Consider the following 72,089-nt stretch of genomic DNA (forward strand, 5'->3'; position numbering starts at 1 on the left):
TTTTATAGGTACTTGACTTTCTGGGTGATCCTATATTTGTCTTGTCTTTTCTCTGCTAGTTTCATCTCTTTTCTTTTTCGCTTCATATTTTAAGTTCTTTTTTTGTTGTTGAAAAATAATATAGTTCACTGACTTTTTATAACGTGAATACTTCCATTTAATAAAGATCCAGATAAAAACAAAAACAAAAAACCCCAAAACCCCCAAATTATCAGGACCCCAGAACTCCTTCTAGCTACTACCTTACCCAAGGGTAATTACTATCTTGAATTTTTTAAATTAATCTTTTTTATTCTGAGATAATTATAGATTCACATACAGTTATAAGAAATAATACAGATATAGACCATTTATCCAGTACCCACTTTCCCCCAGTGGTAACATCTTGCAAAACTTCAGTTTAATAGCACAACTAGGATACTGATGTTGATACAGTCAAGATACAGAACATTTTTATCACCACCAGGTCCCTCACGTTGCCCTTTTGTAGCCGCCTCCACTTTCCTCCCACCTGTACTCGCTACTGAACCCCTGACAATCACTTATATGTTCTCCATTTCAATAATTTTGTCAGTCTGAGAATGATATATGAATGGAATCATACAGTGGATAATCTTTTGAGATTGGCTTTTTTCACTCTTTATAATTCTCTGGAGATTCAATCAGGTTATTGTATGTGTCAATCATTTATTCCTTTTCATTTTATAGTTTTATTTTATTTTTTTTTTTGGCGGTACGCGGGCCTCTCACTGCTCTGTGGCTTCTCCCGTTGTGGAGCACAGGCTCCGGACGTGCAGGCTCAGTGGCCATGGCTCACGGGTCCAGCCGCTCCACGGCATGTGGGATCCTCCCGGACCGGGGCACGAACCCGTGTCCGCTGCATCGGCAGGCGGACTCTCAACCACTGCGCCACCAGGGAAGCCCTATTCCTTTTTATTGCTGAACAGTTTCCCATGGTACGGAGGTACCAGTTTGTTTAACCATTCATCCATGAAGGACATCTGAGTTACTTCCAGTTTTTGGCTATTACAGATAAAGATGCTGTAAACATTTGTGTACAGGTTTTTGTGTGAAAATAAGTTTTCAGTTCTCTGCGATAACTGCCCAGAAGTGCAGTTGCTGGGTCACGTGGTAGTCACATTGTTTGGATTTATAAGAAACTGCCGAACTGCTTTGCAGAGTGGCTGTACCATTTTACATCCCCAGCAACAATGTATGAGGGATTTAGTTTCTCTTTATCCTTGTCAGAATTCGGTGGTGTTACTATTTTTATTTTAGCTAGTCTTATAGGTGTTTAGTGATGTATCATGTTTTTAATTTATATTTTCCTAACGGTTAATGACAATGAACATCTTTTCGTGTGTTTATTTGCATCTGTATATCCTGTATGTTCTCTTTGGTGAAATGTCTCTTCATGTCTTGTCTGTTTTCTAATTGGATTGTTTGGTATATTTTCCGTTGAGTTTTGAGAATTCTTTACATATTCTAGATACTAGCCCTTTGTTGAATATGTGGCTTGCAAATATTTTCTCCCAGTTTATAGCTTGTTTTTTCATTCTTTTAATAGAGCCTTTCACAGAGCAAAAGTTTTAAATTTTGATAAAGTCTAATTTTCATTTTTTCCTTTTTTGAGTCATACTTTTGGTGTTAAGTCTAAGAATTGTTTGCCTAGCACTAGAACCCGAAGATTTTCTCCTAGGTTTTTTTTTCCTAAAAGTTTTACATTTAAATCCATGAATCCATTTTGAGTGAGTATTCATATAAGGTATGAGACTTAGGTTGACATTCATTTTTTGCCTATTGATGACTAATTGCACCAGCACTATTTGTTGAAAAGTTTTTTATCTTTCTCCCGTCGAATTGTTTTTGCATCTTTGTCAAATATCACTTGGACATATTTTTGTGGATTTATTCCTGGGCTCTCTGTTCTGTTCCATTGATCTATGTGTCTGTTCTTCCACCATTACCACATAGCGGTGATTAGTATGTGGCTAAGTAATGTCTTCTTTTTCAAAATTGCTTTAGCTATTCTAGTTCCCTTTCCTTTTCAGATAAATTTTAGAGTAATCTCACCTATATCCACAAAAAAATCTTGTTGGGATTTTGATAGGGACTGTGTTAAAACTGTATATAAATTTGAGGATAATTGAAGTCTTTACTGTGTTGAGTGTTCTACCCCATGAACATGGTATGGTTCTCCATTTATTTAAATTTTTAGTTTCTTTTATCAGCATTTTGTAGTTTTCAGCATACAGTCCTGTACATGTTTTGTTAATTTATACTGAAATATTTCTTCCTTCTAGAAGCTTTTGTAGCTTTTTTGGGATTCGCTACATAGACAGTCATGCCAACTGCAAATAGAGACAGTTTCTTCCTTTTTGATCTGTATGCCTTTTGTTTCCTTTTCTTTCCTTATTGCCCTGGCTAGAACTTCCAACACAAAGTTGCATAAGAATGATGAAACCAGACAGTCTTCCCTTCTTCCCTATCTTAGAGAAAAAGCATTCAGTCTTTCACCATTAAGTGTAATGTTACCTGTGGGTTTTTTTGTTTTTTTTTTTGCGGTACGCGGGCCTCTCACTGTTGTGGCCTCTCCTGTTGGGGAGCACAGGCTCCGGACATGCAGGCTCAGCGGCCATGGCTCCCGGGCCTAGCCGCTCCATGGCATGTGGGATCTTCCTGGACTGGGGCACGAACTCGTGTCCCCTGCATCGGCAGGTGGACTCTCAACCACTGCACCACCAGGGAAGCCCCTCTGTGGGTTTTTGTAGGCGATCTTTATCAAGTTAAGGAGGATTCCCTTTATTCCTATTTTTCTGAGACTTTTCCTGAATGAGTGTTTAATTTTGTCAAATGCTTTTTTCTGTATCAATTAATAGGATCATGATACTTTTTTTTCTTTACCTTGTTTATATCGTGGATTACATTGATTGATTTTCAAATATTGCACCAGCATTGCATCCTTGGAATAAATCCCACATGGTCATAGGCACCGTTCTTTCTACATATTGCTAAATTTTCTTTTCTAACATTTAGTTAAGGATTTTTGTGTCTGTGTTTATAGGGATATTGGTCCATAGTTTTCTGGGTTTTGGACTTTTTTTCTGGACACAGGAGTCTCACTTGATAATTCTTTTCTTTCGGTATTTAAAAAATACTGTATTCCTTCTGGTTTCCATGGTTTCTGATAAAAAATCTGCTATCATTTGAATAGATTTTCCCCTGTTGGTAAGTTGTGATTCCTATCTCTGCCATCAAGATTTTTTCTTTGTCTTTGGTTTTTATAGTTTGACTATGATGTGTCTTGGTGTGGGTTTTTCTTGTTTAGAATTCATTCAGCTTTTTGAATCTGTAGGTTTATGTCTTCTGCCAATTTGAGAAGTTTTCAGCCTTTATTCGTTTGAGTAATTCAGTACTGCCCTTTTCCTCTTCTCCTTCAAGGACTCTGATGACATTAATGTTCAATCTTTTGTTATAGTCCCAAAGGTTCTTGAGGCTCTGTTAATTTTTTTCAGTCTATTTTCTTTCTGTTGTTCAGATTGTATGATTTCTATTATTCTTTCAGCTCACTGATTCTTCCCTTTCTCTCCTCCATTCTGCTGTTGAGTGCATGCATTGAGTTTTTCATATTTTGGTTATTGTATTTTACAGTTCTAAAACTTCCATTTTGTTTTTCTTTATATATTATATTTCTTTGCTGAGACTTTCTTGCTTCAATTTTCTATTTTTTTCATTTGTTTCAAGCATGTTTGTAATTGCTTGTTGAAGCATTCTTGATAGCCGTTTTAAAATCCTTGTTACCTTATTCTAACGTTCCTCTCATTTTGGTGTTGGCGTCTACTGTCTTTCTTCACTCAGTTTGAGGTCTTCCTGATTCTTGGTATGATGGTTTTTTTAATTGAAACCTGGACACTTTGGGTTTTATATTGTGAGACTCTGGATCTTACTTAAGCCTTCTGTTTTAGCTGGATTTTTTCTGACACTGCTCTGGCAAGGGAATGGGAGACGCTGCCTCATTACTTCCAGATGGAGGTAGAAGTCCAGGTTCCCCACTCAGTCTGTGCTGACGCCTGCAGTAGAGATGGGTGTTCTGGCTCATGATTAGTGTCCACTGATACCTCCCTGGCTGGGATGGATAGGAGTGCCTTTTTACTGCTCCCCACATGGCCTCCCGTGGATAGCACAGTGGAGGTAGAGGGAGTAATCTTGTTACTGCTGGGTGGTGGTGAAAGTTCTGACTCTTCACCGGGCCTCCTCTGACACCACCTCAGTGGGGAAAGGGTGCCTTGTTAATCTGACAGTTGGGGTGGAAGTCCAGATTCCCCATTTGGCCTCCACTGACACTGCTGTGGGGATGTGGCCTCATTATCACCTAGCAGTGATGAAAGTCTCAGCTCCATACTTGACCTTCTCTGACACCAACTCGGCTGAGGGGTTGGGGTGCTCTGTTATAGCTGGTGAAGGTGGAAGTCTAGGTTTCCCATTTGGCCTTTGCTAGTAGAGGTGGGAGTGGGACATGCTTTTCTTTCTCTGTGGTACTTAACTGGAATAGAGCAATTATCTATAGCTTTCTGGTTTTCTAGGCTGCCCTTTCCTGGTTCTTTGGCTGGAAAGGCCCAGTTTTTTTTTTTTTTTGGTCCATCCTCATTAATGTTTCTGAGTTCTTTAGCCCCACTCATTGTTGTGTTGTTCTTTGGGTATCAAGGCCCCCAGAAGGTCTGCCTTTTTCTGCCTACATTTTAGAGTCTTCTATGTTTGTTTTATATATAATGTCCAAGATTTTTAGTTGTACTTAGCAGGAGCAGTAAGGAAAAGTATATCTACTTCATCTTCTCAGAAGCAGAAGTCTACCTGGCTTATAACAGCATAAATTAGTTTTGCCAACTTTTGAACTCTGTATCAGTGGAATCATGTAGTATATGTTCTTTTGGCTTTCGCTTCTCTCATTCCACATTATGTTTGTGAGATTTATCCTTGTCATTGCACATGTTTGTAGTTTTTTCATTTTTATTGCTATATGGCATTTCATTGTATGGATATAACACAACTCATATATTCTGCTGTGGACAGGTTGCTCCCAGTTTGGGGCTATTAAAATTGTCCTGAACATTTCTGTAGATATCATTTGGTGAATATATTACTATTTAATATACATACCTTAGACTTGTCATGGGCTATACATTCAGGTTTAATAACTATTCCCAAACAGTTATTAGTGTATCACTTTACACTCCCACCAGCAATATATGAGAGTTCCAGTTGCTCCACATCCTCACCAACACTTGGTATTATTTGTCTTATTTATTTTTCCCATTTTGGAGGTATGTTACATTATTGCGTTCTGGCTTTAATTTGCTTTCACTGCTCACTTTAGTCAAGTTGAGCATCTTTTTATATATTTATTCACCATTTGCATAAGCTCTTTTGTGAAGTGCCTGTTCAAGTCTTTCGCTCATTTTTCTTATTGGGCTACTTGATATTTTCCTATAAATTTTAAGAAGGATTCTTTATATATCAGATACATTCTTGTGTCAAATATATATAACATTCACCCTCACCAGAATACCTTCTCCTACTCTTTGCCTTGCCATTTCAGATTTAATGTTGCCTTTTTATGAACAGAAGCTCTTGATTTTAATGTACTCCAATTTATTTTTTTCTTCCTTAATGCTTAGCACTTTTTATGTCCTATTTAATAAATCTTTTTTCTATCCTAAGATCTTCAAGATGTTTTTCTGTGTTTTCTTCTAAAAATTATGTTATTTTATCTTTTACTTTTAGATATACAATTCATCTGGAATTGATTTTTATATGACATGAGGTCGAGGTATCTGTTTATTGTTGTTTTTGTTTTTTCTAAGTCACCTCAAATTTTCCTTTCACATCATCTGTTAATTTTTCATTTGTGCTCTTTTTTCTTTTTCTTTTTTTAAAAATAAATTTATTTGGCTGTGTTGGGTCTTCATTGTTGCATGTGGGCTTTCTCTAGTTGCAGCGAGTGGGTCTACTCTTCGTTGCAGTGCATGGGCTTCTCATTGTAGTGGCTTCTCTTGTTGTGTAGTATGGGCTCTAGGTGCGTGGGCTTCAGTAGTTGTGGCTCACGGGCTCTAGAGTGCAGGCTCAGTAGTTGTGGTGCACAGGCTTAGTTGCTCTGCGGCATGTGGCATCTTCCCGGACCAGGGCTCGAACCCATGTCCCCTGCTTTGGCAGGCGGATTCTTAACCACTGTGCCAGCAGGGAAGTCCGTGTGCTCTTTTTTCTATAACACATTTTTATACCTTTTTTTTTTTATTCAAGCATTCCTTTTATTCCTTCCTCCTTCTCCTTAAAAAATATGTATTATCTTACTTTTGTTTCATAGTTGCATTTCTTTTCCTATTTCTAAAGATATTAATAATATATTTAAAAAAATATTTTCCTCCTCACAGAGCTTCTGTTTTCTCCATATTGATTTTTTCCCGTTTGTTTCGGTTCTATCTTTCCTGGAAGAGACTTTCCTCAAATACCTTGTAATTCTCGGTGACTGTTCATATTTAGTGGCAGGGCTAGATAAGACTCTGAACTCCTGTGTGGAGTGATTTGGTTGGGTTCTTTAGTTGGGGAGGCTTCAATATCAGGATTGAGAGGTCATTTCTCTCGGGCTAGTCAGATTCTCCCCGGAAGAACCTTCCAGTTCTTGCCAGCCTCTGGGAGGATGAAAGCCTTGGAGGATAAAAGCCTTGCCAGCCTCTGGGAACCTAGTGAGGTAAGTGGGATGGAGGCTGGAGTCGGGGCCAGGGCTTGAATCTAGGATGTGTATGTTCACTTAATGCCCCCTGTTTTCAATATGGCACCCCTACTCTCAGCTGTTCCTGTTGCTCTATGGCTCAAGAACCTCTGTTTCATCCTCTCCAGAGGGAAAAACCTCTAGTTGTTTGGCTAGCTATGTGGAGTGGAGAAGGGAATTGGGCATTCGGAGTTGGGGGTCCAGACTTTCAATTAACTCTGTTAATCAAGCCCCCCTCAAACACAAGCCCCCCTCAAACACACACACTCTTACTTGCAGAATAACCTAATATGGCCAACCCATGAGCCTTTGAGGGATTCTGAGGAACAAATTGTATTAGTTCTTGCTTCTCCCATTGTCAACCAGGGTTTCAGCTTTCTCAGATTTACCGTGATTTGCCAATTGTCTATGTTCTGGCTTCCAGAATATTATTTTATTGCTATTATGTACCCTTTAATTTTCCCAGCTTGGATTATGACTTTAGAAGTATGTGTGTGTGTGTGTGTGTGTGTGTGTGTGTGTGTGTGTGTGTTGTTATTTTAGTTGGATTTAGGGATGGAGTAAAACCAGATGAACTCAATCTGCCATTTTTACCTAGAAATGTCATATAATTTTATACGTTTTAAAAACAAATATTTCTTTCAAGTTTGAGCTCAAAATGAAATTAATTTAGAAAATGAGTCCAAAGGAGAATTGCCGTTCTTTTCAGGTAATGAAAGAGAATTGGAGCTGCTGACTTGGGTAGGTAGAGGCAATAATGATGAAAGAAAAATAAGTAGAGAACATTGAGGAAAACCTTTTAGTATGATTTGGGAACTAGAGGGAGGTGATGGTTGCCCAACACTGTGAATCTACTAATTCTACTAAATCATTTACTTTAAAATGGTTAATTTTATGTTATATTAATTTTACCTCAAATAAAAAAATTTTAACATAAGAAAAAGAAATACATGAACGTTTTCAAAGCTTATAGCTACGTTAACACCTGGCTTTGGGGGTAAAAGATAAACTGACTTATTACACAGGCCTCAGTAAATTATGTTTCTATTGTCTGCCTAGGAGCTATATAGAGGTTTTAAAATGTTTACAAGCATGATTCTGGAAGATCTTCAGAAATTTATTCTTCATTTGGGGAAAAGGGAGAGCAAGATGTGTTCTAAGGGGTGGCAAGTGGAGTTATTTCTCTCTAGTAAAGAAGATGAAATGAATTAATAACTATTTAATATGTATACGTCCTACATCCAATTATATTCATTGCAACTTGACAAATCTTGATGCAAGCAAGACCTTTTGACTCTTTAATCATTTGTATAATAGAAGAAAGGGAAATTCTGGTGGAATGTGGCACAGTTCCTATAAATTTATGCCTTTGATATATTGCTTATCTTTCATATGAAGCACCCTGTCTCATAAAAAGGTTTAATAGCACTTTATTATCCAAATATGGTATTTGGCAGTTCAGTGTGGTGTAACAGAGCATGTGTCCTAAAGCCATAATATTAGGGTTCACATCCTTGCTCTGCCACATGTGAGTTATTTAAACTCACCATACCTCATTTTTCTCATCTGTAAAATGGAGAAGATAATAGGGTTATTTTAATGAATATGAATTAATACATTTAAAGATCTTTCAGTGTTGCCTGGCACAGAGTACATGCTCAATAAATGCTATCTGCTATTTTTTTTCTGACATTTTCTTAAACTGTAATCTATAAAAGCACATCTGGAAAATGTATGTGATATAAGCAGCGTAAAGACTACTTCCTTACCAGGATATCATTGGCATGGCTGTAGTGACCAACTACAGATGCAAACGTGCAATTGGCTCCCTCTTTCTCATCACATTTGCAGTTGTGGTTAAGAGCTTATTTCTGTTTTTCTCTAAACACTGAACGGTTTTAGCTACCTTTATTTTCTAAGAATTCTGGACTTCAGAGTGCAGTGGATTTATTTGAAAAGTAAAACCAAGAAACTATAAATACTGTTTACTTTCAATTCTCTCTATTTGGTTTGGACATAAACCCTGTCATTTGTACATTTTCCCTAGGAATCAATGAAGAGATTGAGAATGACCGTGAGCTATACACCTGTCATTAGAAGATGTCATTAGTCAGTCAGTGGCCACAAAGCGAGTACTTGATTTTTTGAAAGTTATTTTTCTTTATCAGTACTATATGGCTGCAAGTGATAAGTGGTGATGGTTCTCTCTCACAATTACCATTTTTAGATGTAGTTTGAAACTCCTCAGTTTCCGGCAAGATGAAGCTCTATGTCTAAATGTTATTATTTTCATACTAAGCCTTCTTTTAAATTTTACTTTACAGATCAACAACCAAAATTTTGAAGGTCATCAACTTTCTGATGGTGGTGATAAGCCATGGCGACAGATGATAAAGTTGCCATCTTAACCGATGATGAAGAGGAACAGAAGAGAAAATATGTGCTTGCCGATCCTTTTAATGGTATTTCCAGGGAACCAGAACCACCTTCAAATGAAACACCCTCCCCCTCTGAAACAGCTGCTATTCCTGAGGAGGAAATAGACTGGATAGAGAAACATTGCGTTAAAATAAACAATGATCTTCTAATTTCCAAGGTCTTTTATTTTTTCTTTTACTCTGCATATGGCTCTCTTTACCCCCTTTTGCCTGTGTATTATAAGCAGCTGGGAATGTCACCAAGCCAGAGTGGGCTGCTGGTAGGTATTCGATACTTCATTGAATTCTGCAGTGCCCCCTTTTGGGGTGTAGTTGCAGATCGCTTTAAAAAAGGCAAAATTGTCCTCCTCTTTTCTCTTTTGTGTTGGGTTTTATTCAACCTGGGCATCGGATTTGTCAAACCTGCTACCTTGCGGTGTGTACCAAAGATTCCTCCGACAGCTCATCCCACCAGTTCAAGTCACCTGTTCACTCTCCTGCCAGCGAATTCCTCCATTGTCTCTTCCATTACTACATCACCAGGAATTCGTGAGAAAAGGAACCTGCCTCCTTACAATGGGTCAGAGATGTTAGAAGCAGGGCACAGTGTCATGGAAACTGTCATCTTCTCAACAGCTCCAAACAAGACCAGTGCGCCCACTCTGCAGCCTCACACTGATGAAATTACTGACCATGTTATGAACTTGACCATGAACCCAAGCACTGCAACCTCTGCTCCCCCAGGAAATGCAACCTGGGAGACAACTACTTCTATTGTCACTACCACCAAATCTTTACCTTCTGACCAAGTCACTCTTGTTTATGATCAACAAGAAGTAGAAGCTATATTCTTGGTGATCTTGGTAGTTGTCATAATAGGAGAATTTTTCAGTGCCTCCTCTGTCACGATTGTGGACACGGTAACACTCCAGTATCTGGGAAAGCACAGAGACCGCTATGGACTGCAACGCATGTGGGGCTCCCTGGGCTGGGGCCTGGCAATGCTGTCGGTGGGCATTGGCATTGACTACACCCACGTGGACGTGCTCATCAATGGGAAGGGGTGTAAGCCCCCTGAATACCGGAACTACCAGATTGTCTTCATCGTCTTTGGGGTTCTCATGACCATGGCCTTGATCGTCGCTACTCAGTTCCGGTTCCGCTACAACCACTTCAAAAACAGTGAAAATAAAGGGAAAGAGGTGGAGATCCCTCAAGTAGAGAGGAACAGCTCCACAGAATCCTCTGAGGAGACACCAACCACCACCAGCCACGTGCAGGCCTTCAACTTCTGGGACTTAATCAGGCTGCTTTGCAGTGTGCAGTATGGCTCCGTGTTGTTCGTGGCTTGGTTTATGGGTTTCGGATACGGCTTCGTGTTCACCTTTCTCTACTGGCATTTGGAGGACCTGAATGGAACGACAACCCTCTTTGGGGTCTGTTCAGTCCTGAGCCATGTGTCTGAGCTGACAGCTTATTTTTTTAGTCACAAGCTTATTGAATTGATTGGCCACATCAGGTAAGAACATGTGTACTGTTGCTGCCCCTCAGCAATTGAACTTTATCTTTTCGTAGTTTATAGCTCCTTTGAGCACATTTAAGGATATTATCATTTGTGTTGGGGGTAGGGTTGGGGTGGGAATGGGGATTTCTGTTTCTCTTTCTCTTAAAAATAAAAACAAAAGGAAGGAAGTGATGAACCTAGTTGGATTATCTCAAATAAACAAAATATGCTGTTTCTGCTCTGTATGCTAAGAGAATCTTACAGTAAATGTTTTCAGGTATAGGAACACCAATTTAGTCAACTGTATTATTCCATGGACCTTGAAGGGTCCGACCACCTGTCTCAGCCATTTATGAAGAGGGGCTTAAGTGGATAAAGAGGATTATGTTTTTTCAGCTTTCAGTTATTCTCAGCCACTTGCTGACACAGAAAGACCTTGAATATATGGTATATGAAGATGTCCATTATATTTAATAAAGCTGTGGTGTGACCCACCATCATCCCTAACCCATGATATTATGTGGAAGAGAATCTTACATAATTTTTTCTGATTATTACATAAGCCTCTGTTTTTATCTGCCATGAAGACATGGGATATTTTAAAATCTTGCTTCTACCTAAAATTTCCCATGTAATCCTTTTAAGCAAAAAATCTATAAATGCCCAGTGTTTCTTGTGTAATGTTTCTCACCATTAATGTTTGTCTGAAGTTGTTTGAATAGTACCTTGCTCTTTATAAGTCTTTCTGCTTTGCTGTTGGCTCTAAAATGTAGAGCCAGGTACACTTAAGCATTCTTACCTCATAGAAAAGTATGACATGTCTGTCTCTAAAATTTGAAGTTGCCATAACTAAAAGAAAGCAACTGTGTGTGTTTGTGTGTATGTGGTAATCTTTAAATCTGCTGTTTCCATGAGAAATTACAAAGGAGAAATAGATACAAGCTTTGAGAAACATGGATCTTTTTTCCTTTAATTTCCCTTTGACTAACTGAAGAAAGTATTTTCTAATGTGAAGTTTCAACCTAGAATCATTCTTTTCCCCATACAGTTGTGAGTGTTTTTCCTTGTTTGGTTTGGTTTTGCTTTGGGAGGCTGTGTGCTGTTCCTTCTGTTTCTCAAATCTTTGACCCCTTTGTTGTCACAAACAAAGTCAGGCACTGTATGGGCAGTTTCCAGAGACACAGAGTCCCCGAGGCACACTCATTGGGACCAATCAGAAAAAAGCCTTGTAATATTAAGGGCTGGGGATGTCCTTTAACCTTGTCCAGGTCATGTTTGCATTCTCTGAGCTGTGTGGATTGACCGTGATGATTCCGACTCACAGTGATGAATTTCTTCAGCTTGGTTATTGGTATGAGCAGGATCTCACCTCGGCTAATAGTGTGTTTAAAAACCACAGCCATTTATTCCCAGAAAGGTACTCTGTCAGGTCTTACCCATGAGTGGAGTTCCTAGACATCATGATTTAATCACTAAATAGCGTTAATTGAATGTTGACTTAGTACAGAGTATGTATATAGGTTTTATTTTCAAAGAAATTGTTAGGTTCTTCTTACATGCTAAGAAAAGTAGTTTCTTTTCCGTCTTTGCTTTTTGTCTGAGGTATATACCGAACATGATAAAATCCTAGTGGGTTTACTATTAATTTTGGTAATTACATGAACTTACACTTGTGTTTTCTTTCCTAAGTATTACAAGTTACTCATTACGTAAAAACCAATGGCTCACTTAACCTTAATTTTCTAGTTTTACGTACAAAAGCATCTTTTTTTTTTCTTTAATGATGTGATGGAAGAAGAAAGCTCTTGTCGCATTGTTGGTCCCCAAAGCCTACTGGGGTTCCATCAATTTGTGGTCATTTACCTCTTTTGGAATTTTATTCTGTCCATTAAAATGTATTAACTGCGTTTAGAAGATTCTGATAGTTGTAGTGAGATTATGCCCACGTATTCAGGTAGAATGGATATGTTTCTTTTGGTGAGAGTTTTTGGAGCCCAGTTAGTGGTGGTTGAGATTTGGGGGTTTGAAAATGTAGTGATGGAAGTTTGAACTTTTCACTGGAAGAATATTATGCATTAGTTGATGAAGAGAAATCATCTTTGTACAAATTCAGTCTTTATGTTTTCCTTGTAGGATCATAAGGAGATATCTGTCTGGCCCTTATGTATGCATGCATGTTTTTCAGTATTCTGTGACTGTCTTATGGGAGTTTGTTTCTAGGAGTCAGCACTACCACAAAGATTGTAACTATTCTAAAAGAGTCAAAAGTGGATTGTCACAAATTTTTATATAGATTCATAATGAGGAAACAATTTTTAAAACAGCATGTCCAATTTTGAACCATTTACTATTATAACATTTCTGCAGTTTGGGCTCCGTTTTTCAGGGAAAAACCTATCTATCAGTCTAAACACACATGCGCGCGCACACACACACACACACACACACACACACACACACACTAAATGATTTCTGATTTTGACCTTGGGTTCTGTCCTCTTTGGAAAGTGGCTTTCTCAGGCAAATAAGATAATGTTTACTATTTCCACTAAAAAAAGTAAATGTCTTTTAATTTGAAACCTCAAGATTTTGGAATTTACAAGCATATTTCTAGGCTAATTTATGTAATGGTGATGACTAGATTTCTTTAACTAGAGATACAAATGTATTTTTAGGCTATATTCACCTTGCTGAATGTTTCAGCAGCCATGAGTAGGGTTGTGATCAAAATACATTGCAATTAATCATTTGTAAATTTATAAATCATTACTATTCAATATTAGGCCATCACCTATGTTATGTGATTCAAATTTATTTACATTTTAAGGGACACACAAAGATCTACTCAGGCAACTCTGACTGCCCTGAAATTCTTAAAGTCAGTTTTTTCATGCACGTGCTATCTGGAGGGGGTAATATATTAACCATTATTAGCCATTAATTACTACTTAATAGTAGCTAAGAATCCAAATGAGCTAGCCAGTCAGTCAGGGAAAGAAGGAAGTGCATGATGCAATTAGCAAGAGGAGGAACATACAGACTTTCCTGGTGGGCACTGCAGGAAGACCCAGAGCAGACAGCAAGACGCCGGCTACCAACTGAGAACACTTGGGAGGTAGTACATGTTAACATTTTGTCATTGGAGGGATAGCAGTCAGCGTTATAAGAGGGAGGAAACTGCAGCTGGGGTGATCAGGGAAGCTGAATTTGAGCCAGCCAGTGAACGATTTAGGATCGTGTTTATGTTTGTTTTGCTTCCTATCCTCTTCCTTGTTTCTGCCCACCTCTTTGTGCCATATTTGTTGATCCTGGATCCCCTGGCTCTCAGGTCCTCTCCTTACCTTGCATGGCATGGTGCAGATTTCCACAGGCCGCTTTTTCTAGGACCCGGTCTGCTGGGTTCACCTCCTGCAGTGGTACTCAACCATTAGACTTACTGGGAGAGCTTTTAAAACTCCTAATGCTCGTCCTGCACTTAGACCAATTACATCAGACTCTCTTGGGGTTCCCAGTCATTCCAGCCAAAACTGCTAACCACCAGACTGGTGAGAGGCACAGGTGGAGGATGAGAGGGAGGGAGGAAGGGAAAAAACCCTAGCTCTCCGTAGGGTTATTATTATTATTATTTTTTTAGCATCTTTATTGGAGTATAATTGCTTTACAATGGTGTGTTAGTTTCTGCTTTGTAACAAAGTGAATCAGTTATACATATACATATGTTTCCATATCTCTTCCCTCTTGGGTCTCCCTCCCTCCCGCCCTCCCTATCCCACCCCTCCAGGCGGTCACAAAGCACCGAGCTGATCTCCCTGTGCTATGCGGCTGCTTCCCACTAGCTATCTATTTTACGTTTTGTAGTGTATATATGTCCATGCCACTCTCTCGCTTTGTCACAGCTTACCCTTTGTGTGAGCTTTGGAGATTGTGCCCTCTAATCCTTTCATGTGGTTCTTGCCCTGGCCTCGGGTGGTTTCTTCACAGGCAGGTGTTGATCAGTACTCAGCTGGAGACTGCAGGGGAACTGCAGGGAATCAGTACTGCAGGGGAACCCTTTGCAGATCTCTGCAGCCCTCTCTGGATGTAGTTCCCTCCACTATGGTACTCAGCCCTGCTCCCAGACTCTCAGCCCTACCTCCTCAACTCAGGAGTCCTCTGTACCCTGTCAGACGGCATCTCTGATAGCTGCTGCCTCTCACCTATGGCTCTGCCCGCTGTGGGGGACCTTGAGCTCTGGTAACGTGGCCCTCACCCTTCATCCTTCGGACCTGGACCTCGTGGAGGCTGTCTGTGGCTTTCTCACCGTACTCTGGCTTCTTGGCTCTTCCGCCACCTATCTAACCAAGCCCCCAAATTAAGATCAGTGCCTGTTTCCCTGATTATATCCTAACTTATACACAATCCTTAACTGCTTAGAACTTCTGATACCAATCGCCGCAGTGAAGGAATAGAATGGAAATAGAAAAACTCAATTCTTGATTTAAAATAAAACAAGATGGTGGACCTTAAACAACTTTTTTCCCTTCTCATGTCCTAATGGAGTGTTACTTCTTATTTAAAAATTGATTTTCACCACAATAGAAAAAAAAATGTTAAGGCTTAATTTCTCATAGTAAATTTGAACTCATAGTAAATTTGAAATTATAATTTACACATAATATAAAGGAGTATTACTCGGTGTTGTTTAAAAATCAAACCCCTGGATATTTGTTACGTTTAGTTAAACAAACAGTTTATTTAGGCCTGGGGAGCCCCAGATTAATAGGATGCAAGGATGAGCACTAAAAGGGTGGGAGTTGGAAAGGACAGGGAGATTGAAGGCCAGATGAGTGCTGGGATTAGGAAAAGGAGCTTTATTCTGGGTGCAGTAGGGAATTATAGCAAGGTTCAGAGCAGGGGAGGGCCACAGATTTTCATTTATTTGCAATGCAGTGGGTATTTGAAGCAGGGAGCCCACTGAGAAGGTTCTCAAAATAGTCCAAGTGAGAGGTGTTACAGTCCTGGTATGCAGCAGTAGCAACAGAAATTGAGGGAGGTAAAATCAGTGCAATGGTTTGATGTGGGAAGTGATGTAGAGACCCCCATGTTTCAGCTTGGGTACAGTGGTTCCACTAAATCCTGTAGGAAGTTCAAGAAGGAGATGCAGAATTGGGGAGAGGGTGGTAAGGCAATTAGAATCCAGTGTTGGGTGTGTTTAGCTTAAAAGTGGAACATCTAGATGGGAATGTCTAGATGACACTTGACTATTATAAAACTTGAAGCTCAACAAAGAGGTTAGGATTGGGGATACAGATTTGGGATAGTTAAAACCAGAAATATGGATAAGATCAGCAAGGAAACCTTGTGGTGAAAGAAGAGACGTGGGCTAAGGAAAATCAATTATGATTGTCTCCAAGATTTTATTCTGAGTTTCTGATCTTATTGAAATGTTAGTTTATGTTTTATTGCTTAAAGTAAGTATCCTAATGCTTATGAGGAATTGTGTTGTATGATACTTGCTGTACCTGTTTCCACATCTCGCTTCTGGAGCAAATGACTTTCTGAGCACCCCTCCAATGCCATTACCTGATCCAGGCGCCCTCTAGGAGTGTTTTATAAATGGACCTGAGACATAAGCAAGGGAGAGGGAAAAGTCAAGGGAGAGGAAATATAAGGAACAGAGATAGAAAGTAAGAAAATAGCGAGAGGAATCGCTGCTGTCTCCAGGGGAAGGTTTCTTCCTGTCCTTATTCATGAAAGGCAGTGTTACATAGTAGTTACAAGCATGGACTGGGAGTCACGTTGCCTGGTTCAGAGCTTGGCTCTACCACTTGGAACCATGTGGTTTTGGACAAGTTATATTACTTTTTGTATCTCTGTTACCTGTAAATAGGAGTATCATTAGTACTAACCTCTGATTTTTTTTTATGAAGACTAAATGAGATAAAAACACAGCAATTGCTTAGAACAGTGACTTGCATATATTCGGAGTTCAGTTGGTTTTTTTATTATTACTTTGCCAATCTTCTGATACATTATGTTGCTTATGAGTACAAGACCCACTGGATCTGATAAAAATACAGTGACTTGGTATATTATCGGTTGTGTACAGATCATTAAGGCTGCAAAGTTGTTTGTGGCTTTCAAAATAAGTAATTCCTCCTCAAAAACATTTTGGTCAAATTGAGATCTTCTCCCCCCAATTTGTGATGACTGTAGATTGTTTATATTCTCTGTGCTATTTTTTAGGGCTTGGTGACTAACTCTGTAATAGCTGGCATACAGAATGATTGTAATTGTAGCCATTATTATTTATATGTGGGTAGGTTTCTATTTTTTTCTATTCCTTTCCCACTTTACCTTCAAAGATGTTGGTATTCATTTTTATAGGAAAAGTCTTTTAGAGCTATTTCAAGTATAGATTCTCATTATTAATCTGTAAGATATAGAGTCTCAAAAGTAGAAGAATTTATGATCAAGAGCTGAAAGGGCGTAATTTGGTTTTTATAGCCCCCTGGAAAGAACATCTTTGCTAAGAAATATATTACTATATTACATCATAGCTACCAGGCTGACTTGTTAATAACAGCATTACTGATAATTGAGCTATTCATAGTTCAGAATAAAAGGCCATTGTTGCAAGGTAGTGTAAGTGAATCCAGGGCTTTTAGTTACTGGTGTCATATTTGGTTTGTTTTCTCTTCCACCTTTGGTGGCTGCATTGAATGAGATACTCACTGAGTTAAAGAGAGCAGGACTAACTCCGAACGAGCTGTAGCTTTTGTAGTTGCAGGTGGCCCCCCTCACCATCTTATGGGGCAAGGTGGACAGTCCTTGAAGTGTGCCCCAGACAAGAGTAAAGACAGCTCCTACAAATTTTCATGACCTAGATAACCACTGTGGAGACAAATTCAGTAGTCCATGGTAATGTGCAAGTTGGACATTTCCTATGGCTTGAAAATTGCATATTAAGATATATATACCTGCCTAGAGAAACCTTTATACACACACAGAAGGACATGTACAAGGATGCTTATTACTTGCTTACTGCAGCTTTCTAACAGTGAGAAAGAGAATTAGTCTAAATATCCATCAGTTGGGGAGTGGATACATTCAATATGGTATAGTCATAAGATGGAATATTATGGAGAAGTTAAAAGGAATGGACTAGATCAATATGTCAACATGGAAAGCTCTCAAAAATATGTTGAATGGGAAAAAAACAAGTTTCAGAATGATACACACTTTGGTACACTTATGCAGATTTTAACAATGCATTTCATAAGTTACACATATTTTTATGGATATACCTAATTGTATAGAAAAACATTTACATTTATAGAGGGGAAATGCATTCTGAATTCATATTAGCCTTAGCTTTCTGGACAGGACATAAAAAGAAGGGACTGGGATGGGGAACAAAGAGGACAAGGAAAGCCCCCACTTTATCTGTAACATTTTGTTTATTTAAGGAAATATAGCAAAATATTCATAATTTCCATTCTTGGTGCTACATATATGTATTCCCTACCTTTTTTGGTATTTTATATTGGAAAATAGCTTGAAGCTTAGGTCTTCTTACAGTGGATCAATATAATTAACCTCCCATAAAAAGACCAACTGTGTGTGTGTGTGTGTGTGTGTGTGTGTGTGTGTGTGTGTGTGTAGCTGTATATGTTTTAAAGAGACATACTGTATCCACATATATCAGGTAAACATTGAGATTTTGTGCCACTAATATGTATATTGCCCGTATATTTTTCCCTAAGTAGCATAAATTTAAGTGATTAAAAGCCTACTTTACATAATTATCATGGCCTCAGGTCTTATTTCTTTCTCTTTAAAATGAAATCAGGTGCAAATTTATACTATCTCATTAGGAATTCGTGTCAGAATGTATCCAACAACCCTGATTTGGGTCATAATCATAATATTGATATTTCTTTATATATAAAAAGAAATCAGGGTACCAGAAAGCCAAGTGATATCCCAAAGATCATGAAGTTTATTGCTGACAGTGAGTCCAGGTATGAGAGTTTGCACCAGCTGTTTAATTATCTCGTCATACAGTGTCAACTTACTGCTTTTTTTGTACAAGTCAAAAACCTAAGCAATCTGGCTAACTATATTTCTACTTATCCTTGGAGTATTTGGTAGACTGTAATTATATAATCTCATTAGGATACTTTGAAGAGTAGATAAGAAAAGAAGTATTCTTAGAGCTTACTTCATAGCATACCCCTCCAAAGCCTTTCCAACTGGAAGGAAGAATACCACCCCATTCTTATTTCTCAAGTATTCATCATCTTTTCTCTGCTGACAACAACATCTTTGAATAGTAATCTGTAGGCTGACAAACAGTAACTTGTTAACTTTTTCTTTCCTTTAGAAAGATAACATGTAGATGGAAGCTCAGACATTTTTGGAAAGTATCAGTGTTAGGTTACGTTTGTCTGGGGACTGTATCTTTGGACCATGCTACTGTGTGTTGTGGACTGCCGAGTGCAGTGAGGACTCCTCAGCGATGGAGGGTTGGCATGGTTCTGGGTTACAACTGTGGATGTTGGCCAAGCATTTCACTCCTTTAAGGAGAATGAACAAGAGCAGGAAGCAAATTGGTCCAGTTTTGACTCCAGTCATCTTCCCAAGCCCTGGTAGGAGTGTTGAGTAGTCTAGTAGCTATGCTGTTTCCTTATATTCTTCTTTTTGCCAGTTCACCTGTAAAGAGTGCACACGTGTTTGTGTGTGCATGTCTGTGTGTGTATGTGTGCATTTGACCTAGGTTCAAATCCCACACTCAACTGTATGTCTGACCTTGGGTAAGTTAGCAATTGAGCTTTGTTAAGCCTCAGATTCCTCATTAGTAAAGTGGTGGTAATAATTGTATCTAACTTCATAGCATTAAGATGAATGAGGTAATGCATAGCACATAGTAAGTGCTCAACTGTAAACAGCAGGTAGTATTATCAATATTATTGTTATTATTAACTCACTCCTTCAACAAGTATTTATTAAGCACACACTAGGTGACAGACGCTTTTCTAGGCCCTGGGGATATATGGAGTGTGTATTAAGATAGACAAAGCCTGGTCCTCATGGAACTAACCTATTGGGGTAGACAGTAAACACTTTTTACTGATAACGTTGCTGATAACGATGAGTGATACATGGCAAAATTAATGCAGGATGAGGGTTCCCAGAACGACTGAGGAGAGGCAACTGTTTCGGCTTGAGTTAGGCGGGCGGCGGCTTTCTCCGAGGAAGAGACACTTGAGCAGAGAGACATTTGAATAGAAGCCACCCAGTGAAGATGAGGAAGCCACAGGTGTGAATGGCCTAAGGAGAGAGTGAAGAATAATAGAAGTCAGCGAGGTGGGCAGGGCTTGTGCAAGGCCTCCAGGTCACACTGAGAGAGAGAATGTTTTTCTAAGAGAAGTGGGAAGCCATTGGTGAATGTGAGCAAGAGGTGACATGAACACATTTCTACTTTGGTATTTCTTTAAAACACTTACACGGGTGGAGCATTTATTATTGTGTATCCTGCCCTAGTTTAGAAAAGTCCCATTTTACTTCATCCTCTGAGTTTCAGAGAAATTATGAGTTGTTCTATGAGTCATAAGCTGGTGACTCATGCAGGACCTTTGTTGATTTAATGCCTTCAATCCCAGATGAAGGTTTTTTTTTTTAGCAACTTCAAAATTTCAGAATAGCCCTAGACTCTAGAAGATAAAAGATAAAAATTTTAAATTAAAAAACCTCCAACCTTAACAAAAAATATAATTACAGTATAATATTAATAATATAGGGGCTTCCCTGGTGGCACAGTGGTTGAGAGTCGGCCTGCTGATGCAGGGGACACGGGTTCGTGCTCCGGTCCGGGAAGATCCCACATGCCGCGGAGCGGCTGGGCCCGTGAGCCATGGCCGCTGAGCCTGCGCATCCGGAGCCTGTGCTCCGCAATGGGAGAGGCCATAGCAGTGAGAGGCCCACGTACTGCAAAAAAAAAAAAAATATATATATATATTATTATTATTATTAATAAAAATAATAATAGCTATTACACTGCCGTTTCAGCACTTATACATACAGGTGCTCACCAAGGCACTGTGCTAAACGCTTTACCTTCAAGCCCTCATTTCATCCTTGTAACAGCCTTGTGAGTTAGGCATTGCTATTTCTGTTTTAGAGAAGGGAAGTTCAGAATGGTAAGATAGGTTTTCCACGGTGACACAGCTAGTAAATAGCAGAGGTAGGATTCAAACCTAGCCACTCAGACTCCAAAGCCTATGTTCTCAGCTGCCTTATAGATTCATAGGCACATAGACTTCGATTGGCCAGTATTTTGTCCCTTTATGCAACCCAGTCTCACCTCTTCATCTTACTCTTTTCTGCTCTGAGTGATCAGTGCCTGGTACCACTTTTTCATCTGTCACCAACACCCTCCTGGTAAGATCTCCATTCCTCTAAAATGCCCCATTCTCTCAAATTATCCCTTTTACCCCCAGTGACACTCTCATTCCTCCAGATTAGCCACCCTCAAGCAGTGTTAGGAAGACAGTAGGTGATTAAACCAACTCACACCGAATATAAGTGGCAAAAACTGTTTTCTAATGATGACTAGGTATCATATAGAAAGAGTTAATTCACAATTAAGTATTGTGTTCAATTCAATATTTCTTTAAAGAAGCCTTTATTAAGTGACCAGATTCTGTTCTAGGGATACAGTGTTGAACAAGACAGACAAGGTCCCTCTTTCATGGAGTCCATTTTCTGGTGGGGGGCAGATGATCATAAAACAAAAAGAAAATGCTGGATGCTACAGAAGTGTTAACTTAGGCACCTAAGACATTGGGAGTTGGAATAGAGTAAAGCAAATAAAATTGAGAGTTCTTTTGGGCAGGGCCTAGTGTAGGTGGGATGAGAAAGAGTTATCTTATGAATTGGATATCAGATGGGTGGTGGTGCCACTCACCAAGCAAGGGAACCCAGGGAAGGGCTATCAGTTCTGGAGTATGGGACTTGTGGAAATCCTATGAGATGATGCCCACTGGGAAGTTGCATTTATAAGGCTAGATCTTGGGAGAGAGGATGAGGCTAGAGACATCTGTGCAAAACATTGGCATGTAGAACAGCTAGCTCCATCCCAGTGATTTGAGGTTTCTGTAATCATCTTCCCCCTCTACTCCTGTCCCTTCCCTTCCCTTCCCGTCAGCTAGTAAATCTACTTTGGGAAATCGTCTACCTCAAACAAGAAACATGTTGCTATCAGTGTTACTTCTGGAAGCAGTGCCATAGAACAGGACTGTTGGCAAGCGACAAGTTCAGTGCTTCTAAGATGGGGATGAAAATTATATTCTAAAGTCAGAACATGAAGTCTTGATGGCTGTATCTTTTTTTTGTTTTGTTTTGGTTTTTTGCGGTACGCGGGCCTCTCACTGCTGTGGTCTCTCCCGTTGCGGAGCACAGGCTCTGGGCGCGCAGGCTCAGCGGCCATGGCTTACGGGCCCAGCCGCTCCGCGGCATGTGGGATCTTCCCGGACTGGGGCACGAACCCGTGTCCCCTGCATCGGCAGGCGGACTCTCAACCACTGCGCCACCAGGGAAGCCCAATGGCTGTATCTTTAATGTTCTCTTGATGTTATTCACTCATAACTTAAGACCTTCATCCTACAGTGAGCCTCCATTCACCCTCAGAACTGTGGCCCCTGCGTTTCTGTGGGCCTGGAGAACCACAGTACCAGAGGGAATATGATGCCCAAAATAGCCTAATGGCTTAGGTGTGATTTTCTGTGCCTAGTGCTTATCTGTTAAGTACAGTGTAAACTGAGAAAGAAATCAAGCCAAGACTATAACAGCAAAGAAATCATTGTTATTGTATTTAACACAAATGCCCGAGTGTAGGATTGTTTTTATTGCCTTACCTCAGGACTGCTACTAATAGGTGGACTGTACTTTATTCCACAAAGAAGATTCTTGTATCTTTAATAGGGAACAATTTTATGCTCAGTTTCCTCATTAGGCTAAATCAGAAAATCATTGTTTCCATTTCCAATTTCTAGATCACCAATAAAAATAAATGGAAATAATATTATTGTAGACTTTACAATTTATACAGTTTTCATAAATATTTTTATTGTTACAACCACCTTGCAAAACTCTTAAGTTTTCTTATATTCATTTTACAGTGGTTTGATGAGAGCCTGATATCCTCCATTGGTGGAAAGACCATGTTGACGCCCAGGGGGCCTGGGGTGGAGCCCCTGAGAACCTGCAGTCAGGGTTCATGGAGCCCCAGGGTCTGTTCCTAATTGTGTTAGAGAGTGTGGGTATTAGGGTAGAGAACTGTGTTGCTGTGGACTGAATTGTGTCCCCCCAAATTCATATGTTGAAGCCCCGACCCCCAATATAATGGTATTTGGAGTTGGGACCTTTGGGAGATAATTGAGGTTAGATGAGGCCATGAGCATGGGGTCCTCATGATGGGATTAGTGCCCTTATAAGAAATCACACTGGAGAGCTTGCTCTAGCTCTTTCTTTGAGCCATGTGAGGACAGAGTGAGAAGGTAGCCATCTGCAAGCTAGGAAGAGGGTCCTCACCAGAAACTGACAGTGCTGGCACCCTGGTCTCAGACTTCCAGCCCCCAGAACTGTGAGAAAATAAATTTCTGTTGTTTGAGCCACCCAGAGCAGGCTGTGGCAGCCTGAGCAGACTAAGACATGTGCCTAAACAGATAGAGCAAGGAGAGCCTGAGGAGGGTATAGATGGCTGGGATTCCCAAAGATTCTAAGAGTCAGAGGACACTAGAGTAGGAGGGACCTGTGGCCCAACATGGGGAAGACAGTTAGAGTGGGTCTGGCAGTGGCAAACTTATTCTTCTGCTTGTGTACACATTCCTGGTAGCAGGTATACTGGTTGGTTGGTCAGAGCTACCATGAAAGCCTAGGAAGGAACAGATTTGCTATGATTTGCCTAAGGTCCACCCTTCTGAGTGATGGAGTAGGGACTCAGCCCAGGGTCTCTGGCTTATAATTCCCATGCTCTTTTCAGTTTATCAAGAGCAATGGTGGTATTCATCAAAGTAGATGAAGACCAGTATCATTACTATTTCATTACTCAATCAAGTTACTATTAATTACTCTTACTCTTTCATTACTATTGTTATTATTAATAATTGAGTTATTCTTAGTTCTGTTAATGAGATTTTGTTAGAAACCTAACAATTTGTTTCAAGTACAGAGAGAATATTACAGCAAATCTCTGTGAAACAAGATGTTTAAGGTAGGGTGGCCATTCATATTTTTCTGTGTGAAAAAGAGCACCTTTTAAATTTCCCTGAGTTCCCGTCAAAGTCTTACACTCATGATGGAGGGGCTCTGCTGACCATGGAAAGGGCCTGGGATTTGACAGCAGAAGACCTAGAGTTGAGTCTTGGTTCTGCAATTTATTTAGACCTTGCAACTTGGTTATTAACCTTTCAGGGCTTTGATTTCTTCAGCTGTAAAATAGAATGAACGATAACTCTTGCCTTTCCTATCTCAGAAGATTATTGGCAGGAATAAATGAGATACTAAGTGGGGAAAATGCGAAAGAACTGGAGAATATTACAAAAATGTTCGTATGGGGGGATGGGCATGGGGAGGGGCCTGCAGCAAACAGAAACCTCAAGACCACTGATGTTGATGCTCTTTCTTCCCGAATGTCACAAAAAGAGGGGACAGAAGTGGCTTGAACAAAATCTACTATTCAGTTAAGTTCCCTGTTTTCAAAAAGAATAGCATAGAATTCCTAGTCACAAAAATCTGTTAGTTGACAAGTTTGGGGCAGGAATTTATTGTAATTGTATTTGCATTATTTTTTCCATACTTGAAAGATCCAGAAGTTCATTGTCACTTCAGGGAAGATGTTTAGCATTGTGAGTTGGGATCACATTGAATTAAGTCTGGAAGTGAAAGTTCAAGAAAGAGAGGGAGATGGCCCCAAACCCAGTGTTGCTGGAGCAGTTGAGACCCCTCCCAGTGGGTTCTGTGGAGCCACCTCAGGGGTCGAGGAATGGAGAAGATTGGGGCACCGTTCAGCGCCCCTGGGGGGTGACCCCATCTCGGAGACTTCCCAGGCTCATCTAGAGACCTGCAGGCGTGGTGAGCAGAGCCTGTGCCTGTGGTCAGATCTACCCAAGACGCAGCCTCCTGAACTTCCCCTGTCTTTGTTCTCCTCTCACAGTCCTGTTCTCTGTGTGGGGTTGGGGGTGGGGAGTGGGGATGTGCCCCTGCATAGTTTCTGCTCTTTACGCCATCCAAACCCTACAGTCAACTTCTGATTATTTGATTTCAAAGTCTGCTTGCTCGAGGCAGCCCTTGTCCAGCCCACAGGTGGAGGCAGAAATCCTGGCTCATCCTGTGTCCTGCCTCTGCCTTGATAACCTGAGGCCTCTGGGGCTACATCAGTAGAAATGGTCTTTTGGTCCATTTCATCTCAGAACACAAAATTTTGCTGGGTAAATTTTTCTTTTGTGATCCAGGATATTGGGCAGCCGTTGAGTGGCATTTGTTTTTCTACTTTTCTCTTACCTCATTCCTACTAATCATTCATCAAAGTTTAAAATATTAACCATCTTCTAAAGTCAACTCAAACATACACCCAACTTCCTTAATCCAAGTGCACAGCTGCTACCAGAAGCATAACTAGGCCAACACAACCAGTCCCTGTCTCCACTGGTCCAATCCAGAGGCGTTTCTTCAAGTCCGTGTCTAGGTTTGACTTCACGCAGGGGCCTTGGTGTAGGAACACAGCACATTGTTATTACCTGCCGAAAGAGCCCTAGGGCAAGGGGGCAGGGACCTTGACCTTCCACTGGCCCACTCACAGTGGCCCCATTCTACCTCTCTGGACCTCTATTTCCTTGTCTCTCTAACATAAGAGGATTGGACCTGATGTTGTGTCTTTGTTTAGTTCTACCTCTAATGATCTAATGTTTTACTTTGCTTGGTTTCAGTGTGTGAAAAACCACACATCAGATCTCACCCCTCCCTGCCCACCCTGCCAAGGACTCAGGCTTTGAATGGTTTTTGCCGATAAGTCGGAAATGTACACACAGCCATTCATGCCAACTCATCCAGGCCATGCCATGACAACAGACTGTCTAGCCAGTGACTGGGGATGTGATTTATGATAGCAGTCGTTGGGATCGGTGTGTAGAGAATTTTGTTTCTCCGACACCAGCTGACTTGAATGGAAGTTAGAATCCTAAACCTTAGACCTTTCTCCATGCGCTGGCTCAGACAGAATTTGTGAAAGACTTGGCTGCTCTTGGTGAAATATGTGCCTTGTATTTAATGGTAGTTTACACATTTGCAAGATGTTTGCAGTTTTTCTTGACGTGCTTATTTGATCTTTTCAAAACCCCTGTAGTAGAGCCCGGGCAGTTAGGACCATTCCTGAGAAAAGTCCACTTCCAGGATGCCCGTGCCCCGGATTCCACCACTTCAGCCCAGGTGCAGCCTATGTCCCACTGGGCTGTGCCTTGTGAAAACACATTTATTAGCACTGTTTGTCAAAGCCTTTCATTTTACACCAACCTCTGGAAGAGTAAATAGCAATCCCCTAGATAACGTAAATGAATAAATATAGTCAGCTTGGGTTGTACAAAATGCTAACAATCCTCTGCTAAGGGTGCAGACTCACTCCCTGACTTTAGAGGCCAGAGAAGCTGCCACTGGTATCACAGGCTCTATTTCTGGCCCACAGACTTAATGGCTCTTGAGTAAAACAACAACAACAACAAAAAAAAACCTGACACTCTTTACTAAATTTTGTTTCATGTTGGAGTTGTAAGTAGCCTTGGAGGTCATTTTTGTGAGCTGAATTGTGTTCCCTGAAAATGCATATCTGTTAAAGTCCTATTCCCGAGTACCTCAGGATGTGACTGCATTGGAGATAGGGTCTTTAAAGAGATAAATTAAAATGAGGCTGTTAGGGGAGATCCCAATCCAATATGACTGATGTCCTTATGAGGAGAAGAGATTGGGACACAGACACATGCAGAGGGAAGACCACGTGAGGACACAGGGAAAAGTTAGCCATCTACAAGCCACAGAGAGAGGCCTCAGAAGAAACTAATCCTGCCAACACCTTGATCTCAGACTTAGAGCCTCCAGAATTATAAGAAAATAAATTCTGTTGTTTAAGCCGCGCACTCTGTGGTATTTGTTACAGTAGCCCTAGCAAAATAATACAGTCACGTAGGCCTAGCTTCATCCCAGTTTGGTTCACTTCCCCCTAATCCTTGGCAGATTGTTACTAAGCCTTTGTTTGGCCCCTTCTAGTGATATGGAACTTGCTATCTCACAAGGTAGCTAAGATCTTGTGTCACTTAGGACTCTTTCACTTGAGGTGGCAGAAAACCTTACCCAAAGTGGCTTAAGCAAAACAAGGAGTGTATTGTCTAACTTAAAAGTCTAGCAGATGGCGTTAGGTGTGGCTTTAATCGGGTCTCAAATGATGTGATCAGAGCCTGGTCTCTCCATCTACTAGCTCTGCCTCCTGTTGGGTAGGCTTCATTTCTAGGCTTACACCGGAGGTCCCAGGCAGGTCCACATCTTCCCAGGATCAAGTCCAGTTGAAAAGAGAGAATGCCGCATTCCCTTATTTTCTGCTTAGCAGCTAAAACAACGATATTGTACTGACCGCTCTCAGGTGTGGGCTAAGACAGCCCACACCCTGTTCCGCAGTAAAGCCCTTCACATATTTGAATGTCCCTCCTGCCGCTTTGCTTCTCCAGCTCCCTCAGGGATTTTCCCCAGAACATCTTATCCCAGACTCTCCTCTTTTTAATCTTCCCCCTCATTCAGACTCCTTTCTTTTTTTTTTTTTTTTTTTTTTTTTTTTTTGTCAGCGATCTCCTAATTGTACCCACTTCCTGCTGTGGTCTGGCCAAAGTCAAGAACAGTAGGATTATTATGTCCTTTTGGTTTGGTCGTGATATTCCTTCAGCCTGAATTTTGATGAACTTGTTTAGTTCCCTCAAATTTAGCTTAGGGTCAACTAAAACTCTTGAGGCCTTTTTCAAATTAATTGCTATGACGAATGTCAATGCTTCTTGTTTGGAAATTATAGAATTTGTATTGTATGTATACCTCGGGCCATCCCATGGAAAATTTTTAAACAAAATCACGGTGTACGTGGGTGTGTGCTGTCTATGTATGTGTGTTTGGTCATTTGACTTTTACCCTAATGGAAGGTATAACAACAAAACAGCATATTGTATCTTTTAAGTGGTTGGGTTCCATTAAGCAAGGTTCTATTTTGTTTTAAGCATCCTTATTTTTCTACCTAGAGATATACGCAAGCTAAGAAAAAGTGGGCAGATAAACTAAAATAGTAATGCAAAGATGTAAATATGGCCAGGAACCAGCACTGTGACCCGGCTGACGGTTACTAGTATTATACTCTTAGCTTAGCTTATCTGTCATTTGAAGAGGAAAGATTTGAAGGCAGCAAAATAATGACTAAGACCAGCAGAGACTGAGACTTCACTTTTAGCTTTTCTTTTTCTAGCAGGAAAAAATAGAAGGAAGTATTAGTAGCTGCAGAAAACATACATAGCTAGATGAATATTCTTTTTCCCCCATTTACTCTTCTGATATACAGTGTGGTTCTTCTCTGTTCTGCAAAGATGGGTCAATGGCCAGCTACATACACCTGTTTGGCGATAGAAGCTTGGTGGCTTCCAGGGTCTCTATTGGTGATCCCTTTGGCTATGCTGTGGTTGGTATGGCAGTGCCACTGACTCTTTGAGCTTTGTGGCTTACATGCTAACTCTTATTCTGGTGAGATAGGCTCGTGGGTACCCAAGATCCTTGTTATCTGCTTGTGCACATGTGTTGAGGATCCATTGCATGGTGCTTCAGGATGCCCCGCAAAAGCAAACTACAGTCGGTTATTCGTTGAACTCTTCCTTGTCCACATAAGTGACTGAATACTTATCTTCGAGCGTAGCCTGTTAACATTAATCAAAAATATAGCCAAATGTGGACATCCATGTTTTTAATCATTCTATTTCTAGGCCTCTTTTATAAGTCAATTCATTCTTTTACATACCCATCACTTATTCCTGTACCATGATCAAGTATCTTATTATACATATATATATAATTACAAGTATGCATATATAATTACCAATATAATAGGTGCCTACATACACATATAATTACAGGTATAGTATATGCATAGTTTACATTTATATCGTGTTCACTACCATATGCCTGGCACTTAACACAGAGTATGTTCATTCAATAAATATTTGTTGTGTGATGTTCTGTTTAACGTCTTTATATTTTCCCTCTAGTCCATGAATATTTATTGAGTGCCTGCTATGTGTCAGGCACACAAGATAAATCTGAGCCGACATAATATGAAATAGACATCACTCTGCATGGGGCATACAGTCAAGTTGTCAATGTACCGTTACAACTGAGATAAGGGTCATGAGGAGAGGCACATGAGGTGATCATGTATAAGGAGCTGAGTGAGATCTGAAGGAGGAGTAGGAATCAGGTCACAGGTAGGGATGGGTGGGGACAGTGGCCCAGTGGGTCCACTGGGAATTCATGTGGCTAGAGGACAGAAGCTAGACAGCGCACTGTGCCAGATAGTCTCCCAAAAAAGATGTTTTATAATAGAATCTTTTTTTTGGTGGTTCTTAGCGGTTTTGATTCAAAGGTTCCCATTGTATTACATACAATACTTTCTGATGATCCAAGTGGCTCTTGAACCAAATGAATACTTTTCTTAAGTTTATAGACTGCCAATTTTCTTTGCCCAGAAAGAGCACGATCATGGCAATGCTGAATATTTCATGTGCCTTTCTTAACTAATTTGTATGAGTCTTTGACTTACACCCAATCTCATAACAGATTCAAAAGATAGAAATAATATTGAATACTAATTAAGCTAGAATGTTGTATTATTTTTAAACCAAAATAGGAACCCAGATAATGATCCCTTCAGGTTGGAAAACCATGGGTCAAGCATCATACATCATTTACTGTGCCTATTTATAGCTACATGAAGCACAGTGACTAATCTCTATTCTTTGAGAAAGTAGATACACACAAGGGAAGAAATTCAAGAGTTCTAAAAGATATTCAGTAAAGTCTCTCCCACCTTTGGGACAGTCCCCCAGCTCCACCCCGCACCCAGAGCCCATCAGTGATATGAGGTTCTAGTGTCTTCTTCCAGAGATAGTCTCTTCACATGTGAGTGCATAATACATGTGTATGTAACTCTCCTTCCCTGACGTGAGGATTACAATGCTGTACTTGCTGTTCTGCAGTGACTTTTAGCTCGCTTTAGGTGACAGTATCAAATAGTTAGTGGTTGGTGGCTTAATGATAAGAATGTAACATATTCACAACTTAAACATTTTGAAACACAAATATAAAAACATTTGCTAATCTTTGGTTGTAGGGCCAAACATTTTCTTTGAAAATGATTCTGTTATTGGGGTTATGATTTCCATCAGTTTTGGTTTCTTTTGTGTGGAACACAGACATAAAGATACTTTAAAAACAATTTGGGTACAGAATTCTATTAGTTTTTAAATTATTATTATTATTTTATTTTATTTTTTTTGCGGTACACGGGGCTCTCACTGTTGTGGCCTCTCCCGCTGCGGAGCGCAGGCTCCGGACGTGCAGGCTCAGCGGCCATGGCTCACGGGCCCAGCCGCTCCGTGTCATGTGGGATCTCCCCGGATCGGGGCACAAACCCGTGTCCCCTGCATCGGCAGGCGGACTCTCAACTACCGCGCCACCAGGGAAGCCCAAGTTTTTTTATTATTTTAACCTAAGTTTTTAATGGCTACCTTCCCATGCCTAATTTGATAGTTTTTCCCCCATCTTTTAAATGTTATTTTTACGTGATTTTCAAAAAGTACATAACTCACTATGCAAACTCAAAATCTACAGAAGTACACTCCTTAGACAATGAATGGTCTGTAATCATAAATCTCCAAGGTAACCACTGATCATGGTTTGGTGTCTGTCTCTTTCTAGATTTGTTTAGGTACTAATATAACTTGAATATGGAGACACACACAGGACATTTTATGATACAGTGACCAGGAAGCCTTTGTTTTAAGGGACTTATCTAGTGCTTCCCAATACGAGGTGTTTTGAAATGTGTGAGGGGGCATTTTGGTTTTTTCAGAGACTGTCACTTAGCGCCCAAGGGCCAGGATCCTAAACATCCCCCGATGAATGGTTGGGTCCCATATGATAAAGAATTATAGCATCCAAAATGATGGTGGCCCATCGAGAAACGCTGTTTTCATGGAAATAGTGCTTCTTTTTGTCCTCATGTTTTATTCATTTACATAAGATTATATTAAATTACTTTACTATAATTCACTGAGCACTTGAGTAAGGCAGGCTCCTTTTGAGTACAAGATGAAAAAGACACAGTCCTTGCCTCCCAGGAACTCACAGTCTTCTGTGTATAGCACTTGTAGATTGTGACAAGTATTCTAATGGAAACAGAGAGTATAACAGAGGAAGAGTTATACCTGGGGACATTTGAGATGGTGAGATAGGATCAGTTATACCTGGGGACATTTGAGATGGTTTCTTAGAAGAGATGAGCACTTTCAAGTGTAGGACTCTCACAATCAGAGATACTAGTGCCCAAAGTCATGTCTTGGAAGAAGGAACAGGTGTGTCATCACCTCTGCCACTTCTAGGTGAGCACTGGGCATGGGGTGTGACAGCTCCTGCCACATGTTGCTCAGGTCATTGACTCTCGGCCACGTCTTCACTCTGGTTGCTTTTGCTACCACTGTGGCATGAGAAGTGTCCCGTGATGGTAGCTCGGGCCCTCTGCTTAGGGTGGGAATTCCAAGGAATGCCAGCTAGGATCCGTTCAAGCCAGCCAGCCCTGGGTATGGGACACAGGGTAGAGAGGACAAGAAAGGGGAGGCAGGACAAGAGATTCCAGACGGTGACAGTAAAACCCTATTCTGCTACATAGAGGCAGAGAAATCCTGGGAGGACACCCACAGTGACATTACATCATGCAGGTTGGTTGGGAGGAGGGGGATGAATATGAAAAAACAGTAATTTTCGAGACTAAAATTTAACTCTTCAAGGCTTAAACCTTCTAGTTTAGTTATCTTCTAAAGAGTTTGGATTTATATTTTCCTACTGATAAAGCTGACAATCGGGAACATCATCTTACTCTATGGTTGTCAGTATTGGGTGATTATGCTGGAAATAAGCTTCATTCTTGGGGAGGTGGGCACTGCTTACACTGAAGGCTTGCATTAAGCACCAGAATCCTGACCTTAATTAGCAGCTGGTGTCTGTCTGCTCTAGAAAGACATGTGTAGCAATATCTGAAAGAACTTTTTTTTTTTTTTACTGACAAGTTCATATAGACCATAAAAGGATGATCTGGGAATGATGGAACCCAGCCTAAGGGTGAGTCCATATACTGTTTACCATACAGAAAACCTAAGCTGATTCATACATGAGGCACTTCTTTCCCATTAGGAACTGGTGTTCCTAATGAAACTCTAGCTAGGTGACATTGTCCTCTAGCTGAGGACATTGTCCCAATGGCCTCTAACCTGTCAAAATATTACTTTCTGAATCATGGTTCGTTGCTAGTCTGTCTTTTTTTTTTTATGAATTTATTTATTTATTTATTGGCTGCATTGGGTCTTCGTTGCTGCAGGTGGGCTTTCTCTAGTTGCAGCGAGCGGGGGCTACTCTTTGTTGTGGTGCGCGAGCTTCTCATTGCGGTGGCTTCTCTTGTTGCGGAGCACAGGCTCTAGGCACGTGGGCTTCAGTAGTTGTGGCTCATGGGCTCTAGAGCGCAGGCTCAGTAGTTGCGGCACACGGGCTTAGTTGCTCCGCGGCATGTGGGATCTTCCCAGGCCAGGGCTTGAACCCGTGTCCCCTGCACTGGCAGGCGGATTCTTAATCACTGCGCCACCAGGGAAGTCCTGCTAGTCTGTCTTCATCTCCACCCAGCCCTGGAGCAACACTTCTGTGCGTTGGAACACTGTGTCTTTGTGCGAGGGCTTGTACCACAAGTTGAGCGCATGTTCAGACTCCATCTGCAAATGCTCCATGTCTGGTTGATAAGAACCATCCTTATCCAGGGCATTTTGTTTTCATCCAGTGTTTTTTCTTTTTTGAGGAACTTTTCTGTTTCTCCATTAGAGGCTTTGCAACATGCTTGCTGCCAATTACTCATTCGGCTGAGAATGGGTCCTCTTTGCGTGGTGTTGCTCTTTCATCTCATATATCTGAGAGCATTGTAGGATAATCCTACTTAAATCTTTCTCTGCTGCTCATAACCTGTATTGTCTCTGGAATAGAGAATAATTTCCAGATTGGATCTGGGCTGGAAAAGTTCACTTATCTCTTCATAAATCCTTAGACTTCGATCCTTCTTACATCGTTCAAATACCCTCTCTGCCTGCAAATGCTTGAGGTTTTATGGTTAACCTTTCTATTGTTCCCTCTGCCTGTGATGCTTGTCCCTCCTCCTTTGTCCGTTTGCTTCTAACCCAAGTGTCCTGGGATCCCCAGGGGTAGCTAAGAACCTCTCCTTTGTGTAGCCATAGCACTTTGTGCAGACCTCTTAGGGTATTGTATTTAACTTATTTGCTTCTGTGCCTGTCTCCCCACTAGACTAAGTTCCTTGCAGGCAAGGAGGATTTCTCTTCATTTTTATTCCCTTTCATCCAGCACAGTGTATGTTACATAGTGGTATCTCAGTTAATGTTTATTGAGCAAAATTCATGTTCTTTGTAATTTAGAAATGTTCTCAGGGGTTATTCAGTCATGTTATATTATAGATGGTTTAAATTAGAAAAGTAGGACATCATAATTAACCCACACTCTGTTAGGAATTGCAGGATGACTCACAATTAATTGCTTCTGTATCTTGAATACTGTCATTCTGAAAAACAAAATAAAACAAAAAAACAAGTACCAGTTTCATTATAAGATAATCACCAATCAACTTATCCTGTCAACACTGTGGGTTGTGGTTTTGTAAGAAATTAGAAACTCATAAGTACTTTTCTCCTACCATTATATTTTGCTCAAATAAAGAATCAAGGAGTTTGACCAGTGATTTGGGTTTTCCATGGTGTAGTGTTTCCTGCTGAATCATCTGCTCCTTACCAATTGTGTTCTTTATAGATCAGTTATCTATAACACCTGTTCTAAAATGGTCTTTATTTCTTGTCTGCTTTTATACTTACTGACTTCTTGTTGTGAAATAGGAAAGCAATGATGTTGTTTCTGAGCTATTTCACTGTAGGTGTTCAATGGGTCTCTGTATGTCACTGAGAGGCATTTTTCAGACTATTTTTCTGTATTTCCAGACCTCTTAATGCTCAGGCAAATTCTAGGACTCCAAACATATGCTCTATATTCAGCATAATTTGTCCAGAAGATGATCTAGTAAAACATATTATAAATTCCTTTTTATTAGCAAATCCTTAATTTCATGAGTGTGCATGTATTCATTTCCTAGGGCTGCCATAACAAAGCACCACAGACTGGCTTTAAAAAACAGAAATTTTATTTCCTTACAGTTCTGGAAGCTAAAAGTCCCAAGATCAAGGTGTTGGCAGGATGTATGTCTTCTGAGGACTTCTCTCCTTGGCTTGTCTTCCAGTGTCTTCACCTGGTCTTCCCTCTGTGTCTGTCTCTGTCCTAATCTCTTATCAGGACACTAGTCATGTTGGATTAGGGCCTACCCATATTACATCATTTCACCTAATCACCTCTTTAAAGGCCCTATCGCCATATCTAGCCACACTCTGAGATACTGGGGGTTAGGACTTAGACCTTCAACATATGAATTTTGGAGGGGACACAGTTCAGCCCATAACAGTGAATACTACGGCAGTTTAAATATCCCATTCAGATATTAAAGAGATTCTTAGGTTGCTGCAATACTTTTCAGTGATTACTCAATAAGTGTGTTGTCTACTTCGTTCCCTTTTCATAGATCAAAATGCTGCCTTCCTTTCTGCTCATCATTTTACACTTGCCGATTTTTTTAAGCCACCGGCTTCACCAGAATGGTTGGTGAGGGAGGAATGCTAGTGTCCTCTCTCTTGGAATTCTGGGATAAAAGTTTTATCAGAAAAAAGAAGGATACTTGGACACTTTTCTTTAAAATAATAAGAATAGTAATAATAATACCTTTTATTGAGTGCTTATTATGGGCAACTCACTGTGTTGTAATTATCACAAGCCTGCAGAGTTGATGTTGTTGTCTACTTGATATATGAGGAAATTGAGGCTCTAGGAGATGAAGTAATTTGCGCTGGATACTTCTGATTTTGTGTTTTCACCTTTACAAAGACCTATCAGTTCTTTGGTCCCAAAGAACTATCAGTTGTGAGATTAGAAACATGGAAAAGAATTGAAAGGTATATCAAGCTCGTAGTCACTGGGCTGGTTGGTGGCAATCCGAGACCTAAGGGTCCGAGAAATTACAGACTCCAGTGGCTGAATTCCACGGGGGTAGAGAGAGGTTTGAAGGCATAGCGCAACCTACCTCTTACGTGTTACTTAGGGCCAGGCCCTGTGGACTGTGGCCTGGATTGAATAACGGTTGTCATGGTAACCCTGATTCAGAAGTGGGCTCAAAAGAAAGGTACAGGATAGGCAATATGAACACAAGGAAGATGTAGTACCAAATCTTTTTATGATGGGATTATGGGCAAGAATTACTTGGAGCTGCTTAGAATGAGCTAGGTCAGTGGTTCTCCACCTTTGGCTCAGTATCTGAATAACCTGGGGAGCTTTCAAAAGCACGGAGTCTGAGTTCCAATCCTAAAGAGCCTTAACTGAGGGTGGCATGGGCCTCGACACTGTAGTTTTTAACAGTTGCCCGAGTAAATCTGATGTACAGGCAGAGTTAGTTAATAAGAACTAATGAGCTAGGTCAGAGGTTGGCAAGCTATGGCCAGGGGCCAAATCTGGCCTACTGCCTGTTTTGTAGGACCCAGGAACTAAGAAAAGTTTCTATACTTTCAAGTGGTTGAAAACAAAATCACAAGAAGCATACTATTTTGTGATACATGAAAATTGCATGAAATTTAAATTTCAGTGTTCGTAATTCGAATTTTATTGGAACACAGCCATCCATGCTTATTCATTTACATACTGTCTATGGTTGCTTTCATGCTACAGCAGCAGAGTTGAGAATGTGCAAAAGACCTACAAGACCTATTTACTATATGGCCCTTTATAGAAAATGTTTGCTGACCATGAGTTAGGCTAAGTTGAAGTCATCAGCAGGGCTGCTTTAGAACCTGGAAGGAAACATATTTGTGTAACTTGTGTGTTTGCATAGTGTGTTTTGCATTTTAATCTCCTGTGGGCTTTCCGTTGCTGTTTCCTAGCATTGGGACCCTGGCTGACGGATTTATAGCAAGTTTGTTCAGCATATTTTTTATCAAACAGGTTTGAAACATACTTTTTTCTTCAAAACATACAAGTAAAAAGAGCATAAAGTCCAAAGAATATGACAACCCAGACCTTTTCGTTATTGAAGAGCTCCTAAATCCATTCTAATATCCATTTCCTATCCCATCCCCACCCCCTCAACCCTTTTGTTGTCTTTCCCCATATTTCTTTCTGCTCCATATTTGCAGTTAATACCAGCTGGATGCCTCAGAGCATTTCGTTTCCTTGATCCAGTGTTGGAAAAAGAGGACACCGTTTATAAGAATGATTTTAATATAAAAATACAGTTGAGTAAGATTAGGAAAATACCACTGATTGTCAAATTGGTTTATTTCTTTTACCTTCTAGTTTTCATCCACTTGGATTTAGAACACAAGAAAAGCATTAAGGTTGGGGAAAATTAACAGAAAATGGAAAACAACCAAGAAAAAGAAATCCCCTGGGTTGTGTTTTTGTAAAGAGAAGTAGCCACCGTTTGCTTCCAAACCAGCCTGTCTAGTTCAGAATGAGAGAGATGGTAACCTTATGCTTGGATTCACCATTTTAGGCCTTTGTTTATTTTGTTTATACTCATAATTTTTGTGGTGGTGATTGTGAGAGTGAAAGCTAGAGGCTGATATATATTTATCAATTTTGTAAACATGTGATGTCATGGATTTCTTTTTTTAAATAATGAACTTGTATCAGTTGAACTGATAGGAAAAAGTGTTTGATTTCCAAATAGTTATTATTCATCATTGGATGACAGTTTTCAATGACCTTGAGAGTCTCTTTGTGAAACTGCTTGGTGTCTTGGGTATTGCAAGCGGGGCCACATATTCACATGTTCTCATTTTTAGCCTGTCCTTCCCCCATCATAGTGAAGTGGCTACAATCCCAGGCATATTTACCCTACAGCCACCTGGAAGGAAGCCAGCAATGTCATTACAGATGGCAGTATGCCCAGACTATCTTAAAAAAGCATCATCTCTGCTACTAATTAAGTTTCAGGAAGGGTGATGTTTGCTTTTATATTAACAAGCATTTTGAAAAGGCTGAGAGCAGATGTGTTAGAAGCAGTTTTCTTATTCCTAAGAGTTTATGGTTAAATTTAATTGTCCTTTAGCTTCCCCACTTCTGAGTTTGGAACACTGCCTGCTGGATGATGGATGTTTTGGGCAGGGGAAAAACTAGGTGATATTTGCATGTTTTGTATCTCTACCAGAGCCTCAACTTATTTTCCTTTGCTTTTTTTAGGGTTCTGTACATTGGCCTGGCCTGCAATACTGCTCGCTATATTTATATTTCCTACCTGGAAAATGCCTGGACTGTTCTCCCCATGGAAGTTCTTCAAGGCAAGTTAACAGTTGGAATTAGAATTATTTTTCTACCTGAGTTATGACTACATGAAAGTTCAGTGGCCCTCAGCATCTGACTCTACAAAGGAAGGGCAGAGGCACTGTTTTATATGAGTTTGAAGTGGTTGTGAAGGAACAGGTTACGTCAGGGCGCTGGTTCTTCACTTCCTCTGAGTGTTCTGTGTTTGTTGAGCTAAACAAAGCTGGATTATTTCCCACACCCTTGTGTTTAAACAAAGAAAGAGGAACTCTGCAATAAACTCTCATGTACAGCTGTTAGGTGTACACATCCAAAGGTGGTTTTAAATATAAAACGATTTATATTTTAAAGATTTTGGTATTTTTGTAGGTTAACTATGCTTACTGCAAAAAAAAAAAAAGGTCATAATTATTATATTTCTTGAGTTACTTTGATCACACCTAGTGATTTGTAACGCAAGCTTTATAGTCAGGCTGTTGTTTTCCCATGCACCTTTAAAATCTTTGCTCAAATATCCTGACCAGAGTTCTTCTCTTTGCTTCACTGGATCCTTCAACATGTAACTTTGAAAAAAATTTCTTGCCATGTGGCTTAAGAGTAGTAAAAACATTGATTTCTATTCATTAGCTCATATAATCCAGACTGTATCCTGAGACGTTCTATTAGCAGCTTGGCTAAACCATTTGGTGATTGGCATTATGATTAAAATAAAGGTTCAGGATAACATCATTGGAGTTGAGGTCTTCCGGGGATGCCCAGGCTCCTAAATCATTAATTGTACCAAACAGTCTATGACTATATACAATTTTATTAGCTTTATAGATTGCCATTATCATTTTCCCTGACCCTGAGGATGCAAATGCCATACAATCAACATAATATCTAAGATGAAAGACTCACAATTATATATCAAAACAAAATGTATAAAATGCAAAAGCTCATTCACCAAATCCCATCGTGGCAATGAAAAAAAAAAAAACCTATCCTAATTGAAAGGTGACATAATTTATAGTCACATTAAAATTACAAAATTCAAATATGTACACACTTTAAAGGTGCTTTTCTCAGGTCTGATGCAGTGGTATAAATGATGAAAAGAGATTTTGTTTATAAATATATAGAAAATGGAAATTTGGTCTTATAATAAGAAATTATTGTTTGTAATAATTAGAACTCTTGAATAGTCTTGAGGTGGGGCATACATCTCAGTATTGTGTCATGTAAGAAAAACAAAGCACAAAATATGAACTGCAGGAAAGAAATGTGCAACAACAAGGTATAAGCAACACAGCCTTAGGGGTTCCCACCTCTAATTCAGACTCTATTCTGTGAGGCAGGGTGCTAGCCTGACTTAACTGCTTTATTTATTGGTATGACACCACGTGCAGACTCTTACTTAAAAAAAACAACAAAAAACAAAAAAACTGGTATACCTGTTATAATAATACATGCATATACCTTTTTCTCTCCTTTTAATTTAATATGAATTAGATTAAAAAGGATGGTTTGCATTAGTGACTTAAGAAAATAAAGCAGGGACTTCCCTGGTGGCCCAGTGGCTAAGACTCTGCGCTTCCCAGTGCAAGGGGCCTGGGTTCGGTTCCCGGTCAGGGAACTAGATCCCACATGCCGCAACTGAAGATCCTGTGTGCCGCAACTAAGACCCAGTGCAGTCAAATAAATAAATATATGTATATTTAAAAAAAGAAAAGAGAGCAAAAGAGAGAAGCTTTTTTAAAACAGTGGTTAAAGAAGACATTTATAACAAGAGAAGAATTTTATAAGAGGGAAAAAACAAATGCTGTTGTGAATCGAAAATGTCTTTTTTCCTGTTAATTTATTAAAAATATGTTAAATAGCCACCAAGAGTCACGCAGCATGCTGAGTGCTGGGAATATAATTAAAAAACAATATATTAACTTAGGCCTCAAGGTCTCACTGTCTGTTCTGGAAGCCAGATGTATAAATACATAATTGCTACCCAGTGTGTTAGATGGAATCAGAAAAATGTGCCAGGTAACAGAGAAGGAGCTCCATGGAGGGAATGATTAGCTTTGTGAAGCAGAGAGTGGGAGGATGATATTATTAAAAGATTCCCCAAGGAAATCACAGATAAGCTGGATTTTGAAGGGTGACCAGGACCCCACCCAGTGGCCTAAAGAAAAGCAGACATTTTGGCACAGAGAAGAGCCACGTGCCAAAGCACAGCCGTGGAGAGCGGAATGGCATCTCAGGAAACCTGAGTGGGAGGCTTTGGCTAGGGCTCGATGGGTTTGTCATCCTAAGCTGCTGACCCAGTACATATTTTTATAATATGTATTTATGTGCACCTTAGGGCAGTTATCCCTGCTTCCCGTGGCAGGCTACAGTTCATACCTCTGTGTTTCATTTTATTTCCCCCGTGCCAGTAGAAACCTCGTTACTGATCTGAAGCAAGTAAAAAGGGGGAATCTGTAAATACGGGGAGTCTCCGCATCTAACACAGGGCTCTGTGACCAGTTCCACAGAGCTCTTTGCGTCTAAAACTGGAGGAGACGGTTTCATTCCCTGGCAGAAGTGAGTGCTGAGTGTTTTGGCTGTACAACAAAAAATCCCTTGCCTTTGTTTGACCCATGCCCACCCTACGGAAAACAGTGGATTATCTATGTGGAATAAATCCTGTTTCATAGGAACACACTTCTGACTGAACAGGTTTGTTTTTCCAGTCTGAACTCTTCCAGATTTACAAGGCTCATCCAAATGACTTTAAAGTCCCTGTGCTTAAGGCAGCTCTACTTAGGATGCAGTAAAACAGGAAATGATGACAAAACACGGAATGATTTAATTACAGGAACAGCCCACTGTCATGATAGATGCCCCTTAATCCCTTGACTGGAACTGCTACCTGACGATTTCCAAAGACCCAGCCTTAGGAGGGGGGAGGGTGGGGAAGCAGGACATTGGCTCTCATCACTGATGGTCGTAACACTGAACAGTCAGCACTTCCACTCTTTGATTCCGGTCCCAGCGCCACACAGAGGGTCTTCTTAAAAAATAGAGGTGAGGGGCCTCCCTGGTGGCGCAGTGGTTGAGAGTCCGCCTGTCGATGCAGGGGACACGGGTTCGTGCCCCGGTCCGGGAAGATCCCACATGCCGTGGAGCGGCTGGGCCCGTGAGCCATGGCCACTGAGCCTGCGCGTCTGGAGCCAGTGCTCCGCAACGGGAGAGGCCACAACAGTGAGAGGCCCGCGTACCGAAAAAAAAAAAAAAAAATAGAGGTGAGGTCTAGCTGTCAACCTTTCACCCCGTGCCTCATCCCTAAAACACCATAAGAACTAGTACCACCTAGTGGAGCAACGGAAGGGGAGGAGACAAGGGATGTGCTTTATTCCATATCTCTGGCTACTCATCTCTTCCTCTTTGGGGTTACCTGTAGCTGATGGAGGAAGATTCCTTGTTATCCTTCATTCCCTGAAGCTCTTATTCATCATCTCAGCATGTGTCTCCTCAGGCTATGTTGGTAATAATTAGCTGATGGGATGGGGATAAAGCAAATTTCCTCCTCTCTAGACCCCTAGGAAGGAGGCTATGTGGATATCTGTTTTGGGGTCAAGGTAAGACTGTTGGGGATTATGAGGATGTTTCTTTCCTATGATCTTTCTCACATTTAGTAGCCAGTGTCTCTTGCAGCCTTTTAGCCGTTCACTTGTCTTTTGCAGCAAACATGTTATTCAGTAGGCAACGGGTGCCACCATGTAAAGAAGCAGAAGATGTATTTCCTACTCATAAGGAGCCTGTAATTTATTTTAAAAAGAGGCAGTGGGTCTAAGTGCCTAAAAGCATTGCTGGGTGCAGTGGAGGGATTAGGATAGTTTATATTTATTTATAGGATCTCATTTTAAGAACCCACATGTTTTTCTCCTTTACTTCTGTACGAGAAGCATTTACACATATTCTTGATTGTGATCCGGAGTACACACTTCTGATAAAAATCACAGTCACATTTTTTATGCTCATTTTTATGCCGGTGTTTGTTGTGAATCCTTGCAAGACTTTGAGATGGATGTGATTCAAATTATTTTTGCTGTTAAAATGTATTTAAGGAGAGTAAGGCCAGGCCAGGGCTGCTGTAACTAAAGAGGTCCTTTTGTGATACTCAAATTAATGGCTCAAGCACTGAAGGGTGAAAATGAGGTCTGTGTCGCGTCCTTCTCTGCAGATTGCTTGATCAGTAGGATCCGGGTTAAGATGATGATGAAAGATGGTTTTTTAATGTCACCAGTAGGAGAGCTTGAACTGACATTTATGAAGCTTTACTCTCTTATTTAGTATGCCTACTCAGCCGAGTGAGAATCACGTTTTCCTTCCTCTCAGGAAGAACGTGGAGAAATTATGAAAGCATTACAATGTAGCCCTTATCTGACAGTGGAAATCCTACCCGTGATTCCAGGCTGTTGTCATCCATATTGGAAACTTTCTGTCTGACTTAACCCTTAAAACACAAGTAGCTTGTCACATGAATATATAAGATACACGAAATGCTCTAAGTTTAGTATTTCAGTGACTAAATTGGCATACGGATGTCATTGATGTTACTGCTAAGGTTAATTTTTCATCAGAATAGTCATAGATTGTAATAGAGCAGTTTATGCTTTATCATTCCCATGCTTTACAGTTACTAAAAGTTCTTATACAATCTCTTAAAAATAGACATTATTTTGTCCCTTCAGAATTCATTTTAAATACTTCTGCTGCAAGAATCCTTTTCTGGCAAACTGCATCTGACACTTAGCTCTTCCTTTTCTGAATTGTTCTCAGAGTTATGGACTATGTTACACAGTTTAGCACTTAATTGTTACCCAATTATTTTATTTAACAAATACTAGTTTTACTTCCTGACTTAGTTTTAACCCTTAAGTGCAAAGACCACACCTTACAGTTTTTGAATTCTCCAAAGAAGCATGCACACAGGAAGATATACTGTAAATGCTTGTTGTTTGATTTCACAGTCCCCTGCAAAATGTACTATAGTTGATATTTTCTAATTATTAAAGCTTTTGAATAATAGAGGAAGTTCTATCTCAGAAGCTTATAAATATGTGAAGGAAAGCTGAAAACTAAGTTTAAAAGTTGAATCTTTAATATGTTAGCTTTTCCCCTAGGATACCATCCTGCCATCCATTGCACATTTGTAAACACAGCAGTGTGTTTTAATCATTTACTTAACGTCCCCGCCTCATTCTACAAAGTGCTCAGGCTTGAATTAGACTATCTTGTATTCCAGCTCCCCAACCTATAAGCTCTGTGTCCTTTAGGCAAGCTGCTTCATCACTTTAAGCCTCGTAGACTTTTGTGCTACAGAATAGGTTAATGAGTATTAAATAAACTATTCTATGCAAAGTATATAGCATATTACCTGGCACATAGTTAGCCTTCAATAAATGTTAAATAACATGCAATAAAAGTAAAATAAAAAGTGATAATAAAAATCAGGACCAGGGGAAATGTAACTTAGAAGAGTCTACCCTCAGAGGTTACATTGCAATTATGCATGAGAGCCCGGCCATAAATGACTAGTCAGTGTACAGTGTTTTTAAAGTTATCTTTGGGGAAGTGAAATTTTTACTGGCTTTGCTGTAAAAGCAGTTCTCACGTGTGGCTTGCTATGAGGAGACATTGGGCATATAGTATATAGTGTTGTTAAGTCTTGACCTTAAACACAGGCAGTTTGGGGTGGCAGTCTCCTAAGAGCTGTTTGAAGGTATGCCAAGGGTATAACGCCAGCATGTAAAATTCACAAAGGCCCCCAAAACATTGTTGTATTAGTTATAGACTTCTTTTTTTAAGCAACTTACATGTCTTTCTTTTTTTAACTTGCAAAGTGAAGCTTATAGAAACTTCATTTCTTCTTTCCGTTTTTACTCATACGTGGGAGTTGGAAGTTTTCTCCATTGTTACCCAGGGTACCTTTTATCCACAAGTGCTTTCTTCCTCATATCCCAGCCCGCAGGCCACTGCCTGCTCAGTTCGTTTCAGCTCTCTTTTGCTCAGCTGCTGTTACGTGTCAAGCCCTGTGCCAGGTCCTGGTATGTTTGTTCTCCTCAAGGAGCTCAGTCTGCTCCTCCTTCAGGTAAATCCTGCCCCCTTCCACCCGCCAGACTATAAGCTCTGTGGTGGTTAAACACGTGTTCTGTATATAGTCACAGTCTCAGTGCAGAGCAGGGGCTCCGGCACGTGGTCTGGGTGCTCAGTAAGGACTGTTGAGTGAATGAATGCGGGAGATTCTTGCAGTGCTGCACATGGGTGGGCGTGGAAGTGCTCGCATGTCATATATAAAGTCTCTTTCATGCGACACAAGAAGGTTCATGAAGCTTCTGCTAGGTCCACTGCTCTTTGTGGGGTCCTCTACTCTTTCTGGAAGGTCCATTGCTGTTGGTGGCCCTGACTTTGGCAGAGATACTGGCTCGTTGTTCACCTGCTGTTTCCTTTTCTTCATGGATACACACTGGACTCCACTTCCTAGCCTTCCTTGCAGTTAGGTATGAGCATATGACTGATTCTGCCCAGTGGAATGTAAGCAGGAATGACGTGTCACTTCTAAACCCAGCCCATAAAATTTTCCATGTGCCATCCTCTCTTCCGTCCTTTGCTGGATATCGGTGCCCAGGGTAACCATGTGAGGAAGAAGACAGAGTCTCTGCAGCCTGGGTCCCTGAATGACTATGTGAAGCAGAGCTGCTACTCTTCCTGTCCCTTGACCATTGGACTTTATATGGGCAAGAAAAGAAAACATCTAATGGGTGAAACCACTAAGATTCTGAGGTTTCTCTCTTACAACAGGAGCATTACCTTAGCCAATACTGCCTCCTTTTATCGCCTGCCCAGGGGAGGGTTTGTTTTTGCTTTGGTTTGGTTTTTGTTTTCTTGCGTTGTTGTTTGAAGAGTAGTCTCTTACTGGTTTTTACCAGGTGGATCTTTCAGAAACTTTTTTTAATCTCAGCATTTGAGAGGTACACTGAGCTAATTGAAATGTATGCTTTGGTCCATCAATGGAAAAGGTTTGTCACAACTGCTTTAGTGTGCCACTGCTAAAGGGATATGTGTGTTGTGTTCAGTAAGCACAAGTCAGTGGCAGAGCAAGAAAAACAAAACAAAACAATACTAGTTCCCTGATACCGCATCAGTTCTCACCCCTCCCGTGCCATTATGATGTGATTTCCCCCAAGCCAAGCAGCACTGTGCGAAAGGCAGCTGTCTTCCTGGGAAGAGAGGAGTTTTTCTTGTTCCTATCAGTACATGCCGTGTATTGCAATAGAGCATTCTTGTGGGCCGAGACTGAACAATCTTGAAATTCGTGTTGCAGGATCAGGTAAGAATGTTGAATATTATAAGGTAAAGAGTTATTTGGGGCATATAAAAAACTTGATATTATGTGATGTGAACTCTTTTAGGAGGGAGGGGAAGAAGGTAGGAAGAATGTACATTTTTTAAAAATTGATAGATTATTGGGCATGTTTGATATTATCAAGAAAACCTCTCAAATTAGATGATTACATTTATTATAGAATACCTTTCACAGTGGTTATGAGGACGTATAGTATAGTACTTAAGCACTGAAGTTCCGAGCTTAGACACCTTGGGTTCAAATCCTGTTCCACTGCCCTGTTGTCTGTGTCACTTTGAACAAGGCACTTTAATCTCTCTGTGCCTTTTTGGAAAATGAAGAAAAAAATGGTACCTATTACTAGGAAGAATAAAGGAGATAATCTTTGTAAAATACGTAGCACAGCTCCTGGTAGAGTAAGCTGCTATAGTAATGTTATTAATGAGAGAAATTAAACGTTAATCATAATTATTTCTAATGGTTCTAGGTTATTCAAATGTAGTGTATTCACAGACAGTTAAGGTCTTGGCAGTAGGTGGTGTGAAAAGACCTCTGAGTTTCTGTTAGCCTTGAAGGTAATCCCAAGGGACCACAGTAAAGGTAAGAAAGGACTGAGAAGCTAAGTTTCCATGACCTGTGTGGTCTTCGAGCGTTACTTGTTGTCAGTTAACATATGGTGTTGAATTGCCACTCAAAATTATCAGTAGTTTTGTAACAAGTAGCCAAGGAAGAGTTAATAACATTGCAAGGAGAGTCAGTTCATGTGCCTTTGTTACTACTGTCAGTCACGGAGGTAACATCCTTTTATTCTTACTGTTTGATCCACCAACTTAGTTACTTCATACTAAAAGGTTTAAAAAGGTATAGCTCTAGGGTAAACACATTTACCAGTGACACAATACATTTGCTTATTTATTTCATCATGTAGAGAATAATCATCTACTCCTTTTTCACAGTTCTCTAATAAAAGGGAAAGAAGTAGAAACATTTTCTTTTTTTCTGCTTATGATATCTTTTACCCTCTAAATTTTAAAGGAAAGTTGTTTTATACCTAAAATACAATTTTACAAATACGGAAAATGGTGGCATTTACTCTTTTAGATTTCTAGATTGCTTTATTATAGAGGACCAGAACACAAGTGTAGTAAAAATATTGGCAAGAGTTTCAGATTATTAATATGATTACTAGGTTGTATACTCAAGTTTAAGGACAAGAACCAAAACTCCACAATTGTCATTTGTATACAAGGTATTGTTATCAACCCAGTCCCCTCTTGTGGATTTACATTTGCTAGTTCTTTTCTAGGAAGTAATATGGATTCTTCTATTTACATGGTATTTTGAAATAAAGGTATTCCAGAGAAACCAAGTTTAATTCTACATCTACCCTGGAAAATGTTGGAACATACAAGCCAAATGGCTTTCATTCTTCTGCTTTTAGTACCAGAGAAAAAATTTTTTACTGAATGCTTTACTATTTTCCCCTTCAGTTAATGCCCTGAGTTGCTTTAAAGAGTGTAGTTTCCAGTGATCTAATCAGTCCCAAAAAAGCAATGAGGAAACTCTGGAATTCTAACTACAGAGAATCTTTTATAACTGCCACTTAATGCCAGCCAACAAATTTTAACAATAGTTTAAAAGTATCCTAATTTAAGTCATCCTGCTGGAAAATGCTTTAATTATCTTAGAAGACTCAAAGGTTTAGAAAACCCTTAGAATTAAAAAAAAAAAAAAAAGAAACCCTATTATTGGAAGATTTTGTGTGCGTCCAAGCCTTCACATTTAAGAGAATAACTGCTAGAATTATATTTGATCTAGAATTATAGCGAAAGTATATTTGTTACTGTTTTGGTTACATAAGTACATAGACCCATCTTTGTCTACTTGTAAATCCTGTAATTGATTGGTCAAACATAGACATAACAATAGACTTGGCATCACCATTAAAGTTAATTGACAACCATTTGATGTGGTTTCAGGTCTTTGATGATTCATCTTTAAGAAATAATTTCAAAATCTACGCTGGATGTTACTATTGAATCTAATTAATGTTGAATAAATTTCATTTTATTTCTCATAATATTTTTGAGTTTTTTCCTTGGTGTTAATGAAAAACTATGCATATCTGAAAAGAAATGGAGTTAGCTGCATCTTTAATAATCTATTCTTTAAAACATATAATATTTTAATTGTGTATTACTGTGTCAACATTTACAGTTAAGACTCTATCCAGGCATTATTCAGTTCTGAGAAGGCTGGCATTATCTAAGGTACTGCAATTGTTTAGTCAGATAAAGCAAACACTTCATTTGAATTCTGTGGAAATTAAGTGTGCATACTGCCTCTTCCATCTTGCTAGTTAAAAAAACAGCCTACTTGAAATTACTGAAACATATAAGAAAAATTATTTTGATATTTCTCAGTTTACTATAGGGCATATAATCTAATATACCCAGTGAAAATAGTGTTTATTCTATTATGGATCTACTTAAGTAAAATCATCCTGGTAATTTGATTATATGTCCGACATTGTGAATTTTACCTTGTTAGGTGCTGGATATTTTTGTATTCCTACAGATATTCTTGAGCTTTGTTCTGGGACACAACTCGATTACTTGGAACTAGTGTGATCCTTTTGCGTCTTGCTTTTAAACATTACTTAGATGGTACCAGAGCAGTGTTTAAACTAGGCCTAACCCTTTCATAATACTAACACAAGACCCTTTTGAGTACTCTACCAATCCCAGGAATCATGGGTTTTTCCAGTGTGGCTGGTGGAAACAGGTATTATTCCCAGCCCTGTATGGGTTCTGAGGAATGCTTTCTGTAATGCTTTTGGGCGGTTCTTTCCCTGGCTTTGGATAGTTTCTATACACGCTCTTGCTAATCAGTACTCTGCTGAATACTTGAGGGAAACCATCTGCAGATCTCGAGTTTCTGTGAAACTCTCTGCTCTCTGGTACTCTGACCTGGAGCTCCAGCTGCCTTGGTCTCCCCAGACTGTCGGCTCCATCTCTTCAACTCACTGGTTCCCCCTCTGTGCCCTGCAGCTTTCAAACTCTGACCAGGCAGTAAGCTGGAGCGCCTCATTGTTTCCCATCTCTCTGAGATCACTGTCCTTGTTGGTGATGTCCAGTGTCTTGGGAACTACTGTTTCATATATTTTGTCCAGTTGTTTGTTGTTTCAAGAAGGAAGTAAATCCAGTCCCTGTTGTTTTATTTTGGGCAGAAGCAGACTGTCAGATTAAATCTTAAATGAATATTAATCTTTCAGTTTAATTTTCTAAAACATAGATTGAGTTTCTGTTGATATTATCTCCAAATGAGATTATTTTTCAGGAAGCAAGTCCAAGACTTAATCTAGGCAGAACCAGATGATCTCTTAATCCTTTCCAGCTATCTATAAAACCTGTTGTGACAATACCTTCCTATTACATTTATTTTCCTTATTAGTTTTTTGGCTGCATTGGGTCTGAGTTGTGGCATACGGGATCTTTGTTGAGGCATGTGGGATCTTTTTCCTTATGGCATGCAGTCTGCTCAGGTTTCTCTCTAGTTGTGGCATGCAGGTTTTCTCTCTCTAGTTCTGGCACGCGGGCTCCAGGGCATGTGGGCTCTGTAGTTTGTGGCACATGGGCTCTCTCATTGGGGCGTGTGAGTTCAATAGTTGTGGCGCATGGGCTCAGCTGCCCCGCGGCACGTGGGATCTTAGTTCCCCGACCAGGGATCGAACCCACGTCCCCTGCATTGGAAGGTGGATTCTTTACCACTGGACCACCAAGGAAGTCCCTCTTCCTATTACACTTAAAGCCGTGCTCTAGTAAAAATTTAAATTCATACAATGCACAGTTGCTGTACATTAAAATAATCAAATTTTCTTTCACCTGTTATCTTTACCCTCCCCTCCCTGCCAACAAATGGTGAAGATATAATGAAACTGGTAATGAGGCATTGTAAATAGTCTCTACACTCTTGGAAAACAAATTGGAGCTGTATATTAAAAGGCAAAAAAAAATTTATATTCTTTGAATCATTAACTCCACTTGTAGAATTATAGCCAATGTAAATAAGATATGTAAAAAGCTGTATCTCCAGGGCTTCCCTGGTGGCACAGTGGTTGAGAGTCAGCCTGCCGATGCAGGGGACACGGGTTCGTGCCCTGGTCCGGGAAGATCCCACATGCCGCCGAACGGCTAGGCCCATGAGCCATGGACGCTGAGCCTGCATGTCCGGAGCCTGTGCTCCGCAACGGGAGAGGCCACAACAGTGAGAGGTCCGCGTACTGCAAAAAAAAAAAAAAAGCTGTATCTCCAAAACTGTTAATCATAGTGCTAATTATAATGGAAAAAATTGGAAATAATCTTTTAAAAGTGAAGTACAGTTCATTTACAATACTGTGTGTGTTTCAGATTACAGCAAAGTGATTCAGTTATATTTTTTTCAGATATATTCCATTATAAGTTGTTATAAGATACGGAATATAATTTCCTATGCTATAAGTAAATCCTTGTTGCTTATCTACTTATGTATAGTAGTTAGTATCTGTTAATCCCATACTCCTAATTTGTCACCCCTCCTGCCCTCCCTCTCGCTTTTGGTAACCATGTTTGTTTTCTATGTGAGTCTGTTTCTGGTTTGTATATAGATTCATTTGTATAATTTTTTAGATTCCACATATAAGCAATATGTATTCCACATATAAGCGTATAGTATTTGTCTTTGTCTGATTTACTTCACTAAGTGTAATGTTTCTAGGTCCATACATGTTGCTGCAAATGGTAATATTTCATTCTTTTTTTATGGCTATTATTCCACTGTGCATGTGTATGTATGTGTGTGTGTATATATATATATATATATATATATATATCCCACATCTTCTTAAGCCAGTCATCTGTTGATGGGCATTTGGGTTGCTTTCGTGTCTTGGCTATTGTAAATAGTGCTATGAACATTGGGGTGCACGTACCTTTTCAAATTAGAATTTTTTCCGGTTATATACCCAGGAGTGGGATTGGTACCTCTATTTTTAGCTTTTATAGGAAACGCCATACTGTTTTCCATAGTGTTTGTACCAATTTGCATCCCCACCAACAGCGTAGGAGGGTTCCTTTTACTCCACACCCTCTCCAGACTTTTTAACGATGGCCATTCTGACCCATGTTAGGTGATACTTCATTGTGGTTTTGATTTGCATTTCTCTGATAATTAGCAGTGATGAGCATCTTTTCATGTGCATGTTGGCCATCTGTATGTCTTCTTTGGAGAAATTTCTATTTAGGTCTTCTGCCCGTATTTTGATTGGCTTGTTTTTATGATATTGAGTTGTATGAGCTGTTTATATATTTTGGGTATTAACTCCTTGTTGGCTGCGTCATTTACAGATATTTTCTCCCATTTCTTAGATTGTCTTTTCATTTTGTTGATGGTTTCCTTTGCTGTGCAAAACCTTTTAAGTTTAATCAAGTCCCATTTGTTTATTTTTGCTTTATTTCTTTTGCCTTGGGAGACTGATCTAAGAAACTATTGCTACAATTTATGTCTGAGAATGTTTTGCCTATATTCTCTTATAGGAACTTTATGGTGTCATGTCTTACATTTAGGTCTTTAAACCATTTTGAGTTTATTTTTTGTATATGGCATGAGGGAGTGTTCTGGTTTCACTGATTTACACGTAGCTGTCCAGCTTTCCCAACACCACTTGTTGAAGAGACTGTCTTCTCTCCACTGTATATTCTTGCCTCCTTTGTTGTAGATTGATTGACTGTACATGCATGGGTTTATTTCTGGGGTCTATTCTGTTCCGTTGATCTATACGTCTGGTACCCAGTAAGAGGTCAATATCCAAAATATATAAGGAACTCTGACAACTCAACAGCAAAAAACCCGAACAACCCAATTTGAAAATGGACAAAAGACTTTCTCTAAAGATTTACAAATGGCCAAAAAACACATAAAAAGATGATCAATATCACTAGCCATTAGGACATGCAAATCAAAAGCACAATGAGATACCACTTCATACCCATTAGGATTGCTATTATAAGAAAAACACAGAAAATAACATCTGGTGAGATGTGGAAAAACTGGAACTCTTGTGCATTTCTAGTAGTAATGTAAAATGGTGCAGCTACTGTGGAAAACAGCCCCTCACAGTATTAAATATATTATTACCATATGACCCAGTAATTCCACTTTTAGGTATATACCCAGAAGAACTGACAGCGGGGACTGAGATACTCGCACATCAGCGTTCACAGCAGGAGCATTCACAGTAGCCAAAAGGTGGAAACCGCCCAAATGTCCATTAACAGATGAATGGGTAAAAAAGTTACAAGGCTACATATCCTTTAGCCTTAAAAAGGAAATTCTGGCACATGCTACAGAAGACATTGTGCTAAGTGAAATAAGCCAGACACCAAATGACAAACACTGTATGATTCCACTTATATGAGGTACCCAGAGCAGTCATAGTCATATTCATAGAGACAGAAGGTAAGTGGTGTTTCTCAGGGCCTGGAGATAGTATTGTTTAACGGGTGCTGAATTTCAGTTTGGGATGATGAAAAAATTCTGGAGATGGATGGTAGTGATGGTTGCACAACAGTGTGAATGTACTTCAAGCCACTGAACCGTACACTTAAAAATGTTTAAACGATAAATATTGTTACGTATATTTTACCACAAAATATTTATCTTTATTAGGTATGTATATGTGTGTGTGTGTGTATATGTGTATATATATATATATATATATATATATATATATATATAGTTAAGTAAATAACTCATGTTCCAAAAAAGAGTAATGTAAGGAGTGCTGATTGGTCACCCTGCCCGCTCCTCTTCCTCTCCAGGAGTGACACACGCGGCCATCTGGGCAGCCTGCATTTCTTATCTAAGCGCTGCGGTTCCCCCAGAGCTGAGGACGTCTGCCCAGGGCATCCTGCAGGGCCTTCATCTGGGTTTGGGGAGAGGTTGTGGAGCCATGATCGGAGGCGTGTTAGTCAATTATTTTGGTAAGAATGGTTTTCTCTTTTTCTCTTTCTTCTTTGATGAAAACTTAACAAATTTTTTTAGCAACCCCTCAGTAAACACTCAAGTTATTACTGAAGATTGCCAGAAGCTAAACTCCACTGTTCATATATTCTCTTTCTAGCTCTCATGGTAGTCAGAATTGCAGAGCAGTATATGCTTCAGTGGTTAAGATGATCAGAGCCAGCTTGTAACCGTGCACGCTTCTCTGACAGCTTACTGCGATGCTACACAGATAGCTCAAAGGAGCCAAACAAAGGAATAATCACATGTGCTTTTGGTTTGAAGTAAAGTACCCTAAACCAGCTGATAATAATGCTAGAGGAAAGAGAGTTCATCATTGTTGTTCCATCAGGAGATTTTGAACCAAAAAAATCTAACTATATGCTGGCTTTGGTAATGTCACTGCATCTGTGACAACACAGTCTGTCTGCCCTGTCAGATCTCCCTTATTGGAAATACAAGGGCGGGGCTGAGGTGGAGATGGCATTATTCTGCTCCAGGAATCTTGAGTATTCAGGTCCCTAGAAGGTGGACTCAGAGATATCTGAATATATAGCACTACTTGAGCTCGGCTGTTCTAATTACAGATTAATAAGGTTGTTTAATATATAGTTAGGTAAATTGTCTTTATGAAGAGAGCACCACTGAATTTTAAAATGGCACTCGGAGACAGTCCTTTACTTTATAAATGCAGTTTTAAAATTTGATCAATGACAGATATCCAACACCAGCACTTGGATCTCTTGACACCTGCCCAGACCTGTGCTTTTCCTACTATATGAAGCTGATGGCCATTTGCCATTCTTTGCTCTGCTGCCTTTGCCCTGAACTTTAGAACACTGACAGTTTTGGATGAGGGCTACCTGTCTTTCCGGGAATTACTCTACAGAGTGCTGTTTGTTTCCACAGGGGCTGCTGCAACATTCCGAGGAATTGGCATGGCCTGCCTGGTGATCCTCCTGTTCTTTGCCCTGATCCAGTGGCTGGCGGTGCCAGATGAGGAAGAAGGTAAGCATGTTCATTGTTCTTTAATGGTTCTAAAGGTTGAAGCCGTGGGGAGTTCTACACATACCCCTCAGAAACCCAGAGGTGGAAACAGAGTGTACCACAGACCTGCGTGGCTAGATTTTCTCGGGGGTGTATCAGTGAACTCGTGCACCATTGCTGGAGAGAAGCCACTTGCTATGTTGAAAAGAATACTGGTTGTTTTAGGCAGCTTGCTTTTGTTTTGTTTTACGGTACAAGGTACTGGGGAAAGTATTGGTTTTAAATTTCTCTGGTATTCTAAAGAGATTTAAAATTTAAATCAGATATATATAGGATTATACAGTAATTTTACTATTAGGGGTAGGAAATGGTATTAATCTCTGTGCTTTTACCTTCATTTGATAAAAATGTCTAAACCTTAAATTTGAAGTTTTCCCTTAATTAGGCATGGCCTTCTTAAACGTATCATACAGAAAGAAGGTTATATCCAATATAATGTGTTGATGAGAACAAGCTTTCAACTTTTTGGGGGAATCAACTTTTTTTTTTTTCAATGAAGAAGGCCAACCATTAAAACAAATATTCTTTCTCAGCTCTTGGGTCCTGGAACAGGGCTCATCTTCTGTGGTGTCCTGTCCTTTGAGGAGCATTTGCCTCAAGTACCCGAAGTGCTTCTGTTAAGAGAAAAACTAACTTGTTACAGAAACCCCAGAGACAGATTTTAATTCCAACAAGTTACTCAGAAGGAAAGACCAGTACTGACTTTTCTTATTCTTGTTCTTTTATAATCCTAACTAGATCATCTCTCTTATGCAGTTTAGGCCATGCCTTCAGTAAAAGGCCAATAAAGGCAGCTGCTGTGTGATTCTTCCTATTCTGATGCTTATCTTTAAAATCTCAATCCTGTAAGTGGGCCTAAGGCAACATTCACTATAACCTATGCCCCACAGATGCGTTAACTGAACCAATACATTTCATAAATAGATATAAGTTAATGTCTGTTAAGTCCTGTAAGGAGACCCTGGAAGGTAAACATCACATTCATTTGCTCAGTACTTGCGCCAAGTAGAGAAGCCGCCCTTGTTACACGGCAACTTATCAACATTCCCAAGCATACTAGAACGGGCTTATCGAGGTTGTCCATTTGTTCAGTTTTTATTATTTATTTATACATACATACATACATCTGTTTAAATATGTAAAAACGCTGAGAAACAATTTAAACATGGCTTTCTCTCCAGACAAGACGATGCTGGCAGAAAGGATTCCTGTTCCTTCTAGTCCTGTTCCCATAGCAACCATCGACTTGGTCCAGCAACAGACAGAAGATGTTCTGCCACGTGTTGAGCCCAGACTACCACCTAAGAAAACCAAGCACCAGGAAGAACAGGAGGATGTGAACAAGCCAGCCTGGGGTGTCAGCTCCTCTCCCTGGGTGACCTTTGTTTACGCACTCTACCAAATCAAAGAGATGATGCAGCTAACAAGAGACAACCGTGCTTCTGAGATACAGCCTTTACAGGTAAAAAGTTCCTCTGCTGCCTTGCCTTAAGCAGGCTCAGTTGTTTCAGTTATTGTTATTCATTCAACAAGATTTATGGGAGGTCTGGTGGGGGAAATAGACATGCAGACAAATAATTTCAGTGCTTTGTGACAAGTGTATTATAGAGCTGTATACAAGGTTCCATAGAGGGAAAATTCTGCCTTATGTGGTTCAGGAAGGCCTCACAGAGAAGACAGTACCTCTTGAAAGAAAGAAAATAAATCCATTCTGATTTTATATATTTCTTTGAAATGTCTGTTTTGGTGGACATTAGTTACAGTATGGATATATGGTTCTTGCCTTGGTGAATTATAAATCTCTGTAATTTAAAAATTCTAATGGGGACATTCTATATAATAGGACCTCAATAAATATCTGATAAATTAAGTAATACTCTGAGCCACTAAAAGGGTCTGACAGGACACCTAACTCAGTGGAAATGTGGTTTTGCTAGCGGGCTCACCTGAAAGATAAAAAGTGTGGTTTTTCTTGTCCCTAGAGGTGTGGTCTCTCCTGAGTAGCGTCGAATCGCATGGATAAAAACACTGTAGGTAATTGTAACTGAAGCTATATAATACTTTTGGAAAATGTTTAAGCGTAACTTCTATGAACAGTTTAGCCAAAGTAATGAGTCTACTTCCCCTGTGTTTTTATTAATCACTCCCTTTCACTTGATGAATCATGTCAGCTCTGTATCTAGAGTAGCTTCAGAGGACACAGGAGGAAAAAAATAAAGGGGAAAGACTTTAAGAGTAGTTTGAGTAATTTCCTTAATTTGAACTACCTCAATTAAATTTATCACAATTTTGTAAACTGACCTGTAATATTTCTCTAATTTAAACCAAATCTGATTCTTCGCTGATAACCATAATGCATTCTAGTCCATGTATGATCCTATTGGTTTATCGAGATAATAAACTCACACAAATCCTCTGCTCACAAGTCAAGGACGATATCAGGGTAGGAGGAGCATAGAAAGGATGTGAAGCAAGGAGGTGATGCAGGAGGAAAGATGAGTTCTGCCTGAATGGCAGTGTTTTCATTACTTTGGATACTCACCCTTGTTTTCACAGAAGCCTATTAGGCTTAAGTATCATTAACATTTTTTATGATATATTAAGATTAATAAAAACTGGCTAGTATGGCTTAGCTACTCTTATGAAGAAGTCATTATACTAATATTTTTTCTTTTACAGTTTAGAACTACAGAAATAAAACTTTTGTTTTTCTTTTTTGGTGCTCAGCTCTTTGAAGTGATGGGTACTAAATTCAGAGGAAAATCCATACAAACCAACTTTTAGTGTGTACTTTAAAATCCCAACTATACATCAGGACTCAATTTCAGGACATTCTTTTCCTGGCCCTGTCTCCAAGGCTGAGGATGCCTTCCTCACTTCCTGTGGGACAAGGTGCTTTCCAGCCTTGAATTCTCTGGTCTTAGCAAGTGGACTGAGTTCCCGTTCCGTGCCGCTTGCCCAGTGACTTGCCACAGTGGCTGGTGGGGGCCCAGTAAATATGTGCTGATGTAAATTGTTCTCCTAGGAGTAACAGGCATGTTGGTAGTAACGTTCCTTTATCCACAAGATACGTCTGCTTATAGTGTCTGTGTTTTTCATGCGGCTTGGACAGTTGCACGTAGGAAAGGAGATGAAAGGTAAGACATTCTATCCTTATTCCTCTGTTACTTGTTTCCTGAAGTGTTTATTTCAGGATGATCTCCCCATGTTTCATATATCTTACTTGAAAGCGTATAAAAAGTTTGCTAGCACTGACCATGGGGCACCTCCTATTTTTTCCTTCCAGGGGACCAGTGAGGATCGGGAAACTTCTCCAACTGGTGGAGCCCGGCCTGGACCACGTGAGGCTCCCTCTGACCCATCAAGAAGCCAGCCGTCCCCTCAAGCAGCAGCATCTCAGACGCAGAGCAGCCCCACTCACCCCAGTGTAGACCCGTGCAGGGAGGAGACTGAGGACCAGCAGGCTCAGCCTGCCTCTGGGGGACACTGAGGGGTCCTGCTCATCTCACACCCTGCATGGAACTGGGCTCCTCTGCCAGCACAGAGGGAGCACCTTGAGGAGCACAGCACCACATACGCTGCTGAATACCTGAACTCATCAACGCAGAAATACACACACACACACGCTCACACATGTAGAAGCTACAGTACATACTGGCAGAAATAGGTCAACTTCCGTAGTCCTACTGGAGTCACAGAAGGAAAATGGATTTCAGTGAGGACTTTCAGTTCTTGGATTGGTAGGTTAAGGACTACAGGACTTCTCTGCCAGGGCAGTAAGAGTCGAAACCAGCAGTTACACTAAATGAGTGGAGGGAAAGAAAGTGTTTCAAGGTGAATGCTGATACAATTTCCCTCTTCTGATTATTTATCCTAATTATTTGGTTCTTAATGCAAACTGGGAAGAAACAGAATACATCTATAATTTTGTTTCTCTTAAAGAGAACAATTAAAAAAAAATTAAGACGTATTTTAAAAGTAACCAGATAAAAGTTAGTGGCATCTATGCTTTTGTTTAAAAAAAAAAAAAAAAAAGGAAAAAGTTTCATCAGAAACTTGGCATATCTCTAGCAAATATATTTTTATATGGGTATGGTGTATAATGAAAATAGTCAATTCTTTGAGTGGCAAAAGCTGTTACTGACTACTGCAAGCTAAGCTGAGCTTTAAAATGCCTTTTGTTTTAAATGGGCTTTAAGACCAGAGGAGGGGATATTTGAAATCAACCAACCAACTTAGTATCCTGTGGCTTGATAGACAAGGGTTTACTAAATATACTGATACTGTAAATAGCCTCTATCACTACTTACAACTTTATAGTGATCTGGGCTCTAATTAGCTGATGGACTAAAACAAACACACAAAATCACTGAATTCCTAAGGGTTTCTTTAATTAAGCAGTACTACTTACTTACAAATAACAGTATAAGATTTAAGTGCCTAGGGAAGGGATACAATTTTTAAAAATTACACACTGGTTCAGTTTTTTTGTTTTGTTTTTGGTGAGGGGAAAAGGTGGTGAATAGGAAACCAGGAATGGAAAATAAGAAGTAAGTACACTTTCTAATGACTAAAGAAAAAATTCTCAGTATATTCTTTCCCACGAAGACATAGTCAGACACTGGACAGTTCAGATACGGGCATGCTACTGTAAATATTACAGCTACAGTTGACAATGGCCGGGTGACTCATGCATAAAGCTTGCTGCTAAAAATGAAAGCTGAGGTTATGGGAAGCCTTGGGGGAGGGCTGTGGACAAGGGAACATTGCTTTAGCTGAAGGAAGGTCGATTATATAGTGTGTACAATACTGTGGATGAGTACAGGAGAGAGGAAAGAAAAGAACAGAGTTAAAAATGAGCAACTCACCTTACTCTCTGACTCTGATTAGGCAGGACCAATTATAAAGTGAGGACTTCTCCACGATACAATACTTCTGCCCACAGCTGCATCTGCAAGAAGAAAGTCTACACTCGGATATCTAGCTTCACCACAGAACACAGCTTAAAAACAAAATAACGGGAAGAAACAGAATTAAGCAAATAGTTATTTTTGCACTTGAACTGAAATGTACTGTACTGTAAATTATCATGACTCATTTTAAGTGACCTTTAAAAATCAGATGTATTTATTATGCTTATGTAATTATAGAAATAAAGAAATGGGTGACAGGCTGAACCTCACCTATGAATGTACAGTATGTGGATTTGTGAAACTGACTGTAGGAAGTCAAAAAACTTCTACTGTGTCTTGTGTTTACAGTTCTGATTTATTCCTCTGAAAAGCCTGCTGTTTTGGAAATGCACAGTTGACATGTTGAAATAAAAATAAATACCATTTTTAAGTATTTCTTAAATGATAACGATGTGACCAAACAAATAAAAGTCCTTCACTCTGTAATGAATGAGATCAAACTCTACAGGCCTTTGTTATGAGACGTTTACTGTGAGAGGTGATTAAATAGTGCAGTAATTTCCAGCCTTTGAGAGCAGACACCTTCATGGGTTTGTGGACTTTGTGACTTCCTCCTGTCCTCAAAGTGCCATTTAAAAAAAAAATTAAAGTGAATTCAAATTATAGTTTGATTTGAGAATTTTCTAATCCCTTTTGAGATCCCCTGGAAATACCCAGGGAGGTCACAAAGCCCAGGTTGGTAATCACGATCGTAATGACTTGTTTCATATGCTTTTCCCCATAATTGTAGAAAAAGTGAATTACGCAAAGCGCTGAGCTCATGTGGATCCAAAGAGGTTAGTTACTGATTATTAAACTATTACTCAAGGCCTTAAGTAGAATAATAGATGACAATAACACACATACCTCCACCAGCCAATAAACCTCATGAAAAGCCTCAGGAATTCACAGGAAGAATATCGCTGCCTTACTGGCTTATTAGTCTTGTCACGGGCCACACGAAGCAGGCAGTTGGCTAAGTGCTCCCCTCTGATTTGCCATTCCTCCAAGACTGCTGGGCGTGGAGGCTACTGATGGTGCTGAGACCATTATCTAAGTGGTATTCCTTGCAGCCAATCTGGAGGTAAGCAATGATTCCAGGAAACAAGGAGCCACACCCACTGTTACTGGGTGCTTGGTGTGTGCTGATGACATTATCGGTTTGTCCTAACAACAACACACTGTAATACATATCACTATCCCCTCTTTAAATAGGATTTTGGAGCTGAACTCGGCTTACATTATGGGAACAAGGTCACAGTGCCAGAATTCAAACTCAGATCCACCTGATGCCCAAGTGCAGGTCCACCCAGGACCTTCTCCAACCCCAGGAGGCGGGGAGGCCACCCTCTGCTTCTGTTGTGGTGGAACAAGCCTGAAAGCAGCCCCGGCCATTCTGAACCCTTACCTTGTGTGCCTGATACTCCCTGTGTAGTTGCAGTTCCATTTAGGATCGCTAGCTATTCCCAGATACATAGAAATCCAGCACCTTCAAACTCCTGCTGCTCTGTTAATCATGAGTGCCACTCTGGAGATAACTCGGAAGGTCTGGCAACCCTGCAGAGAGAACTTGGAGGTTGCAGGGACTCTGAAGACCAGTGCCACGGGAGCTGGGAAGGGCCAGCAGACACACCCACCGCTCAGTAACCTGAGGCAACAGCTTCGTGAAGCAGCACTGTCAGGTGTGGTAGCCGTTAGCCACAGGTGGCTATTAAGTGCTTACAGTATGGCTAGTGCATCTGAGGAGTTAGATTTCTCATGTTATTTATTTTTTTAACTAATTAATTTTTGGCTGCGTTGGGTCTTCGTTGCTGTGCGCTGGCTTTCTCTAGTTGTGGTGAGTGGGGACTACTTTTCGTTGCAGTGCACAGGCTTCTTGTTGCGGTGGCTTCTCTTGTTGCAGAGCATGGGCTTTAGGCATGTGGGCTCAGTAGTTGTGGTTCGCGGGCTCTACAGCACAGGCTCAGTAGTTCTGGTGCACGGGCTTAGTTGCTCTGCAGCATGTGGGATCTTCCCGGACAAGGGCTCGAACCTGTGTCCCCTACATTGGCAGGTGGATTCTTAACCACTGCACCAACAGGGAAGTCTCTCATGTTATTTAAATTTAAACAGCCATCTGTGGCTCGTGGCTACCATACTAGACAATGCAGGAACAGAGGAAGAAAATTACCTTTGGGAGATCTCTGGGTCTTAGTTTTCTCATCTTCATCGTGAAAGGCTGGACCCTAAAATTAACATTATTCTGTGAAGATGAGGGCATGCTGTGACAGAGCTGACTGTAGGCAAATAAAATATGATTTTCCCTTCAGAAATTTTTCTCTCCTTGGGTGCAGTGGGACAAGACAAAGCTACTTCTGAAGCCCCAAACCACTCCGGTGTCATTTCAGCAAAGCTCTAAGAAGTCCTGGCTCAAAAATTCCAAACCATCGGGCAGATGGGAGAAAGGTCAGTGCCTGGATGGGAACAGAATAAAGGGGTGAGAGAAAGGGGGAGTGGGTTCTCAAATCACTAAGTAATTTACCTTATGAGAGGACAAACTGTGGTTTAAGATAAGAGAGTAACTGGAAACTTGGTGATGTCCAGAATGGGGAAGAAATGAGCCGGTCCAGGTGAGCACCTTACTCTCACTCAACTCCCATCTGCTTTGGACGGCTAATACAGGACCACGTGCCCCACTGTGGCTCCAGGGAGGTCCCAGTTTTTAGATGGCAACCCAAGGACCTTACAGTGCTGGGGTTAGGACTGCCGGCTCTGGAGCCCCATTGTCTGGACTTGAGTCTTAGTTCTGCCAGTGAGAACTCACATTAAGTAACCTCTCTGGGTCTCACGGCCCTCCTCTGTAAAATTAAGATGATTACAGTATCTGCCTTACAGGTTCTTTTGATGGTTAAATGACATACCCGACACACAGTAAACACTCGATAAATGTTGCCATTATTTTTGTGTGACAAATAGCCCATGGCAAGGAGAGTGTTGTCTTATTTCCCATCCAGGCCCTAGCTCTTAGTACTTTGTTAACATTAATCTATAACCATACTGCATGCTCCCAAACTACAGTGCTATGTTAAACGTTTACCTATACCTAATAAGCTGTCTAGTAAGACATTCAGTTCCAACGTGCATTGTAAACATTAAGTGGTTTGAAATATGAATTAGTTAAGGGACAAAATTAATCAAAACATAAGTTGAAGAGAAGGGGGGAAAATGACAAGTAATGTTATATGGCAACAAATTGGACAACCCAGAAGAAATGGACAAATTTCTAGAAATATTCAGCCTGCCAAGACTGAGTCACGAAGAAACAAACAATTTGAACAGACCAATCACCAGAAGTGAAATAGAATCTGTAATGATAAAAACTCCCTGAAAATAAAAGTCCAGGACCAGATGGCTTCACTGGGGAATTCTACCAAGCATATATAAAGAAGAACTTATACCTATCCTTCTCAAACTGTTCCCAAAAAACTGAAGAGAAAGGAACACTCCCAAATTCATTCTACAAGGCCACCATTACCCTGACACCAAAACCAGACAAAGACACTACAAAAAAAGAAAATCAAAAGCCAATATCTCTGATGAATACAGACGCAAAAATCCTCAGCAGAATATTAGCAAACTTCAGTGGAACAGGATGGAAAGCCCAGAGATAAACCCACGCACATATGGTCGGTCACCTTATCTTTGATAAAGGAGGCAAGAATATACAGTGAAGAAAAGACAGCCTCTTCAATAAGTGGTGCTGGGAAAACTGGACAGCTACATGGAAAAGAATGAAATTAGAACACTCCCTAACACCATACACAAAGATAAACTCAAAATGGATTAAAGACCTAAATGTAAGGGCAGACACTATCAAACTCTTAGAGGAAAACATAGGCAGAACACTCTACGATATAAATCACAGCAAGATCCTTTTTGACCCACCTCCTAGAGAAATGGAAATGAAAACAAAAATAAACAAATGGGACCCAATGAAACTTCAAAGTTTTTGCACAGCAAAGGAAACCATAAACAAGACCAAAAGACAACCCTCAGAATGGGAGAAAATATTTGCAAACGAAGCAACTGACAAAGGATTAATCTCCAAAATTTACAAGCAGCTCATGCAGCTCAATAACAAAAAAACAACCCAGTCCAAAACTGCACAGAAGACCTAAATAGACATTTCTCCAAAGAAGATGCACAGATTGCCAACAAACACATGAAAGAATGCTCAACATCATTAATCATTAAAGAAATGCAACGCAAAACTACAATGAGGTATCATCTCACACCAGTCAGAATGGCCATCATCAAAAAATCTACAAACAATACATGCTGGAGAGGGTGTGGAGAAAAGGAACGCTCTTGCACTGTTGGTGGGAATGTGAATTGGTACAGCCACTATGGAGAACAGTATGGAGGTTCCTTAAAAAACTAAAAATAGAACTATCATACAACCCAGCAATCCCATTACTGGGCAAATACCCTGAGAAAACCATAATTCAAAAAGAGTCATGTACCAAAATGTTCATTGCAGCTCTATTTACAATAGCCAGGACATGGAAGCAACCTAAGTGTCCATCGACAGATGAATGGATAAAGAAGATGTGGTACATATATACAGAGGAATATTACTCAGCCATAAAAAGGAATGAAACTGAGTTATTTGTCGTGAAGTGGATGGACCTAGAGTCTGTCATACAGAGTGAAGTAAGTCAGAAAGAGAAAAACAAATACCATATGGTAACACGTATATATGGAATCTAAAAAAAAAGAAAAAAAATTGGTCATGAAGAACCTAGGGGCAAGACAGGAATAAAGATGCAGACCTACTAGAGAATGAACTTCAGGATATGGGGAGGGGGAAGGGTAAGCTGTGACAAAGTGAGAGAGTGGCATGGACACATATACACTACCAAACGTAAAACAGATAGCTAGTGGGAAGCAGCCGCATAGCACAGGGAGATCAGCTCAGTTCTTTGTGACCACGTAGAGGGGTGGGATAGGGAGATGCGAGAGGGAAGAGATATGGGGAAATATGTATATGTATGACTGATTCACTTTGTTATAAAGCAGAAACTAACACACCATTATAAAGCAATTATACTCCAATGAAGATGTTAAAAAAAAAAAGAATATTAGCAAACTGAATCCAACAGTGCATTAAAAGGATCATATAGCATGATCAAGTTGAATTTATTCCTGGGTCACAAGGATGGTTCAACACACACAAATCAATCAACGTGATACACCACATTAACAAAGGAAAGACAAAAACCACATGATCATCTCAATACATGCACAAAAAGCATTTGACAAAATTCAACATCCATTCATGATAAAATTCTCATCAGAACAACAAAATGGACACAACAGCAAGAACAAGCAGACACACCAATGTTCCATGCAAATCAAGGGATTATTGAATCTCACGGGGAGAAGGGAGAAAGAACTAAATGGTAGATTTTCACACTCAGGATTCAGTAAAGGATCTTCTGTTTGCTGAGGGGGAAAAAAACCCCCCAAACCCAAAACTCTCATCAAAGTGGATAGAGAAGGGAACATATCTCAACATAATAAAGGCCATTTACTACAAACCCACAGCCAACACAATACCCAATGGTGAAAAGCTGAAAGCTTCCTACTAAATTCAGGAACAAGACAAGGATGTGTACTCTCATAGTATTGGCAGTCCCAGACACAGCAATCAGACAAGAAAAATAAAAGGTATCCAAATTAAAGAGAAGAGGTGAAACTGTAATATTTGCCCATGACATGATATTCTATACAGGGAACCCTAGAGTCTCCACCCCAAAACTATTAAAACTAATAAATGAATTCAGCAAGGTTGCAGGATACAAGATTAATATACACAAAATGCAAAATATTTCTATACACTAATAATGAAATATCAGAAAAAGAAAGTGAGAAAACAATCCCATTTAAAATCACATCAAAAAGAATAAAATATCTAGGAATAAACTTAACCAAGGAGGTGAAAGACCTATATGCTGAAAACTATAAAATACTGATGAAGGAAAATGAAGATTCAAAGAAATGGAAAGATATCCCATGCTTTTAGATTGGAAGAATCATTATTATTAAAATGGCCATACTACCCAAAGCAATCTACTGACTTAATGCAATCCCTATCAAAACACCAGGACATTTTCCACAGAACTAGAATAATCCAAAAATTTATATGGAACCACAAAAGACCCCAAATTGCCAAAGCAATCCTGAGAACTAAGAACAATGCTGGAGGTGTAACCCTCCCAGACTTCAGACTATACTACAAAGCTACAGTAATCAAAACAGCATGGTATTGGCACAAAAACAAACACGTAGATCAACAGAACAAAGAACCCAGAAATAAACCCACACACCTATGGTCAATTAATCTGTGACAAAGGAGGCAAGAATATACAGTGGAGAAAAGACAGTCTCTCCAACAAATAGTGCTGGGAAAGCTGGACAGCCACATGCAAAACAATTATATTAGAACACTGCCACACACCATATACAAAAATAAACTCAAAATGGCTAAGACACCTAAATGTAAGACATGAAACCATAAAACTAGAAAAGAACACAGGTGAAACACTCTTTGTCATAAATCATAGTAATATTTTCTTGGATCAGTCTCCCAAGGCAAAAAAAATAAAAGCAAAAGTAAAGCTAATGGGACCTGATCAAACTTAAAAGTTTTTGCACAGCAAAGAAACCATCAACAAAATGAAAAGACAACCTTGGGGGGGGAAAAAAATGGAATGGGAGAAAATATTTGCAAATGATGTGACCAACAAGGGGTTAATATCCAAAATATACAGAAAACAGCTGGCTCCCAGGTCAGATAAAAATACCTGTCTCACTGTGGGGGATCTTCAGAACTCCACATCTATTATGTTATCTATGCATAGGATCCTTCTTTCAGTCGGACAAAAGAAAAAGGTGATTTAAATATTGTACTTCTCTAACTCTGGGGAATAATCACATACAGAATAATATAAGATCCTTTTTCTTTTCTTGACATCATTCTGGAGGTCTTAATTCTTCCACATGTTTCGATGTCAGCTATTCCAAATCTCTTAATATCTAAAATTTCATAAATTTCTAGATTTAAAAAGTCATAAATTCAAGTATTGTCCTAAATGTCAGATGGACACTCCCCTGTAATTCAGCTCTAAGTATTATTGGCAAACTATACAACTGACAAAACATTTTTTGTGATAATGTAAAATGTGTTTTAAAACCTTCAAAAAATAGGGACTTCCCTGGTGGTCCACTGGTTAAGAATATGCCTTCCAACGCAGGGGACGTGGGTTTGATCCCTGGCCGCGGAACTAAGATCCCACATGATACGGGGCAACTAAGCCTGCACGCCACAACTACTGAGCATGTGCGCCACAACTAGAGAGAAGCCGGCGCGCTGCAATGAAAGATCCCGCGTGCCACAAGACCCGACGTGGCCAAAAATAATAAACATTTTTTAAAAACCTTTAAAAAAATAACATTGAATATGACTGTTTAAGCATGGCGACCTACACTACATCTCACTCATATGTTTTGGGGTCAAAGAGTCCAACTTGCTAACAACAGTGAGCTTTTGTGAGGCACCTCGTGGGCGCACTAACACAACAAAGGTTCTGTTGTGCTCCACAACTGCACACCTAGGGTGGCATGAGGCACAGAACCAACTGTCAACAACCTGTGAAGGGCATAACCATTTTACTGAATGGTCATTTAAATTGTTTAAAGGCCTTTAAATAAATGAAGAAAAAGAGGAGAGAGGGAGTAGGGTGGTGGGGAGAGAGAGACAGACGGATAGACAGACAGGAGAAGGGAAGAAGGGAAGGAGAGAAAAAAGATCTCTTAGAGGAGCTGACATACATACTGCTTGATGGGGACTAGACCTATGATCAGCACTATAACAAACCCCAATTCAAATAAGCACAACAGAAATACACCCAATATATCGCAAGCAGTGCTTTTAATTATTTAGCTTCTCACAGTACTCACATAATAGAAACTGACAAATCCATGGTTTCCTCTAAAAGTAAAAATGAAAAACAATATCCCCAAAGCCTCTTGTTGCTCTTTTTCTCTTCCTTTAGCTATTTTTATTGCAATTAAAAATCACAATAAAAATAGCTACACCTAGCTTGTTGGCCCACCAGGAGCTGCTTTCTTCTACTGTCGGCACCTGTTCACCCTGGCGCAGGTGAGGCCCAGTGGCTGTCTTGGCTGGGATGTCCCCTGGGAACTCCAGCAGACTGCACACGTTATGCACACACACATTATGTAGTACACACACCGTCTCTTGGTGAGCACAACCACAAACACATCTGATACGTTTAAAATATAGCACCAATAAATAGAATTACAAAACAATAAAAATCAGATTAAACTGTAACAAAAACGCTATTACAACTGTTTACACTTATAAAAGTCATCATCTTCATAAATCTGAATGGAAGATACTTTGATTTTTTATATCAAAGTCTATGTGAAAGCACAGATTAAATTTAGTGTATTCCACAAAAATAGCAAAGCTCCTGATATTAAAAGGTGTCTGGCAAAAATAGAGACCCGTAAAACACGGACACACTGCTTCAAAGAGGAAATATCATTTGGAAATCAATCTAAAGAATTCCAAACAGGCAGCCACACTCTTATTGAACAATTTAGAAAAACGCTATACTAAATTTGGTTCCGGAAAGCAGTGCCCAAGTGATCTGTGTGTCCCTCCTCCATAACCCTTCTAGAAAAGGGAGATTCCTCATTCTTTATGCTGCTACTCTTTATGGCCCCACCACAGCAAAAGAGCCTGCGTTTGATTCTTAAAGAGAAGTTGGCAACATCTTAACCCTTGGATTGTTTTGCCATATTCAGATCTTTTCCCAGACCTATGTTTTGGCCTCTTTTCCTCAGGGTCAAAGCTCATGGTTAGTCCCTCATTTCACTCTGGAGTCTAAAATCATGAAGCACAAGAAGAAAAATGATTTGTTCTCTATAAGAAAGATCACAAATCTGTTTTGTAGGAAATTGTTATAAACACGTATAACTAAACAATTTTTTAAAATAGGCCAGTCGAGGGGCTTCCCTGGTGGTGCAGTGGTTAAGAATCCGCCTGCCAATGCAGGGGACACGAGTTCGAGCCCTGATCTGGGAAGATCCCACATGCTGCAGAGCAACTAAGCCCGTGCACCACAACTACTGAGCCTGTGCTCTAGAACCCGCGAGCCACAACTACTGAGCCCGCGTGCCACAACTACTGAAGCCCCCAAGCCTAGAGCCCATGCTCTGCAACAAGAGAAGCCACTGCAATGAGAAGCCCATGCACTGCAACGAACAACGAAGAGTAGCCCTTGCTCGCCGCAACTAGAGAAAGCCCACGTGTAGCAATTAAAGACCCAATGCAGCCAAAAAAAAAAACCAAGCCAGAATTGTTGTAGAAATTCAGGTGTGAACACTATTGAGACCTGAATTTAGGGAGTAAAAATAAAATAAAATAGGCCAGTTGACGTGAGGTTAAATGCCTTCAATTTCAACATACAAAAAAATGTAAAAAGTAATTCTAAATTCTAATCTTTATATATGTCTATAAAAGTCTTATCAAAACTTTAAAATATAACCATAGGAAATGTTTCTCTTTATCACAGTTATCAAACAGTTAGTTGGCTATTATTAAAAAATAAGTCATGAATATTGTGAGACCCAAGGCTATGGAGAGATGGCCCCTCACACCAATACTGTGAGACCCAAGGCTGTGGCGAGATGGTGCCTCATTTCTAAAGGTCTCTTCTTCTACCTGAGTCATTGCAAACAGTAGGGATGGAGTTTTAGTCCCAGGGCTACCTCTAAAAAGCCCTGTGGTCTTGGACAAGTTATTTAACCTTCTGAAACCTCCATTCCTCCACCATCAGCATTTTCCAAACATGTGTTCCAAGAAATGTTAATCTCATGAAAAAGGGTTCTGTTGTCAAATTAAGCCAGAGAATGCTGCACACAATTTCTCCTCTTTAGGAAGTTCACAGTGTGCATTAGCATTATTAAAGGCTCTGAGAAGTCCTGCAGCACGTTTAATCATGCATCCATCTTAGTTGGCCTCAGGATTCCTTTACCTACTAACACTTATTAGCATCTTGTGGACTACACTTTGGAAAATACTGGTCCAGTGTATCTCAGGTCTCTTCCAGCACTTACATTGATAACACGCAGGAAGAGCAATGCAGAGTCTTTTGACACAGGTTCTGGGGATTAAGAGAGGATAATGCCCTGCAGTTGACAAGGCACCTATTCAAATTAACCGGCCCCTTGAAGATCAACATGACCCCTTTGTTCCTAATGAGAATCTTCATTCAAGGACAGTGGTAATGACTGTCACAGAATCTTGGTGGCCACCTACAGTACAATACACAGAACTGTCCAAGAAGGATCAGTTATCTTCAATACAGTTTAGTTTTCCTTTCCAGTGTGACTTGATTTTTCTCCATAGTGAATGCTTTTGCCACTGTTCCCCGGTACAGTTCTGCCCACCTTTAATAGGATCCCTGCCCTTCCCCACTTCCTTGTCCAGAATGAAGTCAGTGTGCAGGCAGACTGTCAGGAGTCCTCAGGTTAAAGAGCTGCTCTTCCAAGAAGGCACCCGCAAGGCCATATTGTTCTTCATGCAGCCTAATTTCTTCAGGTGACAAGTGGCTTCCTCCAAGAACAAAGTCTGCAAACCTAGTATTTGTTTTAAATAAAGTTAATGTTATCACAGAGAGGTTTATTGGGAAGATAACATGTTCCCTGGCTACTTATCCCCTTTAATTAAATTTGACTTTGCATCAATAGAGGATGGCATTTGCACAGTGGGTGTAAAAACAGGAATGGCTTATGTGATCCTTCTCTAGACGTTCAGGGAAAGGATCGAGAAGTAGGCAGACTTAGGAGCACCGAATGCTGCCAAATATACCCACTCCTGCTTTCTAATTCCTTCTTTCTCTCTTTCTTATTAAATGTACTATTTATTATTTTAGTGTCACGACTTTCCCCCTTCAATCTTTAATTTGAGGGCACTGTCGTTTGGATAAAGCTAGGAAGAAGGGAAAGCAGTAGAGAAAAGATGCTGGGCAGAGATGTCTTTCTTGGTGACCTTTACAAATGACTTTTCGTCCCCCGTAGGAAGAGAAGAAGGTGACACATCCCATTCCGTCTCCCTTCTCCTATGAGTTATCTTTATGGCCTTCCCTATGAAACACATCTGATCAACATTTATTCTGACACTGGCACTTCCACAGGGCGAGGCAGAGCACTGAAGCAAAAGCGACTCTGACAGCTTCCACGTCATTTGCTATCCAGGGAAGTTGTCTGTTTCTAGCCTGAAGTATCTGATCCAAACCATCATGCTATTTTCATGGTAACTCCAACCCAAGCTGTGTTGCGGGCAGTGGAGCGGGGCTTACGTTTTAGGCGCCCGGAGCCTGGAGACGGCCAGCCAGGATGGGAAGCCGGGGCTGCGGCAGGCCTGGCGCAGGTCCTCCAGGGCGCGGGTCGTCGCAGCATCGGCTTGTTCCCTGTACTCGTCTTCAGTAAGAAACTTAACCACCGGCTTTTCTGATGTAAACCATTTCTTCATTTTCCTAAAACAGGCGGCATTTGGTTGCTAGATTCCTGGCCATATTTGGTTGCTCAATTCAACCCTTAAGATTTATAAAAATACATTTCTTCAACAGTAACGGTAATAATTCTTAACTTCCTCTATATCATACTATACTTTATTGTTATCATGACGGAGGTTTACAGAACGTGTAGTTTGGGCCTATCAGTACATTTCCCCTCTTCCTGGACCATCTGAAATAATGTCCTACGGCGTTTGAGGATCGATTTCCGATAGAGATGTTGATTGCATTTTTCTTCCTCAGTGATTTCAAATCAGGCAGTTAAATGTCTGGCTTCTTTATGCCTGCCCTGCTGGTTTTCTTAGCAGCAAGCCTCTGAGATGTCCTTTTATGGAGACCTAGCAGAATCACTTGCCACTTAGTCTGAACAGAGAAGCCGGGAAGATTTGTGGAATATCGCCTCCACCTAGTGGTGGGGATTCTGACTAACCTTAGAGGAAGTAAACACTGTACAAGGGTCGTGTACACACAGTCACTTATAATAATTCTTCCTCTGCTACATGCTGAGGGGCTCACGATTGGAATTCTTTTCCAAGCAAAAAAGTCCTAAAGTGAAGAATCTCATAAAAATGGTAATGATGAAAAGGTTTTAGCATATATGTTATACTTACCAATGAGTTAAAAAAAATGTTTTTAGGTGGTTTAAAATTTAATTTAACCAGAGATTCCCAAATATAAATGAGCATCAGAATCACCAGGAGGTGTTTTAAACATACATTTTCTTGAGGTTTGGGACCTGAAAAATCTTTAAACTTTTATTGATTGTCTGGTGGTTGATGAGCTCAATTAGGGAACCACTGACATGATTTCCTTCTCCTTTTCTGAATACCTACACTGTCTCCCTAGAGGAAAACTCCTGGGCTCTGAGGAGAAGCCCGGGACACAGTCCTGGCTTTGAGGTTTACCCACCGTGTGAACTGGGGCAATTCCTTCACAGTTCTGGGCCTCACCTTGCTCACATGGAAAAAAATGAAAGCAACAAGGAGGCCACTGTACAGATGAAATACATTGTGTCAAGTGCTTAGCACAGTGGGCGGTCTACAATCAGTGTTCAGCAAAGGTAATCAGAAGAGCAGCTACCATATATTATTAAAATATATTCAAACAGCTCTTTGCAAACTAGAAAGTACTATACAAATCAAAGTATTTCCTCTGGTTTATTGTTTAACCTATAAGTTCCTGTTTTATCCCCTAATGTTTCACATAATTACTCACTAGCAAGATGAAAAGTTGAGGAAGTTACAATAGTTTGATCATTACGTTTGTGTTAACAGAACGCACAGCAAATGCATTAAAGGATCACCGTGACAGAACACACTTTGCTCTTGGCAGGGCAGTGGATGTTTAAAGGGAAAGTGGAAGGAATTCTCTCTTGGGCTCCTTGGGCCACAAGCCTGGCAAAGGACCAGAGGTCTGAAGGATGTGTAGTGGCCACTGTCCTCCTGACAGAGGGACCTCTGAGACCCCCAGTCACTGTCTACCTCTGAGACAGGGCAGGGGGAAGCAGTCAGCATCAGTCCCCCGACCCTGCTGCCTTTCAGTCTCCCCAGCATCCTCTGCAGAGGGGCCCTGCCCTGTCGCTGGTGCATTTTAACCCTGTGACGTCACCACACATGCAGTCATCAGATCCAGAAACTACCAGTTACCACAGAGTCTCCTTCCTCACAGCCAAGTTTAGCTTGTAAATATTTATTAACTCCCTCTTCCTGCCTTGATCTCACTGCCCTACTCCAGGCCCTCATCGCCTCTTGCGTGGATTGCTGTGATGTCTGACGATTGGTCTCCTGCCCTGGAACCTCCCCTTAACCTCCACCCTCTGTGCCAGAAGACAGATGGGCCCCTCCTACTGCCCGAGGCATGTTCATGGTCTCTGCTTTGATTTTTGCTTGTTGAATGTATTTTTATTTTCAGATTAGATGCCAACATTTAAACATTGTCAGAATTTACATTCTAACCCACATTCCCAGCTTTTCTAGAAAACCAGAAGAGCTGGCAAGGCAAGGCCCATATTCCCACATGGCAACAGTCAGCTCAGGGTGAATGGCAACTGACCCCCTTTCAAGGAAGCAATGTTGTAGAATTTCACACAGTCCTCACCACTGCCTTCCCTCTGCTCGGGCTCATTCCTTCACTACCTTCTGGGCCCCAGGCATTTGATTTCTAACCCTGTCGAGGCAGTAGTCAGAGAGCACTGACGAAGATACGTAACGGTCAGCTGCCTCCGCCACGTTACAGGATCAGATCAGATTCTCCAGGAGGGCCTGTGATGCCTCCATGACCTGGCCGACACCCACCTCGCTCACTGGCCCTGTGATGGTACCAAACTGGCCTTTCTCCCCGTCAGGAAGGCCCTTCCTATATTTATTCATCTGGCTGTTTTGATTCATTAAAATTCAGCGCAGTGACCTCCTCCAGGAACTTTCCTGAACTTTTTCTACACACCACAGTTCCTGTGCAGGCCTACTTTAACACTTCAGAGCTATAGAAACATATGCCTACGTGTCAACAAGTGCACCTCAAGGGTAGGGACCATCTCCTTCACCTGTGCACCTGACACAAAAACAGGT

At 40.3% G+C, this 72,089-nt stretch overlaps 2 protein-coding genes across 2 annotated transcripts in view; one reads left to right on the top strand and one right to left on the bottom strand.

Moving 5' to 3' along the window:
• The first annotated feature begins 9,120 nt into the window (after nucleotides 1-9,120).
• Nucleotides 9,121-56,437, top strand: MFSD6 (major facilitator superfamily domain containing 6). Its single transcript, XM_065880754.1, has 6 exons — nucleotides 9,121-10,702; nucleotides 37,394-37,491; nucleotides 51,695-51,856; nucleotides 52,785-52,883; nucleotides 54,104-54,384; nucleotides 56,209-56,437. The coding sequence occupies exons 1-6, from the start codon at nucleotides 9,144-9,146 to the stop codon at nucleotides 56,410-56,412; spliced, it is 2,403 nt and encodes an 800-aa protein (XP_065736826.1). The 5' UTR covers nucleotides 9,121-9,143; the 3' UTR covers nucleotides 56,413-56,437.
• A 12,005-nt stretch (nucleotides 56,438-68,442) lies between these two features.
• The window catches only part of NEMP2 (nuclear envelope integral membrane protein 2), a 16,064-nt gene continuing 12,417 nt past the window's right edge, over nucleotides 68,443-72,089 (bottom strand). Inside the window, exons 9-10 of the mRNA XM_065880162.1 lie at nucleotides 69,307-69,483; nucleotides 68,443-68,584 (exon numbers count right to left, since the gene is read on the bottom strand). Coding sequence (XP_065736234.1) covers nucleotides 68,443-68,584; nucleotides 69,307-69,483 — 319 coding nt within the window. The remainder of the gene's footprint in view (nucleotides 68,585-69,306; nucleotides 69,484-72,089) is intronic.

This window comes from Phocoena phocoena, chromosome 7 (genome assembly GCF_963924675.1).
Source record: "Phocoena phocoena chromosome 7, mPhoPho1.1, whole genome shotgun sequence".
Taxonomy (NCBI): domain Eukaryota; kingdom Metazoa; phylum Chordata; class Mammalia; order Artiodactyla; family Phocoenidae; genus Phocoena; species Phocoena phocoena.

Excerpts from the sequence above, each read along its gene's own strand:
- MFSD6 (XM_065880754.1), top strand. The coding sequence starts at position 9,144 with ATGGCGACAGATGATAAAGTTGCCATCTTAACCGATGATGAAGAGGAA. Across the intron at positions 10,703-37,393 it reads GAATTGATTGGCCACATCAG|GGTTCTGTACATTGGCCTGG; the intron begins GTAAGAACATGT and ends TGCTTTTTTTAG. Across the intron at positions 52,884-54,103 it reads GGTGCCAGATGAGGAAGAAG|ACAAGACGATGCTGGCAGAA; the intron begins GTAAGCATGTTC and ends CTTTCTCTCCAG.